The 69,612-nt window shown below is 40.9% G+C and overlaps 6 protein-coding genes and 9 non-coding genes across 16 annotated transcripts; 1 reads left to right on the top strand and 14 right to left on the bottom strand.

The window, feature by feature from the left end:
* Positions 1-2,226: 2,226 nt before the first annotated feature.
* LOC129097868 (U1 spliceosomal RNA) lies at positions 2,227-2,390 on the bottom strand. The gene has a single exon (XR_008531565.1). It is a non-coding gene; the product is annotated as a U1 spliceosomal RNA (small nuclear RNA).
* Positions 2,391-3,369: 979 nt separating this feature from the next.
* LOC129097831 (U2 spliceosomal RNA) lies at positions 3,370-3,560 on the bottom strand. Its single transcript, XR_008531560.1, has one exon. It is a non-coding gene; the product is annotated as a U2 spliceosomal RNA (small nuclear RNA).
* Positions 3,561-9,724: 6,164 nt separating this feature from the next.
* LOC129097804 (U1 spliceosomal RNA) lies at positions 9,725-9,888 on the bottom strand. The gene has a single exon (XR_008531532.1). It is a non-coding gene; the product is annotated as a U1 spliceosomal RNA (small nuclear RNA).
* A 1,020-nt stretch (positions 9,889-10,908) lies between these two features.
* Positions 10,909-11,099, bottom strand: LOC129097874 (U2 spliceosomal RNA). The gene has a single exon (XR_008531566.1). It is a non-coding gene; the product is annotated as a U2 spliceosomal RNA (small nuclear RNA).
* Positions 11,100-11,927: 828 nt separating this feature from the next.
* LOC129097788 (U1 spliceosomal RNA) lies at positions 11,928-12,091 on the bottom strand. The gene has a single exon (XR_008531527.1). It is a non-coding gene; the product is annotated as a U1 spliceosomal RNA (small nuclear RNA).
* A 3,248-nt stretch (positions 12,092-15,339) lies between these two features.
* aamdc (adipogenesis associated, Mth938 domain containing) lies at positions 15,340-18,510 on the top strand. Its single transcript, XM_054600700.1, has 4 exons — positions 15,340-15,376; positions 17,227-17,376; positions 17,502-17,597; positions 18,370-18,510. Exons 2-4 carry the CDS (start codon positions 17,245-17,247, stop codon positions 18,508-18,510), a joined length of 369 nt encoding a protein of 122 aa, XP_054456675.1. The 5' UTR covers positions 15,340-15,376; positions 17,227-17,244.
* A 611-nt stretch (positions 18,511-19,121) lies between these two features.
* ints4 (integrator complex subunit 4) lies at positions 19,122-31,906 on the bottom strand. Its single transcript, XM_054600688.1, has 24 exons — positions 31,785-31,906; positions 30,868-31,062; positions 30,517-30,634; positions 30,028-30,134; positions 29,780-29,894; positions 29,435-29,520; positions 29,244-29,294; positions 28,870-28,958; positions 28,368-28,488; positions 26,907-26,978; positions 26,612-26,786; positions 26,267-26,472; positions 25,938-26,080; positions 25,449-25,564; positions 24,612-24,745; positions 23,896-24,050; positions 22,994-23,087; positions 22,770-22,850; positions 22,109-22,239; positions 21,961-22,020; positions 21,237-21,396; positions 20,989-21,132; positions 19,654-19,774; positions 19,122-19,324 (listed from the first exon to the last, which is right to left on the bottom strand). Exons 1-24 carry the CDS (start codon positions 31,836-31,838, stop codon positions 19,125-19,127), a joined length of 2,928 nt encoding a protein of 975 aa, XP_054456663.1. The 5' UTR covers positions 31,839-31,906; the 3' UTR covers positions 19,122-19,124.
* A 259-nt stretch (positions 31,907-32,165) lies between these two features.
* Positions 32,166-36,500, bottom strand: LOC129092387 (uncharacterized). Of its 2 annotated transcripts, XM_054600336.1 has the most exons (4): positions 36,113-36,500; positions 35,091-35,565; positions 34,272-34,359; positions 32,166-34,199 (listed from the first exon to the last, which is right to left on the bottom strand). In XM_054600336.1, the coding sequence occupies exons 1-4, from the start codon at positions 36,168-36,170 to the stop codon at positions 34,029-34,031; spliced, it is 792 nt and encodes a 263-aa protein (XP_054456311.1). In that variant the 5' UTR covers positions 36,171-36,500; the 3' UTR covers positions 32,166-34,028. The 2 variants fall into 2 exon arrangements, with proteins under 2 accessions (XP_054456311.1, XP_054456303.1); XM_054600328.1 differs by having other exon boundaries at positions 32,166-34,359.
* A 1,614-nt stretch (positions 36,501-38,114) lies between these two features.
* On the bottom strand, positions 38,115-43,373 carry kctd14 (potassium channel tetramerization domain containing 14). Its single transcript, XM_054622968.1, has 4 exons — positions 42,671-43,373; positions 40,799-41,023; positions 40,538-40,672; positions 38,115-38,681 (listed from the first exon to the last, which is right to left on the bottom strand). The coding sequence occupies exons 1-4, from the start codon at positions 42,722-42,724 to the stop codon at positions 38,370-38,372; spliced, it is 726 nt and encodes a 241-aa protein (XP_054478943.1). The 5' UTR covers positions 42,725-43,373; the 3' UTR covers positions 38,115-38,369.
* An 89-nt stretch (positions 43,374-43,462) lies between these two features.
* rps3 (ribosomal protein S3) lies at positions 43,463-48,956 on the bottom strand. The gene is made up of 7 exons (XM_054622846.1): positions 48,852-48,956; positions 47,823-47,953; positions 46,720-46,813; positions 45,853-45,947; positions 44,833-45,020; positions 44,406-44,609; positions 43,463-43,536 (listed from the first exon to the last, which is right to left on the bottom strand). Exons 1-6 carry the CDS (start codon positions 48,879-48,881, stop codon positions 44,410-44,412), a joined length of 738 nt encoding a protein of 245 aa, XP_054478821.1. The 5' UTR covers positions 48,882-48,956; the 3' UTR covers positions 43,463-43,536; positions 44,406-44,409.
* Positions 43,828-43,976, bottom strand: LOC129097919 (small nucleolar RNA SNORD15). Its single transcript, XR_008531575.1, has one exon. It is a non-coding gene; the product is annotated as a small nucleolar RNA SNORD15 (small nucleolar RNA).
* Positions 45,191-45,339, bottom strand: LOC129097926 (small nucleolar RNA SNORD15). The gene has a single exon (XR_008531576.1). It is a non-coding gene; the product is annotated as a small nucleolar RNA SNORD15 (small nucleolar RNA).
* On the bottom strand, positions 46,201-46,346 carry LOC129097906 (small nucleolar RNA SNORD15). The gene has a single exon (XR_008531573.1). It is a non-coding gene; the product is annotated as a small nucleolar RNA SNORD15 (small nucleolar RNA).
* LOC129097913 (small nucleolar RNA SNORD15) lies at positions 47,540-47,688 on the bottom strand. The gene has a single exon (XR_008531574.1). It is a non-coding gene; the product is annotated as a small nucleolar RNA SNORD15 (small nucleolar RNA).
* Positions 48,957-61,500: 12,544 nt separating the features above from the next.
* LOC129091094 (mRNA decay activator protein ZFP36L1) lies at positions 61,501-65,704 on the bottom strand. The gene is made up of 2 exons (XM_054598598.1): positions 65,423-65,704; positions 61,501-64,758 (listed from the first exon to the last, which is right to left on the bottom strand). The coding sequence occupies exons 1-2, from the start codon at positions 65,474-65,476 to the stop codon at positions 63,538-63,540; spliced, it is 1,275 nt and encodes a 424-aa protein (XP_054454573.1). The 5' UTR covers positions 65,477-65,704; the 3' UTR covers positions 61,501-63,537.
* Between the last annotated feature and the right edge of the window lie 3,908 nt (positions 65,705-69,612).

Here is a 69,612-nt window from a genome sequence, read left to right as displayed (position 1 = left end):
CCTTCTAATAGCTTCAGACAAAGGACTTGTCTCTGTACTTGTATTGCTAGACCTTAGTGCTGCATTTGATACCATTGATCACCAAATCCTATTACAGAGATTGGAGCATCTAATAGGCATTAAAGGAACCGCACTTAGCTGGTTTAAGTCGTATTTATCAGACCGATCTCAGTTTGTATATGTAAACAATGAAAGCTCGATGAAAACCAGGGTTAGTCACGGAGTTCCACAGGGGTCTGTTCTTGGACCTATTTTATTTACTTTATATATGCTTCCCTTGGGGAATATTATCAGAAAACACTCAGTAAACTTTCATTGTTATGCAGATGATACCCAGTTGTATCTATCAATTAAGCCAGACGAAACTAACCAGTTCTCTAGACTTCAAGCATGTCTTACGGACATAAAAACCTGGATGACCTGTAACTTTTTAATGTTAAACTCTGAAAAAACAGAAGTTATCCTACTAGGTCCAGATCACCTTCGAATTCAATTATCTAACGATATAGTTTCTCTAGATGGCATTGCTCTAGCATCCAGCACTACCGTTAAGAACCTTGGAGTTATCTTTGACCAGGATCTGTCTTTTAACTCTTATATAAAACAGATCTCAAGGACAGCCTTTTTCATTTACGTAACATTGCGAAAATCAGGCAAATCCTGTCTCAAAGTGATGCAGAAAAACTAGTTCATGCATTTGTTACCTCTAGACTAGATTACTGTAACTCCTTATTATCAGGCTGCTCTAATAGGTCTCTTAGATCTTTACAGTTGATCCAGAATGCTGCAGCACGTGTTCTAACAAAAACTAAGAAAAGAGATCATATTACTCCAGTATTAGCTTCTCTGCACTGGCTCCCTGTTAAATCAAGAATAGAATTTAAAATTCTTTTACTTACCTACAAAGCTCTAACTGGTCAGGCACCGTCTTATCTTAAGGAACTTATAGTTCCATATTACCCAACTAGAGAGCTGCGCTCAATCAATGCAGGGTTACTTGTGGTTCCTAGAGTATATAAAAGTAGGATGGGAGCCAGAGCCTTCAGTTATCAGGCTCCTCTTCTGTGGAACCAGGTTCCAGTTTCAGTCCGGGGGGCAGACACACTCACCACTTTCAAGAGCAGGCTTAAGACCTTCCTTTTTGATAGCGCTTATAGTTAGGGCTGGTTCAGGTTCGCCTTGGTCCAGCCCCTAGATATGCTGCTATATGCCTAGACAGCCGGGGACTACCTAGGATACGCTGAGCTCCTCTCCTCTTCTCTCCCTCCTTCTTTATGTATTAATCTCCTATTTATGCACATTACTGATTTTGCTTCTTCCCCGGAGTTCTTGTGCTTTCTCGCCTCGCAGGTTCCCAGGAGTCGGGGTTATATTTGGACTGTCATCGTGCCACCGACTGAGGCCCTGCTGACACCCACTACTACTACCACTATCATTATTAGTCACATTACTATTATTATTGCCTGTACTATTACGCTTATTGACTTGCTTCTACCCTGGAGTCTTTGTGCTTTCTCGCTTCGCAGGCTTCTATAAATCGTGGCTGTACCTGGACCGTGGATGTGCATCCTGCTACGGCCCTGCTGACACCGACTGCTACCACCATTATTATTATTACTAGTCACATTACTATTACTATTACCTGTACCATTAAGCATTTTAGCTTTACTTCCACCCTGAAGCCCTTTTGCTTTCTCGCTCTGCAGGTTTCCATGAATCGTTGTGGTACCTGGACCGTAGTCGTGCCTCCTGCTGTGAGCCGACTGACACCCACTGCTACTTCGATTATTATTATTAGTCACATTACTATCCCTATTTTCATGGCTATAATTCTACTGTAATAATTGCTGCTGTTATTATATGTAGTCTTATTATATGAATCATTTATGTCATATACATTGAATGTGTTGTATCTAAGAACTGTTATGCTGCTCATTCTGTACACATGACATCTATTGCATTCTGTCCATCCTGGGAGAAGGATCCCTCCTCTGTCGTTCTCCCATAGGTTTCTTCCTTTTTTCTCCCTGTTAAAGGGGTTTTTTAGGGGAGTTTTTCCTGTGCCGATGTGAGGGAAGGACAGAGGATGTCGCATGTGCACAGATTGTAAAGCCCTCTGAGGCAAATTCGTAATTTGTCAAATGTTTTGCTAAAAAATACAAGCATACAGACTCTGTCAGGTCATTTAGTGGATATGTTTAATGATTTATTATTTCACATCATTATCAGGGGAGAGCGCGAACGCAGTCCCCCACTACCACAAATTATGCAGTCGAGATTCCCACATTTGGGGAATTCGCAGAGGTCAGCTCAGCCGGAGTGCAATGGCTAAGCCTCGCCCTGGGTGAACCACCTTCTTGATCATGGTATCTCCCCTGCCAGGTAAGTATGAGTTGTACACATCAGAGACAGGGAAGTATTTCACAGACACACCATGCTGACTGATGGTGCTGACTATGTAGATATTACCGGAAATCACAGACTAGAAGGGGTCTAATAACCTTAAGGAGTTTAATATGGGGAAAGTCATGTGTTGTAGGGCTGACAAAGATTATCTACATTTTACTTGAGAAATAAGGGTTATGTTTCCCATCATGCAATGCTGTATTTTCATAACAAAAGCCAAACTAAAATCACCAGCTGTATCTACTTGACTGCAACAAATGAGTAACAGCTCCACAGCAAATTCAGAGGAGACAAAGATAAATCAAACTGCAATCAAAAGTAATTTGATCCACATTTGAAATACAGAGGAAAGAATAAAATCACACATGTGTTGTCTCCATAGACTGGAGATTTTCTCCCATTCAAACCACTTCCTGATTCTTTGTTTACTGCTGGTAAGCTTCTGATATACTGCCACCTAGTGGTCTGGAGTGTGAATAACACGAGTGGTTTTGCAAATATAAACAATACAGTTAAAGAAAAAAACTCAACATGATTACCTCCATGAAGGATTTAATGCAGGTCTGTTGTTTTAGACTGCATCAGGTTAAGATAGCTGAACCTGATGAAAGTGGTTGAATATAATCTCTGTTTCTGTGTATAGATAACAGCAAAAGGAAAATTATATTATATAACCTTTGGTGTGTGTGTGTATAATACTTTTGGGAAATGAGCAGTACTATGAAGCCTAACGACGGACTGAATCATTGTGAATAATTGAAAGTTTTACATTTTTCCACATATATTGAGGGGACTGTGAACTCAGCACTTTAACAGACGTCTTAGTTCAGTTACTTTAATAGCAACATACATTTAGCTTAATACAGCTTAACAGCTGGTTTGGCAGATTGTCATTATTTGTGAGAAACTAACACAACACCGATAAAACGATATTATTTCTAAGATTTGTCTTTAAACACGTTTATGGGGTGCACCGTTCCTGGAGGTACTGCAATACCAGGTCGATGCGTGGAGTGGACGGAGCAAGCCCCTATTCCATCTCCCTATTCCAAAAATCAATTTAATATATGGTCCCCGGGTAGGGGACGTATCAGATATTAAACTGATAAGAACAGATACTACACTTGATCTTAGCCAAAAGGCCGAGAAGCGATACCATTTTACTGTCGGAGCAGAGGAACTCATTCTCCGCACAGTTAGTCTCACTGATGGGTCGGGAACTGAACCACAACGTTTTGGTTCAACACATGAAACAGGATCATTATAATATATATCAGATTTGGGATAATCTACCAATTCTGCTGTTTAGTTTAAGATACTTTACATTTAACTTGTGTTCACAAATGCGCCTTCTTGTTTCTTCCTGGACACGTGGTACGCTTTCGTCCAATAGGAAGTAGAAACCCGATAAATATAGTTAGAGACACGCTGGGATAAATATTATGTTCATACAAGTATATTCTTTATTAAATACCGTGTAAGACACTTTTGTGTTTAAGTAAAGTAATGTTCAAATTCAATCCAAAACGTCCAAAGAGAATGAAGACAGACACACGTGTCCTGTCGTCTCTGAGGTTTCAGCCTCTCCAGTCTTCGTGGATTGATGATCACGTGGTCAAAACGTCAACAACGTCACCAGCGTCCTGAGACATGTTGTTCAACAATCTTAACTTCTGAATTAACTCGTGTTGTTATATGACGGCAGAGACCAACATGGACACGTGTCGTTAAGAAACGTTGACGTCAGTAACGCGTCATGAGACGTCATGGAGGAGAAGTGACGTCAAGCCGCTGTGACGGCGGCTAGAAGCCAGTCTGGACTCCTGTCAGCTAAAACCAGCAGGACACCCCGATGAACAAGTGTTTACAGGACTGCACTGTTACTATGCAGAGTTAAACTGTAGCATAAAAACAAACACTTTTACTTTGACATGCTAGTTCAGAGCTAGCATTAACTAGCTAACAGTTAGCTAGCATTAATGAAACACGTGCTGCGGGTAAACACCCAGAAACAGACAAAACAATTTGACTTCCTGATGATTGTTATCTGAATAGTGCACGCGCTATTAATTATATAAGAAATGTCAAGTTATTGAGTCAAAGTTAACTCACTAAAGTTGTCCTCCTGTAGCTAATGTTGGCTAACAGCCATATCACATCCGGGAACAAACAAATAGTTTAAAGGCAGTTTTTATTATTTTAAAACGTTTCAGTAACCAACAGCGTATTTTAAGCAAACATTTATTCTTTAGCCAACGAAATCCTATGTAATATTTCATTCATACAGAAAAGTCCAAAAAATCATACATACACAATAAGGCATGAAAATAAACAGTAAAGACAGTCTACATGTGTATACAGCATACTTAATATATACCACCTCGTGGTCTATTTGTGTATCTTAATGGTAGTTCTGCTTCTTTTTGTGGTCATTTTATGTCTCTTTGTGATTTCCCAGTATAAATGTTAGTTGTTTCCAATAGAGGTTTGACCCAAGAACCAATAATCTGTTGGGCCTGAGCCCAGTAGGCCTGTTCAGTAATTCATCCATGATCATCCTCTCATTACCTGCACACACATATGGCAGGTTTTCCATACTCACTTAAAAACAAACAAACAAGACCTTCAGAATAAACTAGACCTATAATCGTGCCTAGCATGGCTGCCAAATTCAGAGGAGTCAGCCTCTGATTATTTTCAATCATTTCCAACAGGATTTTTCTTTTTTTCTCAAGTCTGTTGTGCTGAATAAGGATGTACATGTTTGCAGTGTTTTCTGCCATATTGTCTGCTATGACTAACAAGTGTTGTCTCCTAGTTATTCTCTGTCAGTCAAGTCAGCTCTTCTTTCTGAGTTTTCTATGAGGAAAGACACATTATTGGGCTGGTTGGTTGGTGCAGGCAGCCAGAGCATTGTCCGCTGCTACATATTCAGGAATCAGCTCAAACACAACGTGAGGAGGGTCACACTCTGGCTCATCCATGTGGCCATGGAGGAGCTTAAAAGGTCCTACTGGGCTGGACGAGAGCTGAGTGAGCCTCTTCAAAACACCTGGTATAAAGACCTCATTCAAATGAGTTATTACAGTGCAAGTATGTATATATGTTTAAAAATAATAACAGACTATTTGTAGAGGTGACTGTGGATGCTATAATGAAATACATTGCACTGGTTAGTGAACACTTTAACACATTGGTATTGCAGGAGGATGTCTGCAGTCCAAACCCCTTCTTGGCTTTAAGAAGTTGGAAAAGTTCTGTTCTGGTGGAGGTTGGCCTGACAGAGGACAAGCTGTCACTTTCACTGAGCAGAGGAACAAGGTCCTTGAAGTCTGGAATGCAGTGAAGGAGCACGACAAGCAGCCACAGCAGTTCAACCAGCTGTTCAGAACAAACAAGTTAGTGTATTTTTTATTAGTGTTAATGTTTACAAAGACTGATCATGACAGGGTCCTCTGCAGGTGAAACATAATTTGCTGTTTATTAAATGTCTGTGAAAAAAAGGAGCTTCCTTAAAACTGGAAACATCCATCCATCCATCCATCCATCTCCTTCCGCTTATCCGGGGCCCGGTCGCGGGGGCAGCAAGCTAAGGAGGGTCCTCCAGACGTCCTTCTCCCCAGCAACACTTTCCAGCTCCTCCTGGGGAACCCCGAGGCGTTCCCAGGCCAGACGAGATATATAATCTCTCCAGCGTGTTCTGGGTCTACCCCGGGGCCTCTTACCAGTTGGACGTGCCTGGAAAACCTCTAAAGGGAGGCGTCCAGAGGGCATCCTGATCAGCAGCGGCTCTACTCCGAGCTCCCTCCGGATGTCTGAGCTCCTCATCTCTAAGGCTGAGCCCAGCCACCCTACGAAGGAAGCTCATTTTGGCCGCTTGTATTCGCGATCTCATTCTTTCGGTCACTACCCAAAGCTCATGACCATAGGTGAGGGTTGGAACGTAGATGGACTGGTAAATCGAGAGCTTTGCCTTTCGGCTCAGCTCCTTCTTCACCAAAACGGTCCGGTACAACGCCCGCATCACTGCTGACGCTGCACCGAACCGCCTGTCCATCTCCCGCTCCATTTTACCCTCACTCGTGAATAAGATCCCGAGATACTTGAACTCCCTCGCTTGGGGCAGTGACTCACTCCCAACCCAGAGGGTGCAATCCACCGTATTCTGTAAGAGAACCATGGCCTCAGTCTTGGAGGTACTGACTCTCATCCCGACCGCTTCACACTCGGCTGTGAACCGCCCCAGTGTGTGCTGAAGGTCACGTTCTGAAGAAGCCAACAGAACCACATCATCTGCAAAAAGCAGGGATGCGATTCTGAGGTCCCCAAACCGGAAACTCTCCTCCCCCCAGCTGCGCCTTGAAATCCTGTCCATGAAAATCACAAACAGGATTGGTGACAATGGGCAGCCCTGGCGGAGGCCAACACGCACTGGGAACAAGCTCGACTTTGTGCCGAGTATCCGGACACAGCTCTCACTTTGGTCATACAAGGACCGAATGGCTCGTAGTAATGAACCAGGTACCCTATATTCCCGCAGTACCCCCACAGGACTCCCGGAGGAACTGGAAACAAGTTGACCAAAAGTTTTACCGGTGAATAAATACAAAGAGACAAGAAAGTACACTTATAAGAAGCAAGATTTTCAGGATTTTTACATATTCCTGGCCATTATCGTTTTCACTGGCCTTGTGACAGTACACCACAGGTCTGATTACTGGAGGAAGAAATGGCCATACAACTTCCACTTCCCGAGTGACAACATGACACAGGACCGCTTTGAGGCAATTTTGTGGTCACTTCACCTCAGCGACCCAAAAGAGGACGAGGAAAATGACAAAAAAAAGGAACACTGCTGAGAATGACAGACTTTTCAAGATAAAGCCCCTCTACACAGAGATGGCTTGCAAAGCCCATTTCCAGCCGTATCAGAATCTGTCCATTGATGAGCGGATGGTCGCAACCAAAGCCCGCAACAGGATGAAACAGTACATCAAGGACAAGCCCACAAAGTGGGGTTACAAACTGTACAGCTGACAAGAAGAGACTGAATAAACTTGTCAGGAAGGCCAGCAGTGTGCTGGGGTGTCCACTGGATACGGTGGAGGTGGTGGGAGACAGGAGGATGATGGCTAAGCTATCATCCCTGATGAACAACACCTCCCACCCCATGCGGGACACTCTGGCAGCTCTGTGCAGCTCCTTCAGCCACCGGCTGCTTCACCCCCGTTGTGTGAAGGAGAGGTACCCCAGGTCCTTCCTTCCTGCTGCTGTCAGGCTGCACAACCAGCTCTGCTCCCAGCAGACCACATGACACATGTGCAATTCAATACACTGTACAATTATAGATATAATAGTTTTTTCTGTCTGTAAATATAATATTTCAGTTATTGTTTATTTTCTACTGTTTTTTATTGCTTATTTATAATACTTGTTTTTTTATTTCATTTTTATTTTGTCTTTCTTTTACTATGTCTCTTGTGTGCACTTTAACTCTATGCTGCTGTAAGCCTGTAAATTTGTCCGCTGCGGGACTAATAAAGGATTATCTTATCTTATCTTTGTGCTGGCTGATGCGTCGATAGGCTATACCTGGAATTTCTTTGTCTACACAGGCAAAAGTGAATCCCCCACAGGCAGTGATGGACCTTTTGCCTTTTCCTCTCCTCGGTGGCGGCTACACGTTGTACACTGACTGATTTTTACACAAGCCCTGCTCTCTTCACTGATCTGTACAAAAAGAACATTGGCTGTAGTGGGACCATCAGGACAAATCGAATTGGCTTCCCTAAGACCCAGACCAACGACCTGCCCAAAAAGGCTGAGAGGGGGGATATACGTTGGATCCGGAGTGGCAAACTCCTCTTCGTAAAGTGGATGGACACGAGAGAGGTAACGATGTGCTCCGCAGTGCATCAGGCCTACAGTGGACAGACAGTGAGGAGAAAGGTGAAGGAGGCTGGGGTGTGGCAAAACAAGTCCATACCAGTTCCGGACAGCATCGTGGACTACAATCGTAACATGGGTGGTGTGGATTTGTCCGATGCACTGATCGGATTTTACAGCGTCCGCCACAAGACGATGAAGTGGTACAAGACTTTTTTTTTTACCACATTGTGGACATCGCTGTAGTGAACTGTTATCTCTTACACAAGGAGCTGTTCAAGTTGAGGCAGGACCCAACCCAGACAAAGCCCTTCACCCACAAGACCTTCAGGGAGCAGTTGGCCAAGGAGATGCTGGAGTTTGCTGAAGGCTCAGCAGCCACCCCACCCCCACCCTCCACCACTTGCATGCCCATGTTCTTCAACAACAAGGAATCAAGGGTCAGGAGGAATTGCAAGAGGTGCCACGATGCTGGAACGCCCAGGGTGAAGACAGCTGTGTATTGCAGAAGGTGTCAGGTTCCTCTCTGCTTCACCTCAAAAAAGAACTGCTTCCAGCTGTGGCACGATGGACAGTAACTTCCTGATGGATGTGTGTAAATATTTTATTGGTTTTACCTGTGTTTTTACAGTTTGTATTGTTACAGAAATGTTTACAGTTTGCTAAAAGTAAATCTGCTCTTTGGATTCAACATTCAGTTGATTTGTGTGGTTATTTTTTGAATGGGAAAATATATAGAGGTATGGTTGAATTTTTAAAAAAAAGCCAAAAACTGCTGCATTTGGATGTATTGAACACCATTAGTGATATACATGTGAAATATCTAGTTTGGTACATGAGAAAATTCAAATGGCACAGATGGTGCCAAAATGACCATTTTGGAGACCTCGCCTGAACTGTCTGTACTAAAATCTCTATCATTTTGTTCTGCTTCACTTTATCAGAGTCAACCTTTGCAGAGAGAATGTTCACATATTGTGCTATGATTTGGTGGAGGTTTAGAACTGCAGCAGCATCATTCCAAGGGGACAATCATCCTGAAAGTGCTTATTTATTTAGGCGAACCTAAAACTTTTTCATTTGTGCTGTGTGCCATCTTCATTTACTCTTAACCAGTGACATATATACTATTATTTACACATCTGAACAAATCTCACAAGTGTACCCTTTATTATTACACCAACATTATTCAAATAGACCTTGTGTTTGCAGAGATATACTCTTTTTATTATGGGTATGCAATTTTCGAGCTGAGGCCTAAAAAATAGGTGTGTTTTTAAAAAGGTTAAAATTATACTGAATATATTTCATATTAAAATTGTTCCTCGTTAGTAGTCAACATCAAATGTTTTGATTAAAAAAATTCAGTCATACAAGTTCTGTCAGCTGATATAATGTTCATAGTTACTGATTTATTGTTTCACATCATTATCAGGGGAGAGCGCGAACGCAGTCCCCCACTACCAGAAATTATGCAGTCGAGATTCCCACATTTGGGGAATTCGCAGAGGTCAGCTCAGCCGGAGTGCAATGGCTAAGCCTCGCCCTGGGTGAACCACCTTCTTGATCATGGTATCTCCCCTGCCAGGTAAGTATGAGTTGTACACATCAGAGACAGGGGAGTCTTCCACAGACACACCATGCTGACTGATGATGCTGACTATGTAGATATTACCAGAAAACACAGACTAGAAGGGGTCTAATAACCTTAAGGAGTTTAATATGGGGAAAGTCATGTGTAATAGGGCTGACAAAGATTATTTACATTTTACTTGAGAAATAATGGTTATGTTTCCCATCATGCAATGCTGTATTTTCAAAAGCCAACCTTAAATCACCAGCTGTATCTACTTGACTGCAACAAATGAGTAACAGCTCCACAGCAAGTTCAGAGGAGACAAAGATAAATCAAACTGCAATCAAAACTCATTCGATCCACATTTGAAATACAAAGGAAAGAATAAAATCACACATGTGTTGTCTCCATAGACTGGAGATTTTCTCAGATTCCAAGCACTTCCTGTTTCTTTGTTTACTGCTGGTAAGCTTTGATATACTGCCATCTAGTGGTCTGGAGTATGAATAACACTAGTGGTTCTACAAATATAAATAATACAGTTAAAGAAAAAACTCAACATGATTACCTCCATGAAGGATTTATTGCAGGTCTGTTGTTTTAGACTGCATCAGGTTAAGATAGCTGAACCTGATGAATTGACAACTGATTGTAAATAATCTCTATGTTCCTGTGTATAGATAACAGCAAAATGATAATGGTATTATATAACCTTTGGTGTGTGTGTTTGTATATATGCATGTTTGTATGCAAGTGTGTATAATACTTTTGGGAAATGAGCAGTACTATGAAGCCTAACGACAGACTGAATCATTGTGAGTAATTGAATGTTTTACATTTTTCCACATGTTGAGAGGACTGTGAACTCAGCACTTTAACAAACATCTTGTCTCACTCACAAGTTCAGTTACTTTAACAGCAACGTACATTTAGCATAATACAGCTTAACAGCTGATTTAGAACATTGTCCCTATTTGCAAGAAACTAATACACCACCAACAAAACGATGATGTTTTGTGGATTATTCTTTCAACACGTTTATGGGGTGCACCGTTCCTGGAGGTACTACAATACCAGGTCGATGCGTGGAGTGGACGGAGCAAGCCCCTATTCCATCTCCCTATTCCAAAAATCAATTTAATATATGGTCCCCGGATAGGGGACGTATCAGATATTAAACTGATAAGAACAGATACTACACTTGATCTTAGCCAAAAGGCCGAGAAGCGATAACGTGAAAGGATCGGCGGTGAGCAAGTGATTCAGCGCGCAGTTAACCTCAGTCAGAGGTCTGGCGGAGAATGATGTGTTTAAGTGACACTCAGTGAAACGTGTAACAAGTGCACTAAAAGTTTTACCGGTGATGTTATACAATGTAAAGGAACAAGATGAGCACACTTAAAGAAGCGACATTTTCATAAAGTGTTGCGTGGGAGTCGTCTTGGTCACGTGACCCGCTCTGGTCCAGCAACAATATAAATCATCAGAAACTATGATCTCATTTAGAGCCACGTTACAAACACAGTTGCAGCACAAAAAGAAACGGAGAGCCAAAGTCAGAAAGTGAAGCAAATGTTGAATGAGAAGAACGTGTTTTATGGTCCGATGATGAACTACACAACAAGAACTAATAGAGCTCCAGTAGTCTCTAGTGGAGAACAGAGCTGACTGCAGGATCCAACACTAAACTGAGTTGGTGAGTCACAACGGAGTTGATGATGTTAACTATGAACTACACAATAACATTATACTCTTCTCCACTGACTGACAGTTAACTTCATCCTATTAATAGAACCACTGTGACTGTATACATATATTAGAGCACCATTCACTTAATCAAAATGAATTTAATCTAATACGTGCAAGGGTAAACTAATTATACAGGAATTGATAATGCTTTTCGAAAAAGAGACTTATTCTATTTCATAATAAAATCGTTACTTGCTAAACAGTATTCAACGTGAAACGTTCTGATTAACAGAAATAATCATATAGTCAAAAATGTTCTATCAGCTGATACACTTGTCACAATTATTGGATTAGTATTTCACATCATTATCAGGGGAGAGCGCGAACGCAGTCCCCCACTACCACAAATTATGCAGTCGAGATTCCCACATTTGGGGAATTCGCAGAGGTCAGCTCAGCCGGAGTGCAATGGCTAAGCCTCGCCCTGGGTGAACCACCTTCTTGATCATGGTATCTCCCCTGCCAGGTAAGTATGAGTTGTTCACATCAGAGACAGGGGAGTGTTTCACAGACACACCATGCTGACTGATGATGCTAACTATGTAGATATTACCAGAAAACACAGACTAGAAGGGGTCTAATAACCTTAAGGAGTTTGATATGGGGAAAGTCATGTGTTATAGGGCTGACAAAGATTATCTACATTTTACTTGAGAAATAATGGTTATGTTTCCCATCATGCAATGCTGTATTTTCATAACAAAAGCCAAACTAAAATCACCAGCTGTATCTACTTGACTGCAACAAATGAGTAACAGCTCCACAGCAAGTTCAGAGGAGACAAAGATGAATGAAACTGCAATTTAAAGTCGTTTCATCCACATTTGAAATTCAGAGGAAAGAATAAAAATCACACAAACGTTTTCTACTTAGACTTTACTGCTGGTCCACCTCTGAACATACTGTCATCTAGTGGTCTGGAGTGTGAATAACGCCGATATGTTTGTGAATCACTGTAGGCAACAAACTGTATGAAGACACAATTTCGATAATAACAAAAAAAGTCAAATACACACAGTTATTTGCCATTATTTTGGTTTGTGAGCAGAACGCAGACTGGGAGACGAGACTAGTAATACGACTGAACTGACCAAACAGCACAATCAAACAATGAAAGTTTGAAGATTTACCAAGATAAGGAAACTATGTTTTCCTGCTTAGTGAAGACAGTGAACGCAGCACACTACCTTTTACAATCTCTGTGCCTCACTTAACAGTTACTGGTTGACTGGTTTACTGGTTTACTGGTTTCTTTGCAGCCTCTAGCTCTTTAACCGAGACTAGTGGAATTTGTCACACACACACACACACACACACACACACACACACACACACACACACACACACACACACACACACACACACACACACACACACACACATTACATTACTTCATTCATCAGACGCTTTTATCCAAAGAGACTTATAATAAGTGTATTCAACATATAGGTATTCAAGAGGACTACTAGTCACCAGAAGTCATAAGTGCATCTCCTTGGAGTGGACGGAGCAAGCCCCTATTGCATCTCCCTATTCCCCAAAAAAACCAATTGAATCCATGGTCCTGGGTCGGGGACGTATCAGATATTAAACATAAAATCAATTAAATTATTTTATGGCCATGGAACAAGCGCGCAATCGTTTTTTTAACCGCGCCCTCGGTCCAAAGGAAGTTAATTTACCTATATAAAATAAAATAAAATAAAATAAAGAGTCTGCTGAGATACACACGTCTCTGTCATTAATGAAACTATGGTGCGGGAACAGCTTTATCTCTGACGGACCTGAGCCTTCCTCGTAGCACTTATTGAATTCGTATTCGTTTACTGCACTTATCCTATTCGTATTAGTTTGTAGCACTTATTATATTCGTATTAGTCTGTTGCAATTATTGTTTTCGTAGTAATTTGCCTCTGCACTATACTTTTGCTCTGGTTTATGCTTTTAGATGCTTGTTTAAGAAAGGAGATGCACTTATGACTTCTGGTGACTAGTAGTTCTCTTGAATACCTATGTTGAATACACTTCCTGTAAGTCGCTTTGGATAAAAGCGTCTGCTAAATGACTGTAATGTAATGTAATGTGATGTAATGTAATGTAATGACTGTAATGTAATGTAATGTAATGTAATGTAATGTAATGTAATGTATGTAATGTAAGTAATGTAATGTAATGTAATGTAATGTAATGACTGTAATGTAATGACTGTAATGTAATGTAATGTAATGACTGTAATGTAATGTAATGTGATGTAATGTAATGACTGTAATGTAATGTAATGTAATGTAATGTAATGTAATGTAATGTAATGTAATGTAATGTGATGTAATGTAATGTAATGTAATGTAATGTAATGTAATGTGATGTAATGTAAGTAATGTAATGTAATGTAATGTAATGACTGTAATGTAATGACTGTAATGTAATGTAATATAATGTAATGCAATGTAATGTAATGTAATGTAATGTAATATAATGTGATTCCTCCGTTTGGCCGCTCATTAACGAGGCTCTTCGTGGGTCCGTCACCCGAGGAAAGTGAAACAAACATCCCCAGCTTTAATTAGTCGATGTAAAGTCAGTCTGGTTGACTCCAATTACATAAGAATAAGTTTTTTTTACTACGTTTCTATGACTTGACGTGTAGGCTTCACAGTTATGTGGTGGAAATAAAGGTTCATTTACTCAGTACCGACACCATCTTCTATCTTCAGGTATTCACGGTAGCACCGTCCGCTGGGTCATCCACGGAACAGCAGCCCAGTTGGCAAAGACAAAAAAAAAATATTCAAGTTGAGATAAGTCCAGTTTTTTTCTCATGGTTCTGGTGCGACGTATTTGCATTTATAAAGTTTTCCTACACCTCCATGGGTGCTTCCCCCTGAACACCGGAGACGACCCACCTGTCGGGGAGCGGCCGGTTTAGCCCCCCTACCACCTGGACTAAAGTGAAAGGCAATGGAGCCGAAACACATACTTTGTATCCGTCCAGTCGATAAAACTAACTAACATTAGTCCCTAACCAGCACGACCTTTTATTCTGACTTTACCTTTTCGTGAAGCTAAATCACGGCTGTGACGCCATTAACACCCCCAAAAAAAACCTCCCCAAAACATGAAAAAATAGATATGAATTTGATAATGAACTTACCGAAATCCGTTCTGATGTAAAAAAAAAAAAAAAAAAAAAAAAAAAAACTTTACATGGATACAATTGATCCATCGGTCGGGTACTTCAGCACGAGATGGTATGATGCAGCAGTCTCTGTTTTTCTTTACATCATCTCTGATTTCAATTTGACCACAACATGATTTTTTTTATTGCGATAAATGTAAATGCAGTTCATTGTCCCCCCCACTGTTGTGCTGTAATATTTATGGTGTCAGAAATAACAAAATATTAAAGATTAAAAAGAAAGAAATGCAACACACATATCACACATAGCTATTGTAATAGTGGTCTGCCACTTACAATGAATTAGCTCCTCTGTAGTTTTCATACATTTCTATATCCAAAACTAAGTAAAGACCAAAAGAGACAGAGGCTTACTGCTAATTACTGACATGTTTTCTTATATGTGCGATAAGACAAAAGAGCTGTTAACTAACGTGAATTTGGTCAAACAATCTGTAATGGTTTTGAATCAAATCACCTCGGAAGTTCACTTCGTAGGCCACAGCTGAAAGGGGTGAAGAAAGTAGTGATCGCTTGTATGTGAAACTTCCGGGAGGCGTGTCCAGTCTGTTGACATCGAGAAGGTAAGCAGCAGCAGAAGCAAAGAAATGAGCTTTATGATGTTCCCCTAGAAGCGTCAGGAAGTGCCGACCACAGCATTGTTGCAGCTGTATATGGTATTGTTTCCAACCTGCTGAGGTTAGATTATGCCGTAACGTGTTTTGTCTCGCAGTTTCTTTTTGGTTTGGTGTGTGGTGAGCCAGTATGTGGCCAGTACAGAAATAGCTCATATCGCTTGCGGCAGAACTGGCAGTGGATCACGTTGGCTAATATTAAGCACAACATATTAAGTAGCATTAAAACATATTGATTCTTGTAGCAAGGGATCATTATGACCAGAGCTGGTGTTGTCCAAATAACATTTCCAAAATTTTACAAAGGACGACAGAGACTTATAAACAAGTTATTAATCTATCAGAATAACCAGGAATGACACATAGTACATGACATCAAATGTCACTGGTGCCACTGGTGTCAAGTGTGTTCTTGTGTGAACAAGAACACACTCGGGTAAACACAACTTTAAGGTATATTTACAAAAAAACTTCACAGTTTTATCAGTGGTTCGAAGGTAAGTAAATTTACTCAAGTACTTTAGGCAACTTAAGTACAAGTACTAAGTACTTGTCCTTTACTTGAGCATTCCCATTTTCTGAAGCTTTATATTATAACTCCGCTACATCTCAGAGGTAAATACTGTACTTTTTACTCCAATACATTGGTCTGACAGCTTCAGTTACTTTCAGATGAGTTTTCATATTCTTCCCGTCCAGATAAAACCACGTCTCTCCAGATGTGTTGATGTTGAATGTTTGAAATAAACTGAAGTGTTCCTTTATGTGTTGGAAACTTCTTCAGCTAAATAAACTCTTTAAAAGCCTCTTGGATCAGCAGGAAAATGCATCATCACAAAGCTGAAAACAGTCTGTTTTTCTGAGATATGTGGTTCTCACAGGACAGCGACGCTACAAACATATGATGATTTTATAGAATATGAGGCATTGCTGTAGATTAATCTACACAGCAGTATATAAAGGAGTTAAAAACATCTACAGCAGTAAAATGCAACATACACATTAATGCAGCAGTAATGTTAATCCAGAAACATAAGATGCAATAGTAAAAGACTGACATGGTACATTTTACTGCACAATGAGTACTTTTTCATACTTATGGTACAAACTGTTTGTGTGGAAGAATGGGCCAAAAACACACCTAAGCAATGCATGCGACTAGTTTCTCCATACAGGAGGCGTCTTGAAGCTGTCATTACCAACAAAGGCTTTTGTACCAAGTATTAAATAAATTTCAGTCAGCGTGTTCAATACTTTTTCCCTGTGTCATTCCATTTTATTACACATAACTTAATTTCTGAACTTATTTGTTTTGTTTTGTTTGTATGTATGGATTACTTGGGTTGTTACCGACATCTGGTGAAAATGTCAATGTCGATAGCACCTTTAGAAATATATTTACTGAGAAAAATGGTGACGTGTTCAATACTTATTTTACCCGCTGTATATATATATATATATATATATATATATATATATATATATATATATATATATATTATATAACATTTCAGCTTACAGTCTGACAAGATGTGTCGGTGGCCCAGGAGGTAGAGCAGGTTGTGTGTGAATGAATGGGACAATGAGAGGTAAATTGCAAAGCACCATGGATATATTAATGCAGCCATTTATTAGACCCATCTCATACAGCAAAATATGAAATGAACTAGATACGAATATGGCACCAGGAGCCTTCAAAGGTGTTTTCAAAGCTCTGTTGGAACCCTGTGACTGTATTTAATAACCTGTTCATACTCTACAGTGTCATCATCTACCACTCTGTCTCCCTTGGTTTACAGTAGGCAGCCTCACATGACATGTCCTCCCCAGAGATCGCCTCCCTCTCCTGGGGCCACATGAAGGTGAAGGGATGCTCCTCCAGCTACAAGGACTGTAAGGTCTGGCCTGGAGGCAGCCGGGCCTGGGACTGGAGGGAGACGGGGACTAATGTGAGTGGAACCGGATCCATAATACCCTAAAAAATACACATGTGGGACTGCATGTTGACGGCGATACACAGTTGATGAGTTGATGTGTGCTCACACACGCTATCTTGCCCTTTACCCAACCCCAGCATTCCCCAGGAGTCCAACCCGCCGACCTGGAGGAGGTACTGAAGAAGGGAATAGACTTGCTGGTCATCGGCAGAGGCATGAGTGAAGCTCTGCAGGTAAGACAGACGGGCAGAAAGTCTAATTAATTCAGAGGTAAAAATTGAATAGCCATCATGAGTTTATGAATATGCATATGACTATCATATGACTGTCTAAACAGGATGCGTTCAGGCACAGCACTGGTGGAGTAAATTCTCACATCTTGTGCTTATGTAAAAGTAACATTACTGCATAGTAGAAATACTCAGTTACAAGTGATGGATTCAAATCTTTACTTCATAAAAAGTAGATTACAAAATCTACTTAAAATTCGCAGAAAGTAAAAAGTACTCATATGAATGTCTCATTGTGAAATAATTTAGATTATAAAATTAGATTTGAATTGATGATGCATTAATGTGCCATCACTTTCATGTTGAAATGTGTAAACATGGAGCTTAAGTAAATTGATTTATATTTTGTATTAATCTGGGTATTCATAGTAACTAGCAACAAAAGTGTTCAAATAAATGAAATGGAGTAAAAAAACAAAACGTAATTTACCTCCCAGAGGATGATGAATAGAGATACTTAAGTAAAGTACAAGTACCTAAAAATTGTACATAGGTACTGTACTAAGGTAAAACAAAAGGCCACCATTGAAGTACAGCATTAAGTCTAGGTTCGTCCATGGTTTAGAAAAATGAAATACACCACATTGCGTTTAGCTCGAGTAAAGTGAGAGCTGTTAGGACAGCCAGATCGAAATAGGTGCGCATGGGTGTTCTGTCTGAAACTCTTGGTGGAGAAGTGCCAGGAATCACTTTGTGTGCTGGTCTCCTCTCTCAGGTTCCCTCCTCCACGCTGGACTTCGTGACGCAGAGAGGCATCGACGTCAGGGTCCTGCAGACGGAGAAGGCTGTTGCCGAATACAACAAACTGGCTGGCCAGGGCGCCAAGGTGGGCGGGGTCTTCCACTCCACCTGTTGATGAAGTAACCTTTTGCCACGCTGCACCAACTTAGATGGCCCTACATCAGACAGAGGACAACCTGTAGTGCAGCTTGTCCCATAGTCTGTTTTAGTTATAGCTGGCTAGCTGTTCAAGCTCTCAGCGGGACTACAGACCACTGATTTAGTGTAAGAAGGAAACATCTTAATGTCCAATTAATTATTATAAATCCAAACACTTCTTTTGGATCGAATTGAAGATTCAATACAAGTCCAGTTGATTTTACAGGCCAATTTTGTTGAATGTACTACAACCACTTTTGGACTATCAGCTAACAGACAGGTCATATGGTGGTGGTGTTGGTAAAAGGCCATGAATGGGTAATTCAGTACATGTATTTCTGCTTGTTTGCTACACAAAATAAAATTAGAGAATGAGTCATCTCCAACACATGGCTTTGTCTTTATCAGAAACAAGTTGTAAAGTACAAAAATATTCCCCATACAATCAACACATCATGAGCAAAACAGACTTTTGTGATTCCTATTACAATTAGATAAATTATTTTGAAGCTTTGCCCAACTCTAGAAATTAATGTGTAGCCAAGAAAAGAGTTAAATCCTCATCCGCCTGTCCTTCGTCAAAGAGTTCTGTTAGCGGCGGGCGGGTTTGGGCATGATGTAGACTTTTACGGGCTTGCTGAACGGAATGGTTCCCTCCACGGCGGCGTCTGGTGGCGGGAGGCTGTCAATGCTGTCGCTCCATCCCAGCTTGGAGGCCGACGAAGGGAAGGAGAGGGAGGTTGAGGAGGAGCTGTAGGCCAGCAGGAGGCGCACCTCGATCTGAGACGGCTCTGAGAGAGAGAATAAGACAGACGGGGTGGAATCAGTCAATGAAGGGAACTGAGTCAAAGTTGATACACTGATGAAGAAAATTAGGACTTGATTTATTTTTAACTAGGAGCCAGTTAGAAGCAGCTTTGTTTCTATTGCTGGCGTTAACTTAAAAAAGGTGTATGATTGGAGAAAATTGGTTGGAAAGAATGTTTTTTGACAGCTGATTTGGGTTGAATCAGTTGCTGTGAAGAATCTTCTATTAAAAGTACATGGAGATAAAAAAAAAACAACAACTTTGAATGTGTCACTGAAACAGAAACACAGGATGTGTGTGTATGATACAGACCTGTCCACGCGGTGTGTGATAGGTAGACCTGTGTGATGAGTCTGTGTCTGTCAGGTCCAGGCTTTCTGAAGTCTCCAGGTTTAGGATGAATCACGTGACTCTGGCCATCCGGATACAAAACCTGCAGAGACCAGATGCACAGAAAGCAGGGGATTCAGACAGTTTTTCATATCCAGAGTAAACAAGTTAGCAGTTAAGGTGTTTTAGAAAAAAGGCAGGTGGTGGTACAGTAGAGGACAGTTTCATAATTAACATTCCTGAACTACAGTTCAGGGTTTTCTAGGGACAGCTTTAACTTAACCCATCTTTTAAGTTCTTAAATCTAGTAGTCAACACACTATTTTATCTTGCAAAATAACAAAAATGTTACAATCTTACTGTGCAAGTAAAGAAAACATTTTCTCAGTTTTAGTAAACATCCACCTTCTAATATCAGAATAAAGTTGGCATTTGTATGTAAAGTACAAATATCACATTACTTGGAGCTGTGAATCACAACGAGCACAGAAGCAGAGACGTTCTTTACGTCAAAGGGAAGGAAGTTGAGGAATCACTGATTTAAAATTTTAAGTCTCGGACCACAGTATGGAAGGGAAAAGAAACCCTTAAACAAAAATAAGGAACAAACGTACAGTTTTGAAGGCTGAATGACCGGAACACTTGTTCTTGAGGAATGTGTGTAGATGTTTGTTTTACGCTTTGTCTTTGTAATGCCACAGAATAAAACATGCGTTACCAGCCGCCACAGTGACGCTGGTATTGTTTTCACCTTGTGAGTCTGTATGGGAGTCGTCATGGTAAAATGTGGTCCTGGAGACACCTTCTTTACACAGAGGAGGTTTTGAGTTTTCTGCCAGGTGTTCGTTGTCACAGTGACAGCATCACATTCGTGCAAGATGCTGTCACGAGGTGTGTAGTTGAGATCAAAAGAAATGCATGTATTTTGCCTGGTGGCTGGTGTGATGCCCTTGCAACATGGTCTAGATTTTATTTAGAACTAGTTTCATTTCAAGTGCAGGGACTTTGCTCTTTATAAACTGAACTTTAGAATGAGTTTTTATTAATAGATTAACTCCCACGGTGTTTATTAATTAATTTAAAACAAACTGAACATTATCTGATCTGGACCTGTCCAGCTCCTTTGGTTCTTATTTTGTTGCAACAAAATCAGCAGCAACGACCAATAACAGTTATTTCTGACCCAAAACTATTTATGAAAAGCTAAAAATATTGACCAGCTCGTTACAGTCTACGAGGACTGCTGAAAACCGTAACCCTGAAGCTGACAAACCAATAAAAGCCAAGGTGAGTTATTTAACGGTGCACCAAACTGACCTGTACTTTCACAGTGTTCTGGGGATCCTTGACGTGCTCCAGCGTTGCATCGATATCTAGCGCCACCACCAGGCCGGTGGTGAACCTCAGCGGGTTGTCCGACTCCCCCGTCGGCTCTATGATGTTGGCTGTGGCCCGATGGATCTGTGGACCGGCAAAGGCAGAGTTAACTAAGAGAGCACTCAGATTATCAAACTGCGAATCACTACTGGTGAATACAAAAATATATTCTAACGGATTTATCATACTTGCTCAGGCAGCCTGAGCTGCAGCAGGCCGCTCTGTCTCAGAGTCGTCTGGAGGATCTTCACCATCTCCACCGGTTTACAGGACGACAGCCGGGGCATCAGCTCCAAAAGATTATCCACAAAGCTGTCCTGCAGGTGGGGCAGCTCTGCCAGAAACAGCCTGAGGGTTGCAGAAAAATATGGAATTAAGAAACAGTGAGAGGAGAGTATTGAAGCATATATGGACCAACAAAAACCCAGTAAGGAGAACGGAAATTCTACCATAAAAGTCCACTCGGCAAAATATTCGAAGCACGTTTAGGCAAGATACAATTTATCAAACACAGAATGCAGGTCAAACGAGGGATCAATTGTGAAAGCTGCAGTTTTAGGTGATTTGTGTGGTGGGGACTGCAAATGTCCTCCGGGTCAAAAATGAAACTCCTAGAAAACTTGATAGCTGCTGCAACTCTTTAATTCTTTTAAATAAAGGCTTTATACTTTTCTGTTCGTCACATTTGAGAATTTTCACATCTTGCACTGTAGCTGTGCTGTAACTTGTATTGTCATGTTTTACTCCTATTTTATTTGACTCTTATTAAATCCTTTGTATACATGTGTATTGCCTTGTGTTTTTATCATATCTTGTTGTAATATTGGGGATGCTTCGACTCACAAATTAAGGTTCAAATGACCAGACAGTTTGGAGGACATAAAGACAGACACAGACAGATAGATTTCTTACCTCTGAAACGACTCAATGTCCTGCAAAAACTTCTCACAGCTGCTGATGAGAGGATCCAACCTGAAGAGAAAAAATAAACATCTGCATACAGGTGTGGTCCACATCAAATTTACATGGTGAATGTGTGTGTGTATGTGTGTGTACTGACCCTTGCCTGGTGCGAGCAGTCAGGACGAGCTGCAGAGCTTTGGCCTGGAGGCGAACATGATGGATGGTGGCCACCTGTCTGCTCTCTAAACCGCTGTACAGAAACTCCAGCTTGTAGGTTTCCTCTAAGATCTACAAACACAACCACACACACATTTAACACAGGTGTTGTGAAACCAACGTCAGGGGTGCAACAGATAATAAAACTTGAGTCACAGATCAGCACAAAAGAAAAGAGGCGGGAAATATAATTTTTAGAGATGTCCACGATCATGTTTTTTGCTGATGATAATAATTGCCGATCCTCGATGTTCCAATATGGCAGATACAGATTGTTTTTGTGGTTTCTTTTCTTATAGCAGCTGCTCACAAAGCCTAAGACTATATTTTTCACCAAAACAGTGTACACTAAAGTCAGTGTAAACCATCAACAATTCAAATTGTTAGCCTTTTACTTTGTTATAGTCATCTGTATTGATTATACTCATAAGAACACACAATTCCCCTGATTAACAAATCAAAGGTTGTATTTTTATTAGTGTTAATGATGTACGGATCAGGGATCGATGACAGTCCTTTCCACCACTTACCAACGTGCGTGTGTGTGTGTGTGTGGGGTTGTGTGTCAGAGAGTGTGTGTGTTTATGTGTCTGTGTGCTGACCTGCTGAGCAGCGGCTGTGGCCGTGACGTTTTGTTTGAGACAGAGAGGGACAGCCATGTTCCACAGCTTCTCCTGCAGAGCCTGAGGAAACAAAGAAAAGCTATCCACCAATCTGTTTCCTTCAACTCCTGCTAATGTTTTCTTTGACTAATGTTTCTTTAAGGAGCCTAATGTTAAAGCAACATAGACAGAAATCACACACACACAGACACACACACTCATACCTTCATGAGTAGCAGCTGGCAGCGCAGGTATGTAGCACAGAAATCAGCGGCTCCAGCGAGCTCCGTCTGCAGCTCCCCCAGCCGCCGCAGGTCTCTGACAGACGGGAGGACATACACATTGACAAAAACACATACTCATTCACCAAATGCAATAACTGTTTTACCAAATAAACATGGTTTTGAGTTCATAAAAAGAGTGCTGGGTGATCTTTTTAACTGAATGTCATTATTTAACATAAAGTGATTAATCAGATTAAAGGAGTCTATATTTATCAAAATCAATTTTCTTTAATTAATAGAAAATGTCATGTTTTTTGACCGAGATATGTTGTTGAAAGCTTAAAACACCAACAAATATTTGTTTTTTTGGAGGTATTGTTTGGCTCATACGAATCAGACACAATCTTACGCAGCCACAACTGGAATCTGATTCTACAAATAGTAGAATATTATGATATTAGTGCAGCGTGATCTTTATCTGCAACTGTGCAGAAATACCAGCTGTAAACAGCATGATTAGACATGTAAAAAAAAAACAAAAAAAAAAGAAGCTGGGCAGTATTTAAATGTTCATTTAGAATTGTAATGTCAATGTTACGAATTAAGTTTGTATCAAACGCTTCGTTAAAGCCCTATAAGTACGGTAATATTCACTACTGCAAAAACATAAATAATAATAACCCGGACCTCAGAAAATCAGTAAACACATCATATGACCACATCATATCCTCAGAAAGTCTAAAGCTGCTAAATAAAAAAAAATGGAAAAGGAAAGAATATGAATAAATGAATGAATGAAAGAAAGTAGGGCTTTAACATTGTACGTGTGTGTGTGTGTGTGTGTGTGTGTGTGTGTGTGTGTGTGTGTGTGTGTGTGTGTGTGTGTGTGTGTGTGTGTGTACCGAATCGTGAAGTTCAGCAGGTCCTGGGCTCCTGGTGCTTCCAGGTTCTGTATGGTGCTGACCCTGTTCAGACTCTGCTGAAGGAAGAGCTGAGCTGATTCCACTGAACCCGAACTACAACGCGAGTCCACCAAGTCCAGACCGTTGCCCGGCAACTAAAAGACAGGACAACACAGTTACAGAAGAGAATGTGGTGTCTATGTGTCTGACCATTAGTCTGATAATACAAAATATAAGTCACACTTCAGTGACAATGGGTTGCTGATTATTTTTCTTTTGATTGTCTTATCAGCAACTAGGTTGATAATCGTCATATTGTTTGTAATTTTCAAGCTTAAATGCCAAACACGTTTTTACTCCACCTTATCAATTGTGAGAATTTGCTGTGTTATATGATAGTCGTTCTGACAAATCAGGCAATTAGAAAGTGTCACCTGTATTTTAGAAAACTGTGATTGGTATTCTTGATTATTTTCAAATTTGATACGAGTAATCAATAAGAAGAGAATAAGCAGTTTAATTGTTAAATGTAGCCCTAGTTGGATACTGAATCAAAATAACCAAATTCAGCACATGACATTTAGACCTTCTGTATCTGTCATTCTTAACACAGAGTGTTAAAAAAACTAAACTGTTGACAGCCCATAACACCGGCAGTGCTGACACGGACGGTGCAGCAGTACGATTTCTGAATACTGCAGTGTTTCAGTTCTCACCCTCAGTGGCGGTACGAGGTGAGACAGACTGTCCCTCAGGTAGGCGTAGTGTCTGAAGGTGTGGTCGGAGAACAGCGCCGGCATGGTGGGACAGGACTTGGCAGCGTTGAACACCAACACCAGCACCGCAATGTCTGAGATCAACAGCCGGAGTCAGGAAAGAACAACACAGTTCCAGAGGTGTTTATTTTGTTCAGCATTTCAATATAACACTCCATTTCATTTTGGTTTAAACTTTGGTTTACTAAGCGAAGATTAGTTTCTAATTGTGCAACAGGGATCTGCTCAACTTTAAACCTGGATTTACTTATTTCAAACCTAGTTTTGCTAAACCTTATTATTAGTTGAAATTAATACTTGTTGGTGCAACCTAGCCTAAATTTTAAGGATGGGTCAAGAAAAACATTAGCTTTACGGCTAGAGGTTTGTTTTTCCTCCAAAATAAAGCCACAAAGTAGTAGAAATCCATCCATTTTTGTTTTAACAATTTTATCCATCTTGATTATAGATATGCATACTTTACTCTGCTCTCAACAGACTGTTAAATGGAAGAGACTGACAACTTTAATACTGACCTGCCTAAAAACAGACCAATTACATCAGGGCAAGTGATGGTTGTACTGCCTGAACTCTACTAATGTATTTATAGACTGAGGCTCATTATGGCTGCAAGCTGCTCCTCATCATCAACTACAGGTTTAAACTACAAATACAGAATAAGGAGAGACTGCACATTGGTAGACAAACTGGGCAGCTAATGGGGAGAGTCATAGTTCAATTGCTGCAGATTGTTGACATCTTAGTGTGTTTTGAGATTTTCAGGCGTGTGAAGGATACAAGCTGGATCGTCCATGTCAGGCTCTGGTGTGTCGAAGTATGGGTGTGTGCTGAGCAGCTCAGGAACCAGCGGCAACACCAGCGTTGGGTGACGGGAACCAAGGAACTTCAGACACCTAGAAGGAGAGAAGAAAAAAAAACATATCAGTTTGCAGGTCATCAATGGACAGGTTCCATTAAAAAAAACATCATAGTGAGGGCTCTATTATTTATTTGTCGCTCTAACAGGGTTTTAACAAGCGTTTCTTTTTCATATATGATTTTTGGAAAGATCAGTAGCCTTTTTGTGCTGTGTACTGATAGATCCATGGTAATGCCCAATTTTGACATTGTGACTTTTGCTCTGAATCCTGCCCTTCAGTCAGTTTCGGCATGCACCTCGTCCTAATCCTGAACAAAGACCAGCCAATATGTCTCAACCCCAAAAGGTCTTGAAAGCAAATCACTTCTCATAAGACTTGCAAAACACACAAAAACACAAGGACTTACTTCCAGACGGAGTTGCGGTCGGTGGGATACTTGTTGAGGTTCTTCAACAGCTCCAGCAGAGCCAGCTGGATGCACTCTTTAGTGGAGACGTTGGTGTAACAAATCAACTCGTGGAGGGCTTCTCTGATGTCACGAGACGAGTCCTGTAGACAGACAGTGACTTCATCAATGCGAGCGTAGAACGAGTTTTGTGTGACTAATAAGAAAATACATATTTCAGGGTTTGCAGATCGACCGTTCGACCACTGTGTGTGTGTGTGTGTGTGTGTGTGTGTGTGTGTGTGTGTGTGTGTGTGTGTGTGTGTGTGTGTGTGTGTGTGTGTGTTTACCTCCAACACAGCTAGCACGGTGTCCAGCTGGTCCTCACGGAGTGTGATGTTGGTGGATATTTCTCTCAGCACGTGGATGGACTGCAGCCTCACTTCCTCGATCTCGTCGTTGAACATGTCGACCAGGAAGTCCAGGCACTTTTCGGCGAAGCTGGGAGATGAGCGAGCCAGCTGGCACAACGCCTCCACCGCCGCAATACGGACCTCTGGAGTAATGTGATAGACGGAGAGAGAACACCAGTGGGGGGAAAAAGAATCAAAATACGACATCAGTAACATCCTAAGGCTGTGTGGGTTTAACATCGCTCTGTTTACATCCGGTTTTGAAATACCCGTCTCACGTACCAAACATCTCGTCCTCCAGACCGTGAACGAAGGCCCCGCAGGCCCCCGAGGCAATGAGGTAGACGGTGTTCGTGTCCAACTTCTCCTTGGGGGCGTCGTCGGCCCACTTCCTGCCAGAGGAGAACTCTCCAGAAGTGAAGAGCTCCTTCGCCCGTTCGTGGGCCGTACGCTTCCTCTGGAACACACAAACAGGAAAGTCAGTGGAGGTGTGCTCATTAACATTATAAAGAATTTATAATCTTGCTCACAGATTTTCAATAAAAAGACATCTTGTGAGCAAAATTCCATTACTCACCCTGAGATCTGACATCAGCTTCTTATCCAACGTCTGCTCCAGGAAGTGAGGACTGACCTGCAGCATCGAACCCTGATACACCAGAAAAGAATCAAGTGTCACTTTTGAATATTATGTAATGTTTGAATAAAGAACGTAACATTACTGGCTTTATCTATCTGTTTAAATGTCCCCCCCCCCCCCCATTTAGTTATACGTGTCTGTTGTGTTCAGACAAGACAGGGTTGTTATGGTGAGAGCCACAATGCTCATGTTTTACAAGAGTATATTTATTTTCTCTTGTGCTCCTCACCATCGATGGGAAAAAGAGCAATCTTAGCAATGATCTGACATTAGAGGAATCCCATCAACAAATTGGTTCATGTGTAGTTAATCAAAAACATACATATATTTGTTTTTATCTTTGTGGAAAGGACACAATTGAGCTTTATTTTCAGAGAGTGCTTTTAATAAGGCGAAATAGCGTTTGTCTTTGTATTTAACTGTTGCTGTAGCCTTCATGTAAATCTGATGGCATTCAATTCAGACATGTGCCATGTTAGAACTGTCAAAAGTAAAGTGTGTGGCCTTTAGGGGGAATCCATTGGCAGAAAAGGAAATACTATCAGTATTAGTTTTCTTTAGTGTATAGCTTACACCTGAATTAAGAATCGGGTTTTCGTGATCTTAGAATAAGCCATTTATATCTACATACAAAACGGTTCTTCTTAACGGAATTGGCGCAATGTTTCTACAGTAGCCCAGAAAGGACAAACCAAACAATGGCTCTAGAGATGGCCATTCACGTTCCGGCCTGGGCGACTGAGTTTTCCTACACGCTTTGCTCGAGGGAGAAGTTTCAGTAGGTTGCAATATGCAACATCACCACTAGATGCTGCATGATCCTTTATACTCGGAGTTTAAAGAAACTTTACTATAATGGATCAAGTCAGATTACTGTAGTGACCTCTATGTTAAAGTGACTTTTCAAACGTCATATTTACATAAAGTTCATGTCATAGGGGGCTCTAGTGACAAACTGATGGGCCAAAAATGGGTAGAAACGTACGAATGTTAGAACACAACATTTATTATTGTTTGTGTGTCAATTTGTATCTATTCTATATTTTGACATGCATCAATTTGATCATCAATGTAGTTATAGAGATGTTATGGTTTCTTTGATTCTTTCCAGCCAAACAGTTTGTTTTGTTCTTGTTACTAACGTCAGTTAATTAAAGCAGCTAGGTTGCTATTATGCTAACAAGCTGTGGCTGTGATAGCAATTTAGGCAGGTGTGTGGGACCACGATACCATGGCTCCAGCCTCCGATCAGTAATGCGGACTCTGGCTCCAAATGACATCACATGGGCAAGATGTCAGAGCCCCTACTCTATGTATTTTTGCTTCCTTTTTGTACAGTGGAAGGAAGGGGAGACGCATCGTTCATCTTTATACAGAGTCTATGGGCGGATCCCTTACCAGTGTTTTGGCAGCCTGCACCCGCACCATCCAGGAGCCGTCGCTGACCATGTGACTGATCTTCCCAAATGCATCATCAACAAGCCGGATCTCCTCGTTGGACGACGGGATGGGAACAATGCTGATTGGACAGGCGGAACAGTGAACAACTATTCAGGCAAAGATATTACAAGCTGGTGCAACTAATGAGTCAATGGAAATTTTGAAATGAAAAGTAACACTTCATCACATCAAGTAACTAGTTAACCAGATCAGAATATCAGCAATCAACATTACAAATAAAAACTATCTAGAACATCATGGGAAACAGAACAGAATGTAATGTAATTTTTGTCTTTCAAAACACTTTTCTAAGTGTCCACTTTTGAAGCCAGTGACAATTCTTACAGATACGAGTGTCCCTTTACGCTGTTAAGCTGGTCATGTTGTTGATCCAGAGAGCAGAGTTAACTCTACAGCTTGTGCTGACAGTAAGTCACTCTGAATAACACTCTCTTCTCACCTTTCCGGGTACAGCTGACTGAGCACCCAAACCATCTGCACCGCTGCAGAACGGACCTGCTCGTAGTCATCTGTCAGCAACCTGCAGGCCTGTGAACAAACATACACAAATATTACACGCTCACAGCCACTGCCACTGAGATGGCTGCTGATGATTAACATCATGAACAGTACTCCGAATCCCTAAACACATTTCTCATGGCAGAGAGTCTGTTCTTATTATCATTACATTAATATTATTCTCCCACAGAGAAATCCGTTTTGCAATAGTCAAACTGTCCACCGTGAGGAAGGTCTGTTCACTTCGGGATTTCCATTATTTTGGCAGGTGTCAGTAAAGATGCAGGTGACAGATACAGGGGACAGTAGTATTACCTGTTCATAAATGATCTCATGAATCTTCATTCCTCTCTCATGCAGCTGCAGCTGTAGATTCAAACACACAAAATGAGCTGTTATGTAAAAAAAAAAAAAGGGACCACACACTGCAGATGTGTGTGGTCCCTGAATATATGAACATGGTGCTGGTTGAGCTTTTTGGTGAGTGCAGGTGCTTGGTGTCCTACCATGGCTTTGATGGCTGCAGTGCGAACTCTGGGGTCCTGGTCTCCGAAGTAGTCGCTGATGATACTCTGGACGTCCCTCGCTCCTCCTGGAGCACCGAGAGTAAAACATGAGAAAATGAAAGGACGCAACAGAACCATGACAACACATCACACACCAACTCACACACACAGCACATCACGATCCATAAATGCGAGTCAATTTGAGTTCTGACTGCAATGGCAAACACATACCTTCCTATCAACTTTGCAATGAAAAAAATACATAAAAAGTGAAAAATAAAAAAGCAGCCCTAACAGAACACATGTTGTTCAAAAACGGTTTGCGTTTGATATTCCGGCACAAACCTGATGATGTGCCAAGTCCCTCGTTGTCTTTGGTCAGCGGAGCGTCCACCGTGCCGAGACACCCGAGGAGCTTCAGACACTTGTTCCTCACTCCGAAATATGTATCTGACAGGTGCTGAGAGGAGGAAAGAGGAAGAAAAAAAAAGAGGAGATTTGTTGCTTTGTGCAGAAAGTCCTGTTGTGTCTGTTAAGTCCGTAAAGACCACTTAATGGTTAGGTGCTGTCTGCAAAATGTCTGCATGAGTCACCTTGCAGGCCATCTCTATGAGCCTCTGTCTGACTGTAGGACTCTCTGGTAGTTGTGTGCCAATGACCAGCAGAGTGTCCAGCAGCTGGGCGAGGACCTGATGGGACTCTGCAGACACAGAGAGAAACAGAACGGAGCAAACACAGACACTTTGTTAACTTTTTGTTGTTTTTGTTGGAGGGGAGTGAACAAATCATTTTAACACAATCTCACTTTATGTTAAAGTGCAAATAGGTGCTTTGATCCAATTCTGCAGATCTCATTGCAATTTCCATTCCTCCTATAGGCAGGTCATTAAAACGTAAAACTCTTTTAAAAGCCATATTTTTTAAACATTTTAATATCATCTTTAATAAGCAATCTAAAAAAGCAAACCGTGTTTGGTGAAGAATAAAAATTTAAAAAAAAAAAATAACAGTATATTTCAAGATCTCTTTCCCAAGTGCTAAGAAATGTAAGAATGTTCAGCATGTGTGTGAATGTTTCTTACTCTCATTGTTCAGTGTATTGATGGCGTCGTCCACAATGCAGTCGGGGCTGAAGCCTTGCGTTTTGGACAGCAGACCCAGCAGTGAGGCGATCTTCAGCCTCACCGAGTTATCTGTCTCCTGGGAGAGGACATCAGGATCAGATGTGTTTTTATCTGCGCATCTTAGCTTGACTGAACCAAGTGAACATTAGGACATTGTAAATTGCGCCTAAAGCCACATGCTATGTATTAGTGCAGCAGAACTCTTCTGTTACAACCTTGCAGATATTATCTTTGTATTTATAAAGCTCTCAATAAGCAGTCGATTATTTACACATCTTCCCGGTTATGACCTCATACATAGCTCATTACCTTGTAGTAGTGCTCCAACAGGATCCTGACCACACCCTCCACACTCTCCACCTCCACGGGCTTGCGTGCAAACTGCAGCAGGTACTGCAGGGCATCAGTGGAGTTGGTGGCCTTGCAGAGGTCAACGTGCAGAGCCGCAGACTTGCTAGGTTTGGACAGACGTAGCTTCTTGGCTGGAGCTTCTTCATGGGGGATCTGTCAGCATAAAACAAAGTGTTGTGTTTTACAAGGATCTCTGCTTCTGTGTTCAGACCAGCCCTGTTTGTTCTGCCTTACTGTCACGTGTGAGTATTTCACAAACATGGGGATGTGTATCTACCAACACTCACTATTCTACTTACGTTTGCTTTTACTGAATGCAGAACTTTAACATTTTTACACGGGAGTATTTTCACAGCGTGGTATTAGTAACGTACTTACTTCTTCCCCCACTGACAGAGGGATCAAACAAACACTTTTGTAGGCTTAACAGTGTGAAACGCGTCTGTCAATACAGACTGTTACAAGAAACCACTAACTAGCAACAGTGACATTATACGCAACATAAACGACTTTTATCTAACTATTGCTACCTATGTTATCTTCACCTTAAAACGTATTATTCAGTTTTGAGGTTATTAACGCCAGCTCATTGGAGAATAGGCAAATAATATAGTCACATGAACGACAGTCAGCTAACTACGGTGACTAAGACGGTCAACAACTAATACTATAATATCATATATACAATATGTATTTTGTACAAACATCAGAGAGATGTTGTCACTGTGAGCGGCATGCTGTGGTTGGGTTAATGTTAGCTAGCCATTTAGCATTAGCTTACAGGCTAGTTAGCTCTCTGGCGCAACCTTTAACTTTCACGCTGACTTATAATGAGTTTACAACGAGGAACCTTGGAAATGGTTTCATGTGCTTACCTGTACAACTCTAGAAAATTCCTCATAAACTCGCTTTTTTAGGTGTGCTGCCATGTTTAGGGAACGATGTCTTTCAAAGCTTTCTATTCAACCAACAACATACATTTGTCCCTTTATACTTCCCGTAGATACGGCAGGAGAAGTAAACGGCGTTTGGTAAATAACTCTTGTTGCTTAATACTCGCTTAATTTACTTTTTACAACATGTCGTGACACTGAACCAAGGTATTTCAAAAAGAAGCAGCTATTTTATAAAATACTATGATTTGTCGCTAACTATATAGCAGGATTTAAAGGATTTCTTTCCTTTTCTCCATAATTCTGGGTAAAATGAAGACTCTGGATTTTGTCCATCACTTACATTACTTTGAAATCGCATTTATTTATTTGAAGCCAGTATGCACAGGAGGAACAATTACAGCAATAATAACCATTTCAACGTAACTAACGAGATGTCATTATTGTTTTTATTCTTGATAGACTTAGAAAAATGGCACCCTATCCTATAAATCAAGCTATATAACGCAGGCAGATCACAGTCAATTTCTCATATTCCTGGGGTTCATACGAAATGTCAAAATGATTATGTAAAGTATTGAGTCAAAATAGATACCCCTTCTTTAGTCAAGTTTGACCTTTTAATAATTAATAGTTGGTTTAAATATTAATCAAACTGATCATTATTTCCCCAATAACCTGTATATTTATTAATAGTGAAAAATGATCGGACCAATTATTTCGGCTCTAGTTGTTAATTTCGTAATGTTGTGAATTAAGAACTAAATCTTACATGACAACATTTGTGTAAAGGTTTTACAGGTACAATTAAAGCCACCTGTTTTAGAGAATGCAATTAAATGTTAATAAATAAATTGTTTTATTTAATAGTGCTGCACAACTTGCATTTAGTAACTGACTACATTTAAAAGTAATCAAGCCTCACCACATTTTTTCATGAAGTTCACAATCTACAAGCCACCCTTTTTTAAACCATTGAACTCGTTCATAATACTGTTGCTTTCTAAACACAGTGCCACCTAACCTTTAACCCTTACTTAATGGAAAGTTGAAGCAGTTTATGAAATTATTTAATCAACCGAAGCACACGCCACGGATACAGAATTTTGTAGGTGCCATAATGACCTGAACAACCATTCACAGCCGCAACAGCAGCCACCTTGCTCAAAGGCCCTTCAGAAGGATGTTTCTCCTTACATTTAGCTTAACCTATTAAACACCATCGTTTAAGCAACACAGATGCTACTGGGACACAGAGTTTTAATATATTATATTTAATGTATATATTCAATAATTGTCAAAGCAAAGAAGAAGAAAAATGGCTTCCTTCTCTCCAGTCTTCATTCCGAGTTTTAACTCACACCTATTTTACCCTTATAATACTATCAACTACCACTACAGCTAATTTTACTTCTGTTCCAAACAACCAAAACTACTGCACTTCTTTCAGCAACAGCCGCTGCTTGCTGCTCATTAAATTAATAGGAAGGAAGAAAATATGAGTTGCTCAACATTTTGATGGGGGAATTTAGAAAAGGGGTGGCTTGATATTCAGAAAGTATTGTATGAAAAGGATGCAGAAACAAAGCTGAGGGGAAGCTGTTTGATGCCGAAAAACAGATTTGCTCACAGTTTTGAGGCGAAACTGCCATCCCGAGACATTTTTGTGATCTTTGTGCCCCTAAGTACCTGTGGTGTCTGGGGTTCAAATTAAACAAATGAAATCTCACCATATTCTCTGTTTTGTTTTTTTCCAGTTTCTGTGTTACTCCTGATAAAAAAACATATAAGATAGACATATGTGAACTTTTTAATTTAAGCTCTGTTAAAGGCCTACTGTATTTGTTGCCTAATAAATAATATGACCAAAGTCATAAAATATTTAGGTTTCACCACCAACCAAAGTTGATTTAGGTTTTTTTGCAAAACAAATAGAGTGTAAACACAATCTGTTTTGGAATTACAGCTTGCAATCCATAAAGGAATCCATTTTCTCACCACACAATGCTAAAACACATGCATTAGCATGTTATTGTAAGCTAAGCTTCATGTATAAAATGAAGACCTTACTGTAAAAATCCGAATTGCAACACACAACACGTTATATAATGTCAACAATGTCTGAGATCCATGAAGATTTGGGGCTTGAAAAAGTAGAGAAATTCAGCGTAAAACCCCCCAAAATAACACAAAACCAGATATAGCGATGAACAGTCAGTTTATTTCCTACAGCTTGATGCCAGCTGCAGATGCCTTGGCCCGCTTATGGCCCCCTCTCCATGTGAAGAATGCCACTATGAGCACCATGACCGGCAGAGCCACACAGAGCATGATGCGGCTGATGGGCAGCTGGACCGGACCATCTATGGAGGACGATGGAATCTGATTCTGGGCGGCCTGAAGATTTTGGAACAAAAAGGTAGAAGTGAAATCCAGAAACGCCGCCGTGCTGTTCTCTGAATTGCTCACCTGACACCTCCACTTCCTGTTGTTGTCTTCCCTCTTGAGTTCTATGACCAGAGTAATGTTACAACTGGTGCTGAAGATCAGATCGTGCCTGTGCAGAGGGGGGGAAAAGTTTTAAAAACATGTGAATGAGCCACACTGTTGCACTGAGTGACATGTTCCTTCATGAACACTTGCATGCTCTGTAGTTTATGTTGACTTAATCCCACATGCACTGTCCTGCCGCCACAAGTACTCAGCAGAGCACCAAATGTGGATTAATCCACCGCTGAAAATAGTCCCTAACAAATTGACTAATGTTTGATAAAACTACAGTGACTAGCTGTTTTAGGAAATTACTTAGCCTTTTCAGAAATTAAACTCAATCTTTTTAAGTCAGTTTTAAAAGATGTGCTTCTTCAGTAGGAACCATTGGACACTGGACAGATGGCCACAGAAAGGGGAAGTAGGAAATCATTAAGAGTCAGAAAACATTGTTGGTTTTGGGGTTTTGGTTGGAATTGTTGAAAAATCAAGACCATTATTAGCCTTTGATGTTAAGAATACTGACAAGTAAATACAGATTTGTGCCTCGTAATAATGCGTGGAACACAATTTCTGCCACAAAAGTAGTGGAGGAATTGTAAAAACAAAAAATCTTATGACCTTTTAAGTCTTTATAAAAAATTTTGTTCCATCCATCCATCTATGATTTTTATGAGTTTAAAACATTTTGGTAGTAATCAAATTTTAACAAAAAGTAATTTTCCTGAATAGTATACACACAAAAGAGTTAAAAAGTGGCAGTGAGTATTAACACAAAAAAGGACATAAACTGAAAACCTGGTGTCGTTGCCCAGCACAGCACCATCCTCAGCTGCCCAGTTGAGGTTGAACGTGTTGGAGTGTCGCATGCAGAGCCCAACATTGAAGTAAGTGAAGAGGATGCAGCTCAGGGCGAGGCGTCCTCCGAACTGCAGCTCGGTGATGGCGGAAGGTGAACTGATGGTGAGGAGGGAGACGTAAGCGGCAGTAATGGATTGTCCTTCCTTCAGGCAGTTGTAGGAGCCGGCGTCGTGGACGACGAGGTTGCGGAGGGTGAGGGAGCAGTTGGGCATGATATACAAGCGGCTGGACTTGTCCGTGCCCGCCTTCACCTGCCCCCCGATGACCTCCTCAGAGTACCGCACCTGGCCTCCTTGGTAGAAGGTCCAGGTAATTAAGGAGCAGTCTAGGGAGACTGAGCTGATACACGGCAGGAGGATGTCACTTCCAAGTCTGCTGTACAACAACACTGTGTTTTCACGGCACCTCGCAACTGGAAACACAGAAGTCACAGAAGTGATAACAGTACAAATTCATTTCTGTGTTTTTAATTTATATGAATCCATACCATTTAACTACAACTTTCAAAAGCTCAGACATAGAGGATTTAGCCTCCATGTATTTTCTCACCCTCTGGAGGGTCAGAACCAAGACTTTTAATTTGTGCATTTATCTGATTATTCTTCTGGACATTTAAGATAAGATAAGATAAGATAATCCTTTATTAGTCCTGCAGCGGGGAAATTTGCAGGCTTACAGCAGCATAGAGTAAAGTGCACACAAGAGACATAGTAGAAGAAAGACAAGATTAAAAAAAAAAAAAAAAAGTATTATAAATAAGCAATAAGAAACAGTAGAAAAACAACAATAACTGAAATATTATATTTACAGACAGAAAAAACTATTTTAACTATTATTGCACATTTATTGAAAATGGAGTACTTGTACATAGTTATATTGGTACTTTTACTTCAGTAAAGTACTTCTTCCAACCCTGACCAAATCAAAGCCAACCCTAAACAGATCAAAATAAAACGTACCTGTTAGAAGCAGACTGCCGATCAACAGAACTCTCGTCAGGTTTTCTCTGGACAACATGTCGAAGGCTTCACCTTGAAAGCTGCTGCTCTTCCACCTCTGCAGCCGCTCTGTTTGCTTCTCTGCTGCTGCTCTTCCACCTCTACAGCCGCTCTGTTTGCTTCTCTGCTGCTGCTCTTCCACCTCTACAGCCGCTCTGTTTGCTTCTCTGCTGCTGCTCTTCCACCTCTACAGCCGCTCTGTTTGTCTCTCTGCTGCTGCACTTCCACCAATGTCAGATTGGATACATTTAAACTCAGAGCCTCCTGAGGTTGATGCTGAGATAAATGGCACATTTCAAAGACATAGAGAGATAATAGCATTCACTCTTTTTTTCATCTGTCACTTTCTTTATCATGTGATCCAAGTTGTGAAATGCAACGGTTACAACTTTTCCACACCAGGTTTTTTTTTTTAAGAGGAAGTGCTATTGTATGACATTGTGGTTAAAACTACCATTGGTCGCATGCTCATTTCTGTGAACTTACTTTGCTCATCAGCTCTAAACACAGTCGGGGCTGAATTCATGCTTTAGTGATCAAAACCCTCCAGCTGAGATATTTCAGTCTGGACAAGTTTGAAAATCCGGCAACTTTAAGTTTTTATACACAACTTCAACCTTTTTTTTTCTAAATGGGAAAGCATTGATTCCTTTATTAGATCATCAGAGGGTGAAGCATCAAAGTGTCAAACGGGGAGATTGTAGAGGTTATACTGATATACTGCAAAATTATATTATTATATTATATTCATCAAAGTGGATAGTGCTCTAAATGCAGCTAGAGACTTTCTCACTGTTAGATTGAAAGTCAGAAGCAACCAGGGGATACTTCAAACTCAGGAAGTGGTCTGACATAAAAGTGTTCCAGGTGGTAGAGACCGACCGACCTCAACCTCTGCTTGAATTTCTGCTGACGCCTGTTCAGCTTTTCTGTTTTCGTTTCTTATAATCCGAGTCGTGGATAGTCCGGCGCTGTAGCAGACTTGTGAGGTATATTTTTCACACCAAACTGATCTGCCTAGAATCATTTTGGGTTTTCACCTCACTTATTCGAGAGCCACAGTCACTAGTAACGTTTCATAATTAAGAATTCAGGCACATAAACTGATGATCTGATACTAAAATCTGATCCATTCTTACAGATCCAAACTACCAAGAATATATTAAGTACTTAGAATAAGCTCCAACTACAGTATTATAGTATAGCTTGCATATCAACACATTAATTATAATAGAATAAAACTGAGAGAAGCCACTCTACTTCACACATGTTTGGTTTCTGATACTTCTGATATCATATTACATTACATTACATTACATTACAGTCATTTAGCAGACGCTTTTATCCAAAGCGACTTACAGGAAGTGTATTCAACATAGGTATTCAAGAGAACTACTAGTCACCAGAAGTCATAAGTGCATCTCCTTTCTCAAACAAGCATCTTAAAGCATAAACCAGAGCAAAAGTATAGTGCAGAGGCAAATTACTACGAAAACAATAATTGCAACAGACTAATACGAATATAATAAGTGCTACAAACTACTACGAATAGGATAAGTGCAGTAAACGAATACGAATTCAATAAGTGCAGCGAACTGATACGAATACAGTAAGTGCAACAACTAATACGAATGCAATAAGTGCTACGAGGAAGGCTCAGGGTAGCACTTCTTGAAGAGGTGAGTCGAAAGATGGGCAGCGACTCTGCTGTCCTGACGTCAGTGGGGAGTTCATTCCACCACTGTGAGGTCAGGACAGAAAAAAGCTGTGACCGGGTGGATCGGCCGCAGGGACCTCTGAGCGACGGGGCAACCAATCGCCCCGAGGCAGCATATTGTCCTGCTGTTTGTGTTAATAAGTCCATCCTGCTGTAGCTGGCCTGGGTACCTGACTAAACAAATCTACTTTTAAACCTTGGGAATGAAAAAAGCTTTTTTTGAAAGTTTTAATATTTATCGTTTATTCAAATTTATCTGCAGACTTCACTGACATTACACAGGATATGAAATAATATCCATCTAAAATAAGGCAAAGTATAAGACAAAGGTCTTTGTCGTAAACACAACCTTTAAAATATCATTATATACACATGCTTAACTAATCCCTTGTGTCTAAAAATCAAGACCCATTTATTTTCACAAAGGTGCATAGACTTTTTTAAGTATTTAGGCAAAATGCTGTCTGTCTTTTGTCAGAAACGGCATATGCAGCCCTTTCATCACCACCAGGTGAACGTGAGTTTGTGGAAGTAGTCGTAGCTCCTGGACAGGAAGCTCTTCTCCACCGCGTGGGGCTGGATACTGACCCTGTAGCCCTGACTCTCGATGTCCATCTTCACGCAGTCCAGCAGATCCTTCGCGGACAGAGCGGCCTTCCAGGGTCCGAACGTCACCACGGACTTCTTATCCGCCTCCAGGCTGCTGATGGCGTGGTCATAGAAACCCAGGTCCTCCTCCGTCCGAAGAACGCAGATCATGATGCTGGAGTGGCGGGCGGCGATGGCCTCGGCTCTGGCGATGCGAATCAGCACCTGGAAAGATGCGTGAGATTACTGCGATTAACAACAGCCAGATAGAGTACTTGTGGTTTGTCGATTGCAGCAAAAATGTCTCAGAAGTGTTATTGTCATATTAAGGTTAAAGTTTATCTTTGATCCAGTTAATTTAATTTTTTAGTCCATTTGGTATTTCCAGGGAATTATTATACTTATTCCAGATTTTTTTGTTCCTAATAGTATTTTTGAATAATACAAATAATAATAATGATAATAATAATAAAAGTAATATTAATCATAATAATTGGTATTTAAAGTGAATAATAATACTTATTCCAGATTTTGTGTTCTTGAAAATAGTATTTTGGAATAATAATATTAATCATCATAATATTAATAATAATTTTAATATGAAGAATTTGTATTTCAAGGACATAATGGGGCGGCTGTGGCACATGAGGTAGAGCGCTTGTCCCGTAACCACAAGGTTGGTGGTTCAAACCCCTCTACCGGCAACATGCCGAGGTGTCCTTGAGCAAGACACCTAACCCCAAGTTGCTCCCCGGGCGCTTCATTGCAGCCCACTGCTCCTCCGGGATGGGTTAAATGCAGAGAAATAATTTCCCCATTGTGGGACTAATAAAGGATTGATTGATTGATTGATAATACTACTTATTCCACATTTTCTTGTTCCTGAAAATAATAGTATTTTCAAATTATAATAAAAAAGCACCAAAAACAATAATAACAATAATAATAATAAAACAACAAAGTTACATGGGAATCATTTTTAATTACTTCTGAAGTGAAAGTTAAGGTAACAATCTCAAATATTTGTATACAAATATCACCTTTAACACTTTCCCAGAAAAAACAAGAACAATCCATCTAAGCTCGTGATATGTCAGTAGTGAACAGAAGAAGGGTTGGTTATTTAGCAAGAGCTCAGATTTCTTTGTCTTCTACAGGTGCCACTATTTTTCTCTCATACACTCATTCTGGAAAATTAAAGCGTGCTACCTGTATAAAGTCAGGCTACATCCACACTACTAAGTTTCCATTTTAAAACGTATATCTTTTGTTACGTTTACACTGAGCGTCCACACTACTCCCAAGTTTTAGAGCACTGAAAAAAAAGGAGTTTAGAAACGCTACTGAAAGTCGGGTAAGTTTGAGTCTAAAGACACGGTTTGCGGCTCTGAGGATGACAATTGACACAAATTGGAGGAATTTCCTTTTTCTTATTAATGCTTATTTTGTTCTGCACAACTAGTGTGAAGTTCACAAAGAAGCTGTAAAGGAACAAAAGCATAGATGCTCTCCAGCACGACAGAGACTTCAGCCACCCTGCAGAGCTACGAGTGTGAAAACAGTCAACAACGAAACCGTGGAAACGAGTGAGACGTGTGTTGACCACATTTATTGACCCGTAATCCAGTAAAACTTTGAATTGTAAGCAAACTTTGATGTGCGTGTGTGAGAGAGAAATAGAGCAAGACCTGAAATTTGTCTCTTTGAGTTTATAGAGGAAGATATTTAGTATCAAGAATGACCGTTTTTTTTTTATTAAAGAGTAGTATAATACTGTGTCGTATTGTCTGTAACTAACCAACCAATCTACTTCCTGTCTACACCGGCACCCCCATGACCAGTGTACGTGAATAGTCATGTGATATTGGTTTTCAGGCGTGCTAGTGTGGACTAAACTCCTATAGAAAACAATGCTGAAACGCCTGTGTGGAATGAGATCGTTTTTGTTTTAAAACCCTGGTTTTAAACAAAAAAGTATTAGTGTAGATGGAGCATCAAACTACAAGACGTTGAGGCACTTGACGATAGATGAGGGCGTGACCTGATTTAACAGGGGGGCAGCAGAAACTCCCTCAACTGACCTCAATGTTCTCTTTGTAGTGCGGGACTCTGGAGAGGAACTGCAGCCTCCCCACTAGCTCTCCGAACAGCTGGGGAGTTTCCTCCAAGCGTTTGATCAGTGGTTTGATGTTGTAGTACACCGCCTCCCTGTGAACCTGCAAACACACATCCCCCAAAAAAAAAATCATGTCTGTTTCAGAAGTAACAGTTTGTTTAACTGTAAGTGATTCCTTCTTTTTTTTAGAGCAGGTGACTGGTTACTCGTAAATGAAACTACAGACCTCCTGGATGTTCTCCGTGGGCAGCCGGTCTGATCTCAGGAACTCGAGGACGGCCCCGAAGTGTGAACCGTCGCGGTCGATGAAGAAGCGCCCTTGGGCATCGCCGCGTGTTTTGGGCTGTCTGCCGAGCAGCTCGGCCAGCTTGGAGTCGGGGTGTTTCCTGAGCGTGTTCACAGAGGTGCTGAACAGCTGGCCCCCGACGTTCAACTGCACGACGGGATAGTGCTGAGAGGGGGTGGAAATGGTTAGTTCATTTAGACTTTATGAAAAAACAGATAGAGCTTGTGCACTGCTGCTCTGGGAGACTAGTTTTGAACAGGCCCTATAATGCTATTTTCCGGGTTCATATTTTTATCTCAAGTTACAGTTACAACATGTTTACATGCGTTAATGCTCATAATCCGCCTTGTTTTTCTCATCCTGTCTGTCCTGCAGCACCTCTTCTCACCCTCTCTGTGAAATGCTCCGTTGTAGCGCTTGCTCCTCCCTTCGGAAAGCAAAGTCTGCCCTGATTGGTCAGCTAGCCCGCTCTGTTGTGATTGGTCGACGTTTCAGATTTCAAAAAAACTCTGCTCTTCACTTCCGTAACATTTTGACCTCATAAAGTTACGGAAGTGAAGGAGAGAATTCAATGGAGCCGTTTCAGGCACCTCAGGAGCAATGATTCTGAGGGTGAGTGTAACTCCTTTTAGGCGTGGACTTCAGGTTTGGACTTCAGGTTTTACTACTCTTCAGGTTTTACACAGTGAGAAGACTTAGATTCTTTGACATTTAATAGCGATTAAAAGGTGGGCAAAACTTCTGTACCTGCACTCACTAGCAAAATAACGCCTCACGACATACACCAACAAGCTTCTCTTACACACATTCTCTCTCTCACACACACACACACACACACAATGTTCAGAGACTACAGGAAGGGCGTCAGCATGAGACGTCTACACAGTGATTTGCTCAGGTCGATAAGATCACATGCCTCTGCTGTCTGTTGTTCCTGAAACACCCACATTTACAACTCCAAAAACACAGACAGAGATAGAGACAGAGAATTCCATAAGTCATAGTAAGATCTGAATTACATTCTTTTTAAAAAGGAATGTAAACCATAAACCATTAAGATATTATACACCATGTATCACAACCTCCAGTTGTAGGTTCTGGATAGGACAATACAATAATACAATACAACCCAGTCTTATTGTGGCCAAGAATTTATTCTGTGAAAGCGAGTCTTAAATCTATATAATCAAATTAAATATACAAGGTAATGACAATTTAAATTACGTAATTTAACTTTAAAACAAAGCTTCATAACGTTTTTTGTACTATATTAACTCAGCTGACCTTTTAAATCAGAGGTGAAAAGTAGCTGAGTACATTTACTCAGTCCAGTACTTGGGTACCACTTTGAGATGCATTTCCATTTTATTATTTATACTTTTATTAAACTACCATTCAGAAGAATATGCTATTTTTTACTCCAGTGCATTTGTTTGATTTTACTGTCAAATACTTCAAGTGAACTTAAAGGTCCTTTCCCTCTGAGGCACAATTAGTGTTAATGATCTTCCAGCGCGAAACATAATTCTTTTTTTACTTCTGTCTCAGCTGAATAACTCGGGAGTTTCCTCAAAGTGTCCTCTTAAATCCCGGTGGAACGGGACTCTGCCTTAAACAGTTTCATACCTGGATATTACCTAAAAAGAAAGAATACTCAGAGTATCTGCAGTGAATAATGGGCTCGTTACGTTTCCTAAACTCAGTGCCGCTCTTCCATCCACCTGTTCGGTCTCTTAACAGGTAAGAAGCTCCGTTTAGCTCACTGCTTCAGCAATTATCCATTCCGCCACATTAAAAGTCTGGTTTTCTTACTGGATCTGCGGGTAAAGACTGCTTCTCGGAGGATTTGTAGTCCGGCAGACTCATCTTGACCCGTCCACGAGGTAGCTGGGAGCTGCTTTTTGTAACTGCTCAGACCACAGGTATGAGGCAGGGGGCGAGGCTTAACCCGGACCTGATGCTTTAGCGTTGAGAAGATGAGTCACTCTGTAGAAATACCTTTGACCGTTTTCATGCCCTACTTCTGAAGCCCGTTTTCTTCAAATATGCCAATTTGACGTAATTAAATGGTAATCACACCCATAGTGAAAATATATTGACTCAACTCCTGTAATACTTTTATTATGCTTCATGTTTTCACCCTTCCCTGTGATTAATGGTGTCAGATGCACTTGCAGCATAAATCTAAAAGTGTATAAACAAAAACAATGTAACATCCAGTTAATGTATGTAACTACAATTGCTCACAATACATTTCTTTGTAATAAAATGAAAGGATAAATAAAAAGGGTGTGTAGTCTGAATGACCATAACAAAACATTTGTTTTGCACACAAAAAGCTTAAAGGCAACCCAGCATGGTTGATTAAATCTTATTGGCTATTGCGTACAAATTTTATTTATAAGACATGATCTTTATGGTAACTCACTGAATGCTGTCCTGCTGAGAATAATATTTTATTTCTACTGTGCAAAATTTTTTAAATCAAAAAAAAAAAAATCACCTTTTTGGCAATGAATTTAACATGTGTTTAGCAAACAGACTTGTAATTCTCCAACTTTCCAAGACCATGTGAACACTAACAAAGTGACCACAACACTTAAGCATTTTCCAGAATTTATTGTTTTTGTACACAAAATTCAGAGGGTCTTGCTTCCATCTGGTGGCCGATTAAAAACCTGTAAAAGACAAAAACAATCGAAATTCAAAACCAGCTTCAGAAAGTTAATTTGATTCCTGACCAAAACAGAAGTTATTCCTTAGGTCTGTAACCAAAAGTAAATATGCTACAAATATTCAGTGTATTAAGTATATTAAAGATTTCAAAAAAATAAATCAGTAGTTCTGTTAGAACTTAGTGATATTTGTAATTTAGTTGCTGTTGAAGCAGATCCACCTTGCTTTGCATTTGGTTTTCATGGGCATTTTATTAACCGGCCCTTATTAACTTATGTCAGTGCTGCTTCAACCCTTCTCAGACAAATGCCTCGATGTCTTCAACTAAAAGGACTCCCTGTTCTGAGGGACTGGAGCAGAACCACAGAACGTGAATCTGCCCCAGAAATCCCCAGAACCAGTTTGAGTCCTGTTCCGACTCGTCATCGTATCATCACTGAAGGGACAAAAGCTGACTATTAGTTGTCTTTGTTTGGTTCCGTTTTAGGCAATTCACAGCCAGATAGGACACTGTGTGCGTGACAAAATTCGTGTTAAGAAAATAAAGTTAAATCTTTCTGATAAATAACAGCTGGCCTACCCATTTCATTTGGCAGTATTTTTTATTTTTGTTCAACAATACTTATTCAAATATAAAAGCTCCATTATCTTATACACCCTTCACTCTGCTGTCATGGCATTAATTCAGACTATGCCTTTATTGTGCACAGCTGACTGGAGTGGATCCTTAAATTAGCACTGTATACTGGAGCCAGAACTGTGACCCCCAAGAATTGAATTCTGAAAAACTGAGTATTTAGTCACAATGTTTGAGGTAACTGCCTCTTTGCAACATGATCTCCCAGCATGCTGCTGGTGGGACTACTCTTACCCTCTTATGCGGTGGGTACAGGTGTTCCCTGGGGCATGGCGGGCGCCTCTGGCTTGGCCCCCTTCTGCTCAGATGTGGGTGTGGTGGGCAGCTGCTCATCCTTGGGCTCCACAATGCTGACGTGGTCGGGCAGGGGCTTCTTGGGGCCAATCTTACCACTGGGGTCCCAGGGCAGCATGATTTTGACCTTGATGCCCAGCACACCTGAGGGTGACCACAAGACATACCAATTAATGTTTTTAGCACAAAGAAAAACATGTACACAAATTAAAATGCATCGTCCTCCAAAGCCCTTATTTGGTTGGGTTTCATTAGCAATGAATCAGAGTAGCACAGGTATAAGTTTTTGCAGTCAACTTTCCAAATGTTAAAGTAAATGGGCGTGTCCTTCAAGCTGCGCCTGTGTCCCTGGTTGAGCTGTACTCACCCTGCCTCAGCAGGACGTGACGGACGGCTGTGTCGACGTAGTAGTTGACGGGGTCTCCGCTGTGGATCATCAGGCCGTCTACAAACTTCATGGACTTGGCCCTCTGACCCCTCAGCTTGCCAGACACAACGACCTCACAGCCCTTAGCGCCGCTCTCCATGATGAATCTCAGAACACCATAACATGCCCTGAAAACAGGAGTTACCGTGATGTCAATGTTGATACCCAGCGTTTATTTCTGAAGTTACACATTTATAGTACATCCTGTGGAAGCACCTATTAGTTTGAAGCAATAATTTAGCTTTATCTATACTTAATGTAGTTGGACTCCCAAAAATTAATTTTGTGCTGCCTCAACCCTTCTCAGACAAATGCCTCGATGTCTTCAACTAAAAGGACTCCCTGCTCTGAGGGACTGGGGCAGAACCACAGAACGTGAATCTGCCCCAGAAACCCTCAGAACCAGTTTGAGCCCTGTTCCGACTCGTCATCGTATCATCACTGAAGGGACAAAAGCTGAGACACTGAACAAACGTTACCCTGACAGCATCCCCAATGAAGGAGTTCCTAGAAGTGTTTGACATCTGTCACTCACTCATCTAACAGAACCGATACCATTCAACTTAACTAATCTATCAATACAGACAGACTACATCTAACCGAGGCCCACGTGTTTTTTTGTTTTGTTTACATGTGAAGTCTTTGTTTCTTTAGATGAAGCATAATCTCTATAAACAGCTGTTTAAAAATGACAAATACCCCTTTTTCACTACTGGTAGATTCCCCTCACTCACTTCAGTGGCCAGATATTAAAATCAATGAATTACAGACTTCTGTCAACCTGCTTCATTGTGCTTTCTCAAAAAAACTCTGGAAACTCAAACTTGGGAGGCCTGCGGTGATTAAAGTCATCTTTAAGATAAAGAACAGCTCCACCAATAAAAGAGTATATGGGTAACATGTTGAATAAGTTATGCTAGTAACAGTAAATCCTACCAGTTTTTGGACAGCACTGCTTACCTACGCACAGCCAGGCCTCCCAGCAGCTTGTAGCGCAGAGACTCTGCCTGAGCAATGGCACACAGACCACGGGTGGCAACCTTCTCAGCATACAGCTAACAGAGAGGGATACAGAAAGGGTCAAAGGTCAAACACCCTAATAAGCCAATACAAAACTACAGGTACACTTAAACGTTGCCTAAGCACATTGGTGAGTACTACTGTGCTTTTATAACATGATCTTAAAGGCAGTGCATGTATTTGCACGTTTTCTAGACTAACATGCACAGAATCTGACTATCATTACTGTGTGGAGATAATCTTCCTATGCTCTGCTTTTGGAAATACGTTTCACTACCGCGATTTGACCCTTCTCAGACAAATGCCTCGGTGTCTTCATGTGAAGAAGACTCCCTGATCTGAGGAACTGGAGCAGAACCACAGAACGTGGACCTGAACCAGTAACCCGCAGAACCAGAGTCCTGTTCTGTCTCGTCATCGTATCATCACTGAAGGGAGGCCGATAAAGATATTCAAGTCTTTGATCCTACATTCATTTTATTCTCAAAATAAATGCATGCGTCTAAATATTTGACTACAGTAACAAACGATTACACGTAGACAAGAGTTAACTTTTACATTCATCAGCTCTGGTCCAAGTGTTTTAACTATAGTATACACACATTTTTGCATTGCTGTCGGTAACATTTTGGTCTGATTTGGAAGCAATCAATAACCGATAATTGCATTGAGGATATCTATTTTCCTGTATTAAAACCCAATAAACTGGGTTCAAAAATAGTGGCATTACCACAATACCCCATTTCTTCTTCTGCATTCAAGTATACGAGTTAGCACTTTACTTGATATTACTCGTTGATTCCTTACCTCGACGCTGCCCTCTGGGAAGCCAAACCTCTTCTGGACCACAGCGGTCAGCTCTCTGATCCGACGGCCCTTCTCTCCCAGAACATTCTGGGTCCTAGAGACGGTTAAACACACTAAGGATTACATTGAATTCCTGATCAAGTACTTGGTCAACCGCATCAAAAGAAAAGTTCAGTCATGTTCAAAGTTGTTATTTGTCAGTTTTTGACAGTGCCGAGTATCTCGACCAAGCCATGGTATTGGTTTGGTTTCATCACATGCTGTAATTGATCAGAGCAAATATAAAAATGTATTTTACAGAATATGGTCCAGTCAGTTTTTCTGTTTGGTTAATATGGACAGCAAATGTGTGTAAAGAGTCCAATAAGTCTAACATTTACTGCACTGAAGATCACAGTTAAAGATGGATTCATACACAAGAGCAGACAGTGGTGAAGATACCAACCGTGTACATTTTCCAAAATTAAGAAATATTCTGTGAAAGCCAGTTTTAATTTTATGCATTGGTTATAATTAAGCCTTTATTAGTCCCACAATGGGGAAATTATTTCTCTGCATTTAACCCATCCCGGAGGAGCAGTGGGCTGCAATGAAGCGCCCGGGGAGCAACTTGGGGTTAGGTGTCTTGCTCAAGGACACCTCGGCATGTTGCCGGTAGAGGGGTTTGAACCACCAACCTTGTGGTTACGGGACAAGCGCTCTACCTCATGTGCCACAGCCGCCCCGTTATAATTAAGCCACATCTTAAAATGTAGAAAGGTTCTCTCCTGTAACTTTACCAATACACAACATCCAGCAGGTAACATGTGCATGCTTCAACCCTTCTCAGACAAATGCCTCGGATGTCTTCAAATAAAAGGACTCCCTGCTCTGAGGGACTGGAGCAGAACCACAGAACGTGAATCTGATCCAGACACCCCCAGAACAGTACGAGTCCTGTTCCGACTCGTCATCGTATCATCACTGAAGGAATGGTGAACACAAGGCTCTATACAACAGATGCCCGTTTCTATTGACAACTTTGCTTGATAGATATAAATGTCATACTTGCTACTTTTAATGTATATGCTTTAACAACAAAATAAAAAAGGCTGGACGATCACCTTGTGGCCAGGATGATGATCTCAGTCCTGGTTGGGGTCACACGCACCTCCACACCGGAGTAGCCATCCTCAGCAAGCTCGCGAGTCAGGAACTCGTTCAGCTCGGCCTTGAAGATACCGTCAGAGACGAACTGAGGAGAGAGGACAGGGTCAGTTTACCTACAGCAAAAATGACTTAGTACATTATACTAAGTTGATATAAAGTATTACCCAGAGGGAGAACATGGAGCTTAATCAAATATCTGTACTCAAGCCAAGAAAACACATTTGCAAAGATGCTTGATTCACTATTGAGAAGTTGATCCAATGAATATAGTTAAAACAAACTCTAGGGAAGCTCCACAAACTGAATTTAATATATTGAATCACTCACATTGAGATTCACAGATAGCAACTGGGTTGTGTTACATCGGCTGTCTTGTTTTGTGATTGTACATGTTTAATTAATATAAATGCTGGAACCATATGAAAGACACGTTTCGTCCTTTACATCCATTCAAACACAACTATTGTTTACTGTGCTTTGCAGCCATCAAACGATCGAAATAAATGTGCTCATCAGCATGTTACGTATTGTTATCCAAACTTAATGCAGGTTTATCTAAGGCAACGTTGGTTAACTTCATTTTGATCCCCGGTCATTGGACTATGAAGCTATCTCACTAGCTAGCTACTTCACAAATTTTAACAAATTCCGTTTAAGAGGAGACGTGCAGAGATATTTCACAATGTTATAAGTCTGGTAAACATGTTTACAACACAACCAGACAGTCTGACATGAACACGGGGCTGGTGCCTCAGGGTGACGGGTTGTAACTCGTACCCGGCCGCGGCGGAGGGAGCCATGCTAGCGAGCCAAACGAGGACTCGGCGCCGGCACCATCTGGATTAATCCTATCTGGACAAGAGGTCCACATGCTCGACGGCCACAGTGATGAACACGAAACGGTCGTATCCTAGCCGATGTGACCCCATTTTTATGTGAACCGGCTGTCTGTGTGAGAAAAACGGGGATAAAACAGCGCTAACCTTCCTCTTCTTGGAGATTTGCACCGCCATCTTCCGAAAGGCCGTAGACAGGAAAGGACCCTGAGAGGACACGGAAATGGCTTTATACCAAAATGTCTGACTTCCGTTGACGCCATGCTCAGGCTGCCGCTGGGACTTGTAGTTTTTTATAACGATGACAGACGCTCGATTTATTTACCGATACCCCAGAAAAAAAAAATCGATTTTTCAACCTAAGTCAAAGAAAGAGAAACTAATCTTGAATTGTTTATGTTGGTTTTTTTTTAATATAAATGGAAAACAATGTTGGAGACAAAACATCTCCTGGCTTCACACCAAATTGTTGGGAAAACCATCCAGTTGTGTATTCATTCACTTGAACATGGGCAACAGGTGCTTGATAAAGGGACTTTAAGGCAAAAAAGAAGAAGAAGTTCCCTTTTAATCCAGTCAAATGCCTTCTGGAAATCAATAAAGCAAACAAATGTAGACCTCTTCTCCTTAATCCTTCCACGTATAATTGAAGTGACTACATATATATGATCAACGCATGCTCTGGCTTTTCTAAATCTATTTTGCTTTTTATTGTATTATTTGTATTGCTTTTATTATAGTTTGCACTGATTTTAATGCATGGGGAGTGTCTACACGCTATTTCACGTTGAGGGTTGACATTTGAAACAGATGGCCTGAATTACAAACAAAGGACAACTTTCATTAATGAAACAAAATGAACATCAAATGAATAAGTGCCCACATGGGAAGTGACGGCAGGGTTTTTGAAAATTAAATTGATGAGAAATAAAACACAACTCATCACAGCAGCTGATGAGGATTATTATTAGGGCAACATAGAGGTGGTCATGTTAGTGCTAATGTTAATAGCATCTGTGCTAATGACATACACTTTGTTATAAGTGGAAGAATTATTTAAAAGTAGCAAGCATACTGATGCAATTAGAGCCAAATTAACATACATATTGATTAAATGATTAAGTAAGATAATCCAACTTCATAGCCTTTAAGCATAATATTTGGAGGTAGTCATATTAGTATTAATGTTAAGTAGCCCATCTGTATGAACACCAATCTAGGATGCGTGAGCAACATGGAGGCCCAAATTAAATTTGCTAAAATGTCCTGATTGCTCATAAGGAGTGGATATATTACTCTTTTTCTCAGCCCCTAACATCTGCCTTTACTGTCTATACCAGAAGGCCCTGAACGAACACCTCATGTGTTCAGTGATGTGAACAAAATTACTGAAACTGTTGTCCGGTTGTCACATTTTCTCTCAACTTTCTGCCCTAAAACATATTCCTGTGTGGAGGTATGACAAGAATTCTGTTCATGATATTTACTATCTGCTATATGTTTTATATCTGCAAAATAAAAGTAATTCAGCAAAGAAAGACAATGTAAAATTGTATTGCTTCCATCCCAAAACATGTATTGAGCATTTACAGTAGTATCTGTGATGTTACATAACAAAATATAACTTTATTTATAAAAATGCAGCAACAGTTTGAAGTTGATCTGTTTTTCAATTTCCTTTTGCTTCCTTGTAAACAATTTATTCATGTTTCTAATACCTATAAACTAGAATGTTCTAAACTGGAGGCCAATGGAATGGATTATCATTTCTATTCTTATCTATATAATGCATATACTTTTGAGAAATTGTAGCAATTTTAAAGTAAGTGTCGCCTTTTGTACAATGCTCCCATGGAAACAAAATATTATGTAACGGTTTGTGAAACTGAAGCTGCTTATATGCCACGACACTTTCATGTGTTAAATGGTCTGTAAACATTTCGAGACTGGTTCCTAGATAAATAATTTACTGTGCGTAACAAAACTGTAATCTTTCATTAATCCATGCCCCTAAATCTGTCTAAATTAATTTAATCACTAGTCAATTACCCAAGAAAATGAAATATACAGTCACATGATGCAAGCATGGAATGCAGTATTCTGAACTGCATTTTGTGTATAAAAGATGCCATATAAAAAAAAGCATTGTTATTCTTATTTACCCCCACATTTACGGAGCTAAATATAGTAAAAACATTAATTAAATCCATCAAAAATGTTCCTAGTAAAGAATCTTGTGGAGACCTTTGTTGCATGCGAGTCCTCTTCTCTTTCTGTCTCATGCCTGTCATCTGTACTCATCAAAATGTCATAGTTTTATCCTTTTACACATTTGTGTGAAATTGTCATAAATAGCATTTGGCCAAATAATGTGTTTTGTGAGGTCACAGTGACCTTTGACCACCAAATTGTAATCAGTTCAACTTCGAGTCGAAGTGGATGTTTGTGCCCAATTTTCTAGGAAATTTCTGAGAAATGACTGCGTTCACGAGAATGGGACTTAGAAAGGTCACAGCGACCTTGACTACTAGTTGTGTGTTTAAAAAAAAGAGAGAGTGGGACAGAGAGAAGGAAAGAGAAGGCGGAACTTCTTTGTTCTTTAAACTACCTTTAGGTTCTCGTCTTTTTTCGTCCACAAAATTGCACATTTCATATCGTCTCCGTTAGTGACCTCGGTGTTGTCTCATCATCTCATCATAGTCAATTGAAAAACACGCCGCTAACAAACATTTTCCCATATAGTTTTAACCAGGCATCAACCTGCTATGTGAAGCCAATGCAGCTGTGTCTTTAAACTTGCATTCTCTCTAATGTCTATCAGGGGGCAACTCCTCTTGGGGGAAAAAAGAAGTCAGATTGTTTAGAAGTCCATGAGAAAATGACTCTACTTTTTACTTGATTTATTCCCTCAGTAAACATTGTAAACATGAGTTTATGGTCCCAATCTCTAGTTTCAAGTCTTCTTCAATACAGCATGATGCTTAGTTAGTAAATCATGGTCCATTTAGAGTCAAATAGACCATAAAGCAGAGTATGCTTTAGGGCAGACTTACTGTGACTGACAGGTCGCTTACGCTACCAGAGTCGTATAAGGCATGGCTATGTTACTCCTTTGCAGTGCAAATATGGTAACTTTTGTTCATTGGTTGTGAAAAAAACCACATGGCGTCGGCCGTAATCCAAGATGGTGATGGCGAAATAGCCAAAACTCAAGCCTTCATAATGACAGTCCACAAACCAATGGGTGACATCACGATGACGACGTCCACGTCTTATATACAGTCTATGGTTTTAACACAATGGTGCCAAATTTGCTGAAATTCTCTCAAGGCCTTCCTTATGTATCGCGTTCTAGAGAATGGGAAGAACATGAGGTCAGAGATTTTGACCTTTGACCTCCAAAATCTATTGGATGGCCGTGGTAAATTTGAAGAAATTACACAAAAATATAATTTCTCCGGATATTAAAAACAACAATATACAATTAACCAATATTCTTGCTGATGGTCTCGTTGACTTATGTAAGTCCCGCCCCCCATGTCTCTCACCCGGAGGTGCTCATGTGCTCGCTGAGACTCAACCATAAAACATGCCGGTGGGCAGCACAGGATAAATAACGGAGCTAATGTTTAACATTAAGGGAGGGTGCATTGAGTTACATTATGATGCGTTCAAGAAATAGGTATGGGGCTACGGAAACTTAAAAACCCACGTAAAATGACGTTTTTGGTGGGAAACTTGGATAAATCCAGTTGTTTGAAGATGTCTCCACAGAAATATAGAAATAGATATTAGAGAGGGAATTAGGTCCTGTTTAATTTCCTAACACTAACTCTGATGCTAGGATTTTTTAATTTTATAACAGCAAATAAATTTATTTCCTAATGTTTCTATGCAAATAACCACTATAGATGACAATAACAAATTGAAAGGATAACATTGAAAGTTTTTAAAGGTTTACACTGACTTCAGGATGGTTGAAATTATATTTTGTGACTGTGGGGAAAAAAGTTAGTCAGGAGTATTTTATACCAGCATCTAAAACAAAAAAACAACAAAACATCATGGCTCATTGACTGTCGACAATCAGTATCAGAGGGAAAAACTTGATAGCATCTCTACTTTGTGGTGTTCTTAAACAAGACCCCGAAAATTCACTGACTTACTTTCAGTTTACACTCCAGATATGTCGGGCTGATTTAAAAGAGTCGAAATGATGAAGCTTTCTTCAAGTCCTTTAAGTACTTGTCTTGAGTTTTAAGACACAGGTTAGTCTTTGACTCTCTTTGATGCAGTACCTTTGGTTTCCTGAAAAATACTTAAAACCCCTTTAAATTAAATAACCAAAAGATTTAAAATAGAATATAAATGAGTCAATAAATGTGGCAAATAATTATACCACCGGCTCCTTTTTGTGTTCATAGTCTGTCATCTTAGAAGTCCACTCTCTCTGAACGCAGTATTGACGTTTAGTATGAGGCGGGCACTGTAGCTCAGCAGTCGGCCGTCATAGATGAGCTGGTCTGGTATCAGCTTGGTTTGTCTCAGAAATCTGCACAGGAAGAGAGCAGAGCCATGAAAGTTATAAACCAACTGAACTAAAACACCAGCACCATGGAATCAGATTTAGTTGTTGGTCTACAGTTTGTTTTTTCTTGCAGTGACATGAAGGAATGAGAGCACACAACCACTGGTCTACATTGTGTGGTACATCCGCGCTGTATTCCTGTCTACCCAGGAGCAGTCGCTCTGTGAACTCATCCGTCCATGCACAGTTGCAGAGAACACAGCACGGGAGTTGACAATGACCTTGAAGTTGTCAGGAGTCTCCTCTGTGATGGGTTCGTAGTACAGGTGGGCCAGGATGTTCACCCCGGACTGATCTGCCAGCCGGACAGCAGCCATTGGGGGGCAGAGTTTGGAAGTTGGGGGGAGGCAGCGTGACGTTGTTGGGGAAGGAGTCATTCTCAAAACTGTAACACTTGTCAGCGCCATGTTCTTTTTCCAGCAGAGGCAACAGCTCCATCAGACTGGTAATAGAATGATATAAAGAAACACATAAAAAAAACCCAAACACTTTTTACATCCATTTTCATTTAAAAGCAGCATATACACAAGTACTATGTGTTTTATAACAAAGCAGCACATATATGGATAAGTTTAAAGTGTTGGCTTTGTTGACATGAAGTATTGAAAACTGCTGTATTAACATAAATAATATATTATGATTACATAAAGATATATGTTTCAAGCAGGTGGCCACCTCCGGTTCTGCTGAGTGAAGCCAGTGCTGAAGTGTCTTACATTCTCGCTACTGTCCATCACGTGGAGAAAAAGAAAAAGATAGGTTGGAAAAAGAAGACCGATTGTATGGAAGTCAATCAGAAAATGACTCTACTTCTCTCTTGATTTATGACCTCAGTAAACATTGTAAACATGAGTTTATGGTCTCAATATCTAGTTTCAAGTCTTCTTCAATACAGCATGATGTTCATTTAGTAAATTATGGTCCATTTAGAGTCAAATAGACGATAAAGCAGGGTATGCTTTTATGCGTTTATCGGTTGCAGAAAGACTAGATGGCGACATCCGTAACCCAAGATGGCAACAGCAAAATCGACGAACTCAAGGCTTTAAAAGTGCAGTCCACGAACCAGTGGGTCCTAGGGCTAAAGATTAGATTGATTTATCAAAAGACATCTGTCCCTTTTCATGTGTCTATTTTCTTAAACAAAGTGCTACCTGTTGACCGACTGAGGCAGTATGAGCTCATCCATATCGTGCAGGGCCATGTATCTGGATCGTTACATGTATCTGTAGATGCAGTCGTTGAGAAAAATGGGATTCATGATTAAGTCTGGAAAATGCCAGAATTGTACAAATACATAAGAATAGTTTAAATGTACAATAAAAAAATGAATACACTGTTAATACCAGAGTAAACCGAAGAATTGCACGGTTGAAATGTTGCACTAAATGATTGTACTGTGGAAGACTTTATTATAATTAATTATAGATATGTTGAAAATAAAAATAACTTTACAATCAAATGAATACATCTACTGTTTTCTAGACTAGACAAGGGTATATTTGATCCTGAGTACAATGTATCCTTTAAGTTGTGACATCTGTATAACAATTTTAATTGCCTATTACCGTTTGAGCAGGTAACACGTAAATGTTTGTAGCCTACAGGTCGCACGGGAACCATTTGCACGTGGTCATTAAGGGCAGCTGGTTAAGTCAGCATCAATGTACACTCGCTTTTGGAGGGTTTAGAAGCGTATTAGATGCTGGATTAGAATTTGGCCAACATGATCGCCTTGCATGCTTTAACACGTCACTCCCTAAGCATTTAAACAAACCCAATAATGCTGCACAACGTTTATTTCAATGCTAGGATACTCGTTACTGTTGGGTAACAAGATGAACTGGGGTGCATGGTCACGGTAACTTTATTACCCTACATTTTCCGAACATGATATATAACATTTTAGAAGAAAAATTATTTGTTCTATGTTTGTCTGTGCGTGGCTCTCCATCTTTCTCCTACTACCAATCCACCTGCACACCTGTTATTATACCCCGGTTGTAAACTTGGTCCTCATCCCTCCCCGCCTGCCTATAAGCTTGGGAGATGCAGTCACAAAACCATTTGGCAAGGCGTTTGTTGTTCCTTGAGCACCAATGGCAATTTTCCACTGCGAGGACCAGGCACACATCGCTAGGCGTTGTCCCCTGACACCTTACAGGAACCTCTTCACGAGGGAGTGAGGCAGGAACCCTTGTGAACAGTGGCATGAGGCAGCCCTCTATTAATCAAACAATGCAAAAAGGAGAGAATAGACCCAACTACACAGGGTAGTGGATCCAGCCTCCTTTCTTTGCATCAGGGTTGGAACTCTGACCACCTTGTAACAGGCAATAGTCGATTCCGCTCTTGCTGCCTGGATGGTCTGCATCGATGATCTAATCGTCCTGCTATTTCAACAGGAATGCAGCTGGCTGCAGCTTCTAACAATTCAGGTGTGTTGGGCTTTGGCCCATTAATAATCTGATTCAGGGAGTTTGTACGAATGTTGCCTGTGTGATGACCATAGCCACTGTAGGCTTTCAACATGTGTGGAATATGTGTGAAATCCAAAATCATGTCTGCTGTCTTCAGAGCTTGAGCTCCAAGTTGTAGAGAAGGAGTACTCCCCTTATCCCAGTTTGTCTTTTAAATAAAGAATCACATAAGATCACCTTAAATAATTAATGTAATGTATGACAAATTTCCAGAGTCATTTTTGTTGATACAAATTGTTATATTCTAATTTACCATTTATTTAAGACTTCCTGTGTACTGTTACAGTTTTTGTATTATTTGATAATAATTTCCTTAGAAATCAGGGATACTGTTGCTGAACTGGAAAATGAGAAATCTGAAACCAACCATTGGCTGAACCCGTTCTAAAGAGACCACACTTGACCATTTAACTTATTTCACATGAACATTTTCACTTTCCTACTGTATCCTACTGTCATGTAGTTGTGCTGGGAAGCTTTTAAGGTAGGAATGTGCGAAGCCTCCTGAAATAGGGGAACATTGCTCTTGACTAAGACAAGATGAGATAAACTTAATCAAACAAACAATAACCGGAAAAACGTCTGCCAGTCACCATCCAGCAACTGTCAGACACACAAAGCAGCATGTGGGAAAACCCTGTAATGCACGCACACACACACACACACACACACACACACACACACACACACACACACACACACACACACACACACACACACACACACACACACAGATACATATAAAGAGAGAGTGTACATCACTAAAGCTCCCACTAGATGGCCTCACGTCTCTACCTTTCTTCTTGCCCCAAGGAACATTTTCTCTCCTCAGTTCTCTTTAGCACTCAAGTAAATTACTCTGCAATGAGAGAAGCTCTGTATTTATGAAGAAAACCAAAGTATGACTACCATTCAAGTGGAACATCATCTGGAAATTGTTATTTAAGACCTTGTGTAAAACCTTACAACTGGAATCATCCAAAGTTTAGAACTTTTGAATGTGTTTTGTCGCATGGGAATATATTTTTTTAGGAGACCACGCAAGACTCGTTTTAATGTGCTCTCAGCAAAGTCTTTATTGTGATTGGATCACAGCGGGTAACAGTTGAGATTTTCTGACAGCTCATTACCTCACGTTAGTAAGCTGCTTGTTGAAATGACTTAATTCCCTGCTTCAAATGTTTAGCGTAGCAGTAGGTTCCGACGATACTGGGTGTTATTTTTGTTGCTGGCTGGCTGAGTTTATGGCACCTAACAGTTTTGATACAGAGTGAATAACAGTTCATAAATGTGCTTCTGATTTAGGTGATGGGCGACAAAATACACCGTCCCCGTTCCGTGTTACAAAGTTTATCTGAAGCTCACATGTGGCTTTATCTGTCTCTGTTAGACAAATCAAGTTAGTCTTTTAAGTGTGAGATGACCTTTGGAAACACAAACAGAGAATTTGTTTAAACAAAAACTGTAATTTTGGAAGATACCTGATTAAATCAGACCGCTGACGCCTCATACATTTTTGCAAACTTATTTATATGCAGAAAGGAGACTGTAGAGGAGTGTTTCGATGTGACTTTGGGTACTTGACTATTATTTTTACAGTGACTCTCTAACAGGTGCTGCCACAGTGTTGATGGTCACCATGAAAACTACCTTCTCTCCAGATGTCACGTCTGTTCCTGTGCCGTGTGTGAGTATCCGCTGTGTTCCCGTGAAATGTCCTGGATGTGACACTCAATGGTTGTCAGAAGCGGCAGTAATACTTTACTGCTCCTCTGCTGCAAGAAGTTCCCAGTGGGGCTAAAAGTGGCCCCGATGCAGATGGAAGAGCAACCAGACAGACTATGGCTAACAATCAGACTCAATGCAACCCAGGACTTGCAATCACAAACAAACAAAGGCCAGAATACCCGAAAAACACATAGTGAGAGTAACCAGGAACACATAAAGGATTAACTCCCCTGCCTCATGGCACTGCGACAGAGAAAGCTGCCTGTGCACTATGGCACTGACTTCAATGGAGAGGACACATATTTGTGTGTTCCCCACAACACCTGGAACTTCATATGTTTTGTTAGAAGTTAAAAAATATATTTCAACTCGGAAGACGAAGCAAGTGCTTTGCCCCTTGAGCTCTACAAGCTGAAAAAAGACTTGCTTAGCACAAGGCATTCCTGCAACTCCAGCAATGCACGAGTATATGGTGAAGAACATGTTATTTACATAGACAGAATTAACTCACGATACCACCAAAATATTTGATTATGCTTATATGGTGTTTATATATATATATATTTACCGACCTGGTACTTTACAGCAACACTTTGATCCAGAGTGAAATATCTCAACAACCTTTAGGAATTAAGAACTCACACTCGTGGTCCCCCAGAGGATGAACCCTGAAAACGTGAATACCATCGCTTGTTCTACACAGAAAGCTTAACAGATGGCGATCACTCGATACAGTATAAAGTATGCAGAAAAAACATCCGTGAAATTACTGAAAATAACAGTAAAATATACAACTAAGATTAGCTAAATATCTACATTTAAATATCTGACAAAAATGTTGGTCCATTTGTGTCTTAAACCTCAGCAACTCCACAGAGTTTCAGTTTAAAGTTTTTCATTTGGACAACAGAAGCTCTTGAGAAACTTGTTAAAATGATCATGCAGTTCTTTAAATGACACAACACAGCGTCTTTTGTAACTATCGTCCCCAATATGGTTACTAAATATTGTTAAAGTTTTTCAATGGCTTGTCAAGGCATGACAGAAAAAAGTTTGAGAAGCAATGCCAACTTGAATGCAATGTTGACTTGAATAAATGTACCTCCCACCTCTGACATCACTTTCAGGGATGTTTTTCAACCCTTTGTTTGCTCACAATGCTCAAACTCAATGCTTCAATGCTTCTTCTAAAGTCACGTTATGGCTGTCTGTTTGCAGCAAATAACTGATTCTACTAAAAATATCATAGCTAGACTTGAGCCGGAGGTTTGCTTGGCGTCGGTCACATATTGATTCCAGCTCTACTCCAGCTCTAACTTCAACAAAACTCTGCTGTTTGATTTGTGGGGGTTTTGAAGACATTTGTAATTCAGTTCCCCAACATACACACACACAAACACACATACACACACACACACACACACACACACACACACACACACACACACACACACACACACACACACACACACACACACACACACACACACACACACACACACACACACACACACACACAGGGAAGCCGCCCCTCACCCTCTCTCCCAGGATGATTCCAGTCCATTCCCATTGAGCTGCATTAGCATACAGATGTTGGACTGAAAAGGGAAAGCAGCGAAACACAAAGGGCCTGCATGACCAGGAGGGGGAGGGAGGGGCCGATGGGCTGCACAGGGATGGCCCTTGGCCTTTTTAAGGTCTTACAGACACACACACACACACATTCATGCACACCCACAGACACCCACACAACCACGGGTATTGAATGGTAAGTAGCCATGGGGGTTGTGGGAGTCTGCTCCTGCCTCACTCTACTGTTATTCATTCACTAGAGGGAAATCCTCAGCCTGCCCACAGCTGAATGCCAACACACACACACACACACACACACACACGCACGCACGCACGCACACACACACACACACACACACACACACACACACACACACACACACACACACACACACAAACACAAACACACTAGTGCATGCATGTACACACAGGGACCCAACTGCTTCCCTGACACATAATACACACACATATAAACATAAACATTTTTCCACATTCATTTTTTTATATACATGATTGAATGGAATCATATAAAAAATACATATTTTGTCTTAACAGCACCATAAAACATTAAATAATAATAATTGTAATAATCTAGTTGTTGTTTAATGAATTTTATTTGTACCTAAATCTTAATTTATTACACTTCATCTCACAGAGGAATATTGTATGTTCTACTCCACTATATGTATCTGAAAGTTGCAGTTACTTTGCTGATGAAGAGTTGATAAAAAAACGTTATATAAGTTTATAAAATACAGTTTGTTGTAATAGACTAAATTGCCCAACAGTCAGGCTGTTCTTGAATAGTAAAGTCAATGTTGATTTATTTGTCACATAACTAAAATTATTTTAACCCGAACCACGGTCTTTTCACAAACTTACCCAGGGACTTTATTGCCCAAACACTGTAGCGGTACACACTTGTGTTGCTGGACGCCCCAAAGCTAACAAGCTAAATTTTCGTGAGATCTCAGATGAACCATTGTATGAGGATATGTTGCAACATAAATAAAATGAGCTCCACCTCCAACAGCTACATTAAAACGGAGGTTTCTACACACACACACACACACACACACACACACACACACACACACACACGCACACACACACACACACACACACACACACACACACACACACACACACACACACACACACACACACACACACACACACACACAGAGGGGAGGACGTCAACTTCTGCTCCACTTTGTGTGAATAGATGGAAATCAGTCACAAGTATCTCTGTGCCCCATTGTGTGCCGGGAAGTCTTTGTTCAAGCATCTGTTGCCCAAACATTCTCCTCAGTGTCACTCACTCTAAATTGGTCTGTTCAGACAAGTTGCAACAAAACTCACTCCTCTTCCCACACACACACACACACACACACACACACACACGCACACAAACACACACCGAGGGGAGGGCTGGGAGATTCCCTGAACGCAAGCAAGAGAAATAATCAATCTTTGTCCCTTGTGCGTCAATGAGCCACAGATGACCGTAAAGGCCCTAGAAGCAGTGGCAGCATGTTAGAGTGATGCTCGTGGGAACCTTTTAATCAGAAAGCAACATTTGTGTTATTCCATCATGTTAACCGCAAAGGCGTCCTAACATTTACAGCACTAGCAAGGAATCTGACTTCTGTCGCCCACATTTTACACAGAAACCAAAACAAACACTTTAGATTTAACACATTTATTGCAGTTATTACTTATAGAGTAGATGGAGAGAGACCTGAGCAGGTCCAAAGACAAATTATGTTCCCATTGAAATCAATTAATGCTGAGAAGAGTTTAATTCTGGAACGTAGACCTCTCAAATTCTCGAGATTCTGCAGAGATTTTGTCCACAGTAGTTTCTGCAGAGAGGTTATCTAATTTTAACTTCACAGCTCAGCTGAGCTCATCAGTATCAGAGTTCTGATAATTTTCCTCACATACATTCAACACGATCGTTGAGAGATTGGAATAAATACGTAAGAGTTAAAGAACATGTTTTAGTAGAGATGAGAGTGAGCAGAGGGGGACAAATGTTGTGCTCCAGCATGGAGAGGGGATGTGAGGATACAACTGAAGATACAAATTCTCACTGTGGTTTATGTGGATCAGAATTAGAGCTGTCTGACAGTCAGTGTTAGATTTCATTCTTTTGTATACCTATGTTGCATGCTATTTTGCTTGCGTTTAATTCAGTTTTTTACTCATAAGTTACCAAAGATAAGAACGACCTAATTTATATATATATATATATATATATATATATATATATATATATATATATATATGAAGATAGCCTTGATTTATTAAAATGACTCCAGATTTCCTGTGCACTATACAACAAAAAGGACACAAGGGTGCAATGAGATATAAGACAGCCAAACAATCACTTTTCAAAGACTTTTATTTTGAAATAAAAGGGGACAAATATATTAAGATAAAGAGCTAGGATATCAACATAACCCATGGAATGTAAACAATAAATGCACTTAAATTATGTAAAACTAAAAAAGCACCATATCAAATACCACAATTTCGCTTTGAAAAACAAAAAATAAATAGGACTTTAAGTTAACAAAAGTTACAAAAAATGGCTTGCTGCCTGGTCAAGCTAACATTAAGCTACAGCAACAAGAATGCGTCTCCGGACTCCTCGGGGCGGATTGAGTTGACTTCACGATGAAAAAACAAGCATAAAGATCTTGCCTGGTTTCATTTGAACTCGCTTGATTTTACCCGCCGCTCGGAGAGTTAGCTAGCTAGCTAGCGTGCAACAGGGGTCCACCTACAAACACATTGTCATCAAGGCAACTCCGATAGATAAAAAAATCAACTATTACACAAAGGTAACCTGTTAACATCACAAGATAAGAAGATAGGCGCACAGGGATTTCCACTCGCGTCGACTGAAACGCAGCAATACAGCAGTCCTGATAAATCAAACAAGTATGATGGAATACAAACACTCTTTTCTAACTAATTTCTAATATGTCTTTGGGCCAGGTGGGTAGATGAAAATCATTTTTTTTATCTACCACTGCTGACTCAAGCTGGTGCCATGAATGGGAACCCCTTTCTCCTCCGTTTTGCTTTGTATTTAGAGAACAGGGCTTTACAAAAAGGTTATTACAGTCAGAGATGTGAGGCTTCATGGAGAGGAGAGTAGACTTGCTGGATGCTCACAACGACAGCAGGCAGTATTGATCATGCTACCAATGGAGGGCGCTGCAGATTTAGGGCCCGAACCCGATGACAGAAAAACCTCTGACCAACTTGTGGCACTGCTTTCGATGTGAGAACTCAGCGAGTCCTGATTTCTGCCAGGCCTATAAGCCAATAAGGCAACAAACGTACATATAGAATGCCAAAAATATTTTTCTTCCTCCTTTTCCCTCTCCTCCCCGTGAGCCTTCTTAAAGCTACTGGATAGTGTAAAAACCCAAGCAGATGAAGATCATGAATGCATAAGTAAAGCATAATTTATCTTGTATTATATAAAAAACAATGAATAAACACAACCACAAAGCAACTCAACAAATCATACATAAAGGCAATAAATAAGTCTACAAAAGTTTTAAGCTATAACAGGAGTAATCATAACACTGTGTTGTACCTGTTGTGGTTAAAGGCTAGGCTAGGCGTTAACAGTACTGGTAGGTTAGGGGGAACTCTAACATCAACTTTGGTAACTAGAGAGAGCCAGTGGGTTGCCTACACTTTTTGTATTCTATAAGGCAGTTAAGCTGAATCCTTGCCAGGCAGTAAAAATGACTGACAAATACAATCTTGTGGCCACGGCCATACAACCAATCAATTAATCAATCAATCAGTGTCAGCATACAGTTATAGAGGGTTGGTTTCACACAGATGGAGAGCCCTAATATGATTGGAGAAGTGCTGCAGACTGGAGTCACTATAAACTGTAGGGAGTAAAAATAAGATCTGTTAAAAAAACATTGCTCTATTAAAAAAAAGTGGATAGCACACCAGTCATACATAGGGAAAACAGCATCCTTCTTAAATCAGGGTACAGCAAAGTTCTCACACAGAATTTACCCACATTATAAGGAATAGCACATGGGCCATAATGCCGAGCTATGTGAAGTACCCTCAAAGTATTCTCTCAAAATGGGTATACAACAGTATACAGCAGTAACAATGGCATAAAAGAACAACTTTATAAAAATAAGAAAAGAAAGAAAAACAAAAAAGAAGTCAGCTAAAACTGGACGAACACTGAGCAGCGCTACAACTGCTTGGATGAGAAATGCAATATGCACAAAGTTAGGTACGTTTACCCGGCTGGATTAAGGGAGGAGCTGGGTACCTAATGTTTTTGCACATGTGTCTTTGTTGTTTTTGGACTGGACACAAAACCTGACTTCAGATACTTGTCACATCGACTTAACAAATAGACCATCTACCCCTGCAATTAAATCCAGCCTTACAGTAAAACCCTTCCCTACTCGTCTGTGACAGACAGCCGGCTGAAGATGGGCAGGCGGCGGCCCTCGAAGCTTGGCGACTCTGTGCCACTGGAGGAAGAGCTGAGGGAGCAGGAGGAGGTGTAGCCCTCCTCGGAGAGGGAGTCCGCCGAAGAGCAGCGCTGAAGGCCTGGGAGGCAGTTCAGGGAGACCGGCAGCTGTTGAGGGAGGTGGTAAGTGAGGTTTGGGTTTTTGGGGGCGAAAGCGGAGCCGGGACACCTGGTGCCGACAGAATCGGTCACAGCGTAGAACCGCAGGGATGAATCTCCGCTGTCGCCAGCCAGTTCTGGGATTCTGGAGAAAGGGTAGGGACAATGCTTCAGGGCCCCCGGCTCGGGGAAGAGAGGGGAGAGAAGCTCGGGGCTCCCCGTGGAGGACGGAGGAGGGGAGACAGAGGAGGCCCGGGTGAAGAGGAGGGAGGAAGGCTGCGACTCCTCAACTGGTTGGAAAGTCTGCGGTGAGGAGGAGAACCCTGCGAAGCTGAAGCTGTGGCGCAGCAGAGGAGGCCTCAACTTCTGCCTCTGTGGAGGTGCACCGCCATTGCCTTCTAGGATCTCGTCGGCGTTGTGTACGAAGTGGCAGCGGGCCCCGTAGGGGCAGAAGCCTATCGTGTGGAAAGTGCGGCATGGCTCCGTCTTGTACTTGGGGTGCCGGCTGAGGCCCCTCAGCTCGTCGTAGCCGTGGGCGAACTGGCACTTGGCGCCGTACTTGCAGGTCCCGCTCTCCTCGAAGGTGCGGCAGAGTTCAGTCTTGTACCGGGTGGAGATGTGGGGCGAGGGGGCTGGTGATCTAGAGGCAGAGGGGGAGGCAATGGAGGTGAGGGAGGCGCTGCTGAGGGAGAAGCCCGGAGGGGGGAGCAGCAGCTTTGGGGACAAGTTAGCCATTTTGTCCCCAGATCCGTTGCCCTCGATCATGCTGACAGAGCGGTCGACCCTGAAGGGTATGTGGCTGAGCGTGGAGCGGGGAAGCTGACTCTCCCCGCTCCAGCCCTGACTGGAGGCAACGCTGAGCCCCCAGCGGGCTGTGTCGGTCATCTCGGAGCTGCTGCTGCTGTTGGTGTTGTTGAACTTGGAGTTGGGGAGGGTCACGGGGCACAGAGAATGGCGACGCTGGAAGCCCAGGACTCTCTGGCTGTGCTGCTGCCGTTGCGGCTCCAAGTCGATTGACGAGCCATCTGTCGCCTCCAGGCCACGGAAATTCTGTCACACAAAAGGAGAGAGAGAGAGGAGATGAATAGATGTGAGCTTTCTGCATTCCAGGAGCGCTGGAGCGAGACTGGCGGGGGCCAAGTCGAGCTGAAAGGAGATTTCAAAGCTGTACCTAAAGCAACGAGACTTGAGAATGCAGTAAACTAGGCCTTATAACAGGTTCATTTTTTGTATCATGGAATACAAAAGCGTAACATTTTAAACAGCTAAACTTTTTTAATCTGGGTTTAGCTGGATTGCAAAGTATATAGAGTATTTTATGGTGTTATCCTTTCAGCCTTGTTTGGGTTTGTTCTTCACAGATTATGAAAGAATACCATGTGCTCCTTTTTGAACCCAAAAAACATAAATATGTTATAAACAAATGACAAATCCCCCACCAAAGAATTTCATTCATTTATCTAGTGATGTATACAATAATTTTAAGATTTTTAAAGAAAAATAAGGTTTTAGCCTTGAACCAAGAGAATAAATAAATTACATTTACCGACTGAAAACACTGAAATTACTTATTGCATGATAATTAGGCCATGAGTAACAACCAAGAAAAAACTATTAATGTGTTTATACTCTACTCTAGCATTGACCTGAATTGAAAGCCATTGGTTGTTGGTAGATAAGTTGAAAGTTTGAAATTGTCTTTGGTTGCTCTCACCTTGAAGAACTCCTCATCCAGTTCTAGGAAAGGCGTCAGAAAGTCGGAGGGCATGGTTTGCTCCGCGTCCTCGCCGAGTTAAAGAGCTTGATGTCTGGTCCCACAGTGGAGGAAAGCTGGGGGGGACAAAAAGTTACAGAGATCTAACTTTGGCCCTCTGGCGGTTGAGAAACTTCTTGTCCCAGGAGTTGAGAGAATTTTTTCAGGGAAGGGAAAAGGGAAAGAAATGAAATGGTCAGGTCCGTTGAGTAGGAAACAGGGAGTTTGGAGAGAGACAGCAACGTGACCCCTTCGAAGGAAAGTTCCCCAGCCATCTGTTGGAATCCGCTTAAATAGTTGGGGAAACCCACCCATACACACCCCACCCCCTGCCTGTGTTCCTCAGGGGGCAGGGCAAGGAGTGTGTGTTAATGTGTGTTAATGTGTGTGTGTGCTCGGGGGGGATGGGGTCCTGCATTGTAATGGTGTGCTGGGGGGCAGGGTGGGCACAGAAAGAAGAGGAGGGAGCTGAATGAAGCCACTTTTCCACCCATTCATTACCAAATCCTTAAAGATGCATTCTTCTTTTTTTTTCTTTTTTAAACCGGCCGTCCCCTTACTTTGTTTAGGATCGATACAGCTAAGGAGATAATGACGAGTGTTGCAAATACCAAAACACATTTACCGTCATTAGTGCAGTTAAAATACAGCAAAAAAAATAAGTATACTAGTTAAAAGTATATTTGAAGTAAAAAGAGTCCCAACTCTTAGTTTACATGTAAGGTTTAGACCTCCAGATGTTTCATCTACTCTGCCTTTAACCTTAATTAAGTGAGGTAATGAACATGCTGTATGAGAGAAGAATTGTGCAACCGGATCAACACAGTTGATATAAACAAAATAGTATTTCGTCATGTGGATTCCTGACTTTAACAGGATTAATTATTAATGGCAAGACACTAAGCAAAACATTGTGTTTCATGCACTGGTGGATTTTGAGAATTTGTCCTATTTTACGTCCATATCTTGTCTCTCTTCAGACTAATGGAAAGAAAACATCCAAAAATACACGTTGAAGTGTTCATTTCACTGCTTTGTTCGTTTGCGTCTGTAGATTTTACCAAAATTTTGCATAATATAACGCCTAAGATAACATTTATGAAAACTTGGCTCAATGTGAGTCATTTTTACAATATTTATTGTCTTCAAATGTTTTAAGTTTTACAAAACATATCTTTAAAGGATGTTTTCTCCAAATAAGTTTTTTCTCAGACTCACTTCAGCAGAACTTACAAACACCAAACTTTCCACTTTCATTCCTATCTATAGTATGAAGGCTTTTACTGAGGGGTTTGTTCATACAATATTCTGTTCAGCCATGTTGTTCACACTTCTCTACTTGATGGAAATGTTTAATTCCAACACATGGTATCTACTACTACTTTAACAACATACGATCTGGGAGAAGAGTTGTTGTCAAACATAGCTGGATGGATCTCCAACCCTTTGAGTCAGAGTCCACTTTGAATTATTTTTGTGTGGAGTTTGTCTTCCATATCACATCAGTTATCTGCTAAGGTTTCCTCAAAAAGGCATTGTAGTCGATTTGAAACACGAAAATGCCCACAGGTGTAAATGGAGTGTGAATGTGTCAGACTGACAGTCTGTCAAAGACGAACCCCACCCAGCTTTATGAGTGGAGCTTTAGTTCTGGGACACGGAGTCACAGATGCCTTAGAGGTACAACTTATACAATGACAAAGTGATATATGTATTGTGTATGTTAATTGTATTGTAACGGCACACAGGTTGTCTGCATAAGCTAGCGTGCTGACCCTCCAAGCACAATATAACCAAGCCTTTTGTTGCTGTCTGCTGTATGTAAACTAAACAAACCTTTATTTTTTGTTAACAAAAATCTACATTTGCTGACATATATTGTTGTTCATCACAATGTTTATATATTTTACAGTGAAAAGTAAAAATGATAGTAAAGTAGAAAGAATAAAGAAAATATTAACAAGACTAAAAAGAAAGGAAACAATTTAGAATACCTTTCAAGACTCAATGAATTAAAATGTCACTGCTACATATTTACATTCATGGCCTCACATATATGTGAGATAAGGACAAGTTATGACATGTGGGTCAGTGGTGATCCATTCACTCCCTTGGTGATGTTTTCATCGTCACAGTTTGCCGTTTCAAAGCTTGTTGTTGTGTTCAAATGCAAATGGAGGTCAGTGAAGTTGGTTCAAAGCTAGCAGGGAGTAAAAGTGTCCACTGCTCCACATTAACTCGTGGGACCAAACTGGTTTGAGTGGGTCAACGTGAGAGTTCCAACTTCCAGCCACAAAAATCAGCCATAACAGCTCAAAGGCGTCTCCTGATGGAGACTTGGAGACCTGTCTGTAATGTAGATCCACTGTTCTCAATCAGAAAGATGCATTAACACGAATACAGAAGGTATGTTGTATGCATAAAGTCTGGTTGTCGGTCGGGTTGTTATAGCTATACCTACAAAAAGTAATGCACTGTAATTTGTATGTTACCTCAAAACACAGGACTTTCACCCAGGAGGCCTCTGTTCGTGTCATGCATCAGACCAGAAGTCAACATTGATTTTGTTGTCAAGTAAATTCTGTACTCAAGTAACGCCTTTATTTGAAACTCAAAATAAATCAGGAAATGTATTTTCCTCATAATGATTGTCATGCCCAGAGAGTTAAGAGTAATTTGATTGTTTGTTCAAATCAGGTTCAAGTGTAGCCCCCGACTCCCAGTGAAACTCGGTTTGAACATGTGTATTATACCATTTGACACGTTTTACAGTGGGAGCTTGTGTTGTGCATTGTGTCTCGGTGTGGACATCGCAGGGACGTTTCAGACGGTTTTGATGTTGTGTCTCCAGGCCTTGGTCAAGCCCTACACCCCCGCCCGACCACTTCACTCTGCTGCCTCGGGGCGATTGGTTGCCCCGTCGCTCAGAGGTCCCTGCGGCCGATCCACCCGGTCACAGCTTTTTTCTGTCCTGGCCCCTCAGTGGTGGAATGAACTCCCCACCGACGTCAGGACAGCAGAGTCGCTGCCCATCTTTCGGCGGAGGCTGAAAACTCACCTCTTCAAGAAGTACTACCCTGAGCCTTCCTCGTAGCACTTATTTGCATTCGTATTAGTTGTTGCACTTACTGTATTCGTATCAGTTCGCTGCACTTATTGAATTCGTATTTGTTTACTGCACTTATCCTATTCGTAATAGTTTGTAGCACTTATTATATTCGTATTAGTCTGTTGCAATTATTGTTTTCGTAGTAATTTGCCTCTGCACTATACTTTTGCTCTGGCTTATGCTTTAAGATGCCTGTTTAAGAAAGGAGATGCACTTATGACTTCTGGTGACTAGTAGTTCTCTTGAATACCTATGTTGAATACACTTCCTGTAAGTCGCTTTGGATAAAAGCGTCTGCTAAATGACTGTAATGTAATGTAATGTAATGTGATTGGGGGTTGAGCCCATCAAGGAGTCCAGGGGCCACCGGAGAGGAAGTGTAAACAGTGCAGTGTTTACTGTTTGAGGGACTCGGACAGTAATACTGAAACGATACAATGAGATGACACAATGAAGCCCCTTTCCTACTGGACGAAAAACCACACTAACACCCACTAACATCTTTTGTCTTCATTGGGAAGGGTTACAATCAGCATTCATTCCCCCCGGACGAATGACTTTGTATTTATTGGCTCACCTCGGCCGGCAGTAATGGACACATGACAAAATCAGCAGGGATTTAGTATGCTCTCCTCAAAGCCAATGGACTACAGTCAGACAACAAAGTAATTTGACCTCGCTTATCATCAAATCCCATTTCATTCAAACTCAACCAAAAAATATTTTTTTTTTGCAAGGAAGACAACATTGTTTTTTGATTACTTAAGTAATTCTGCACTTTCGGTTCAAGCTATCTTCTCTCTGTTTCCACCCTCTCCCCGCAGTTCCTCGCTCTCCGTCATGCTGTTGCCCCCCCACACCCACCTCTCCTCCTCCAGCCCTAACTTTCCCCCACCTTGGGTTTGCCCCCCTTTGCTCCATCCTCCTCCCTCCCTTCCCACGTCAGTGACAGTGTATTGCATTGTGGGTAGTTTTACCAGACATTTGCTCCTTTCCTTGTACAGTGATGCCATGTATAGAACGCTATTGCAATTTCTCTATC

Source organism: Anoplopoma fimbria, chromosome 1 (genome assembly GCF_027596085.1).
Source record: "Anoplopoma fimbria isolate UVic2021 breed Golden Eagle Sablefish chromosome 1, Afim_UVic_2022, whole genome shotgun sequence".
Lineage (NCBI taxonomy): Eukaryota > Metazoa > Chordata > Actinopteri > Perciformes > Anoplopomatidae > Anoplopoma > Anoplopoma fimbria.
This window is presented reverse-complemented; position numbering and strand designations above follow the sequence as displayed.

Bases quoted from the DNA above. Each gene is read 5' to 3' on its own strand.
- aamdc (XM_054600700.1), top strand. From the start codon at position 17,245: ATGTCCTCCCCAGAGATCGCCTCCCTCTCCTGGGGCCACATGAAGGTG. The intron at 17,377-17,501 runs GTGAGTGGAACC...ACCCAACCCCAG, and splicing joins GGAGGGAGACGGGGACTAAT to CATTCCCCAGGAGTCCAACC. The intron at 17,598-18,369 runs GTAAGACAGACG...CTCCTCTCTCAG, and splicing joins GCATGAGTGAAGCTCTGCAG to GTTCCCTCCTCCACGCTGGA.
- rps3 (XM_054622846.1), bottom strand. From the start codon at position 48,881: ATGGCGGTGCAAATCTCCAAGAAGAGGAAG. The intron at 46,814-47,822 runs GTGATCGTCCAG...AACCGTCTCTAG, and splicing joins ATCATCATCCTGGCCACAAG to GACCCAGAATGTTCTGGGAG. The intron at 44,610-44,832 runs GTGAGTACAGCT...GGTCACCCTCAG, and splicing joins TCACGTCCTGCTGAGGCAGG to GTGTGCTGGGCATCAAGGTC.
- LOC129092387 (XM_054600328.1), bottom strand. From the start codon at position 36,170: ATGTTGTCCAGAGAAAACCTGACGAGAGTTCTGTTGATCGGCAGTCTG. The intron at 35,566-36,112 runs GTACGTTTTATT...CTGTGTTTCCAG, and splicing joins CGGCAGTCTGCTTCTAACAG to TTGCGAGGTGCCGTGAAAAC. The intron at 34,360-35,090 runs GTTTTCAGTTTA...CCCTCTGCACAG, and splicing joins GTGCTGGGCAACGACACCAG to GCACGATCTGATCTTCAGCA.
- ints4 (XM_054600688.1), bottom strand. From the start codon at position 31,838: ATGGCAGCACACCTAAAAAAGCGAGTTTATGAGGAATTTTCTAGAGTT. The intron at 28,959-29,243 runs GTAATACTACTG...GTTTGTTCACAG, and splicing joins ATGAGATCATTTATGAACAG to GCCTGCAGGTTGCTGACAGA. The intron at 25,565-25,937 runs GTAAGTCCTTGT...CTCTCCTTCTAG, and splicing joins GACCGCAACTCCGTCTGGAA to GTGTCTGAAGTTCCTTGGTT.
- kctd14 (XM_054622968.1), bottom strand. From the start codon at position 42,724: ATGAGTCTGCCGGACTACAAATCCTCCGAGAAGCAGTCTTTACCCGCA. The intron at 40,673-40,798 runs GTCTGTAGTTTC...GTGTGTTTGCAG, and splicing joins CCACGGAGAACATCCAGGAG to GTTCACAGGGAGGCGGTGTA. The intron at 38,682-40,537 runs GTCAGTTGAGGG...GCATCTTTCCAG, and splicing joins ACTACAAAGAGAACATTGAG to GTGCTGATTCGCATCGCCAG.
- LOC129091094 (XM_054598598.1), bottom strand. From the start codon at position 65,476: ATGCCCTCCGACTTTCTGACGCCTTTCCTAGAACTGGATGAGGAGTTC. The intron at 64,759-65,422 runs GTGAGAGCAACC...TTTGTGTGACAG, and splicing joins TGGATGAGGAGTTCTTCAAG to AATTTCCGTGGCCTGGAGGC.